The sequence below is a fragment of the Balaenoptera borealis genome (genome assembly GCF_965194805.1).
Source record: "Balaenoptera borealis genome assembly, chromosome: 12".
Classification (NCBI taxonomy): domain Eukaryota; kingdom Metazoa; phylum Chordata; class Mammalia; order Artiodactyla; family Balaenopteridae; genus Balaenoptera; species Balaenoptera borealis.
In genome coordinates, this window is record NC_138869.1 from 60,944,350 (window position 1) to 61,016,438 (window position 72,089).

The following is a 72,089-nucleotide window of genomic DNA, read 5'->3' on the forward strand; positions in this document are numbered from 1 at the left end:
AACTCTGCATCTAGTGTGGTCCCAGAGAGTCTAACCTGTTTACCCACTGAAAGTGTTACTCAAATATAACTTCTAAAGGAAGAGACTAAGGTACTTCATCACTGTTTTTCCTGGCATGTAGAAGACTAGAAATATTTACTGACTGCCCAGTTGGTTGAATTTGAGCATGTTCCACTGTACTTTGGTGGGCAGATGAGGTGGGCTAGCTATGATTTTATTGAGATGTGGGCTTGATAAATCTCCTTAGATATGAAATAACTGAACTAGTTAGGAGTGATGGTAAAAGCTATTGGGATAAGACCCCCAAACAGATGAGAGGGAGCCACGGTTATAGCCCTTGGCCCCAGGAGGAAAGGGGCAGGGTCCTTGAGTTTAATATAATAGTCTTGACTGAGCTTTGGGGAAAGGAATAGTTTACGTGCAGAACAGTCCCTTCAACTAAATTGGGTTCTGGATGAGTCTTGGGGGAATTTGGGGGCAGGTTTCTAAGAAGAAAGGGACTTCACAGCCTTTTTAACTCACTGGTGAAAAAGCACACCAGTGAGTTTTCAGGAAACTGGAAGCACCAAGCCATTTGGTTCTGGCTTCATTTCAGAACTTAGCCTGGAAGAGAGGAGACCCTTCATCCCATGACTCATGGGAGATGTTGATGATGAGCCACAAGCCAATGACTGTCAGTCAAAATGGATGAATGAGGTGGAGGACAAAGAAGAAATTTTAAGGACCATTAGAATGGATGATATCATGGAAAAACCAAGGCCTAAGCAGATTGTCAGGAACAACAGACAGTAGGAGAGGTGGCTCCTTGAGTGTAAGAGGTCTGCAGTGTACTGGTCAGGACAAATTGGGTCACCTTCAGTACTGCCACCAAATGACTCCATCCCTGGGGCCTGGCAAGAAGAGCACTGGTCAGAGCTGTCTCCTACAACCAGACTTCCTGGGACCAGGCTGGATTTTGGGAAGCTCTCTATGTGTCTTCTGGTGCTTTCAAGAAGCCACATTCCCCATCTTTACTGGTAAAGCATCTAGATAAGTCTGCCATATGGGGACACATGGCATTATCAGAGAACAATGGAAAACAAGGATACTCATAAATGTTCTCTTAACAAACCTCCTGTATTCAAGTTACTACAGGTGATAAATCTGACAATAGAAATGAACATTTACTTATATTAACACCAACTTTGTTATTTCCTCAAGGGACTCAGAGAAGAAATTTGTCCTATATCTCAGTACCAAGAACAGTTTTGCTTCTTCTAAGCAGTTCTTTTGCTTTTATGGTATTTGTGCTGTGAATCATGGGACAAATCTTGTTCCCTGTTATTAATCAGAGCAGATCTAAATTTATGAGCGTACATCTGTATAGAATACAATTCTTACACAATGCATTTGGGATTCTAACTTTTTAAATCTTACTTTAACTTTTCTCTAATATTTCAATTTACCTACTCTAATTTTCCCTAAATTCAACTGGGAAATCACTTTTGCTTTGTTGTTGTTGATGTTGTCATGTGTAAACAGACTCAATGCAATCCTTATCAAATTACCAATGGAATTTTTCACAGAACTAGAACAGAAAATTTTACAGTTTGTATGGAAACACAAAAGACCTTGAATAGCCAAAGCAATCTTGAGAAAGAAAAAAGGAGCTGGAGGAATCAGGTTCCCTGACTTCAGACTATACTACAAAGCTACAGCCATCAAAACAGTATGATACTAGCACAAAAACAGAAATATAGACCAATGGAACAGGATAGAAAGCCCAGAGATAAACTTATGCACCTATGGTCACCTAATCTATGACAAAGGAGGCAAGAATATACAATGAAGAAAAGACAGCCTCTTCAATAAGTGGTGCTGGGAAAACTGGACAGCTACATGTAAAAGAATGAAATTAGAACACTCCCTAACACCATACACAAAAATAAACTCAAAATGTATTAAATACCTGAATGTAAGGCCAGACACTATAAAACTCTTAGAGGAAAACATAGGAAAAGTACTCTTTGACATAAATTTCAGCAAGATCCTTTTTGACCCACCTCCTAGAGTAATGAAAATAAAAACAAAAATAAACAAATGGGACCTAATTAAACTTAAAAGCTTTTGCACAGCAAAACCATAAACAAGATGAAAAGACAACCCTCAGAATGGGAGAAAATATTTGCAAATGAAGCAACTGACAAAGGATTAATCTCCAAAATATACAAACAGCTCATGAAGCTCAATATAAAAAAACACACAAACTTGGACTTCCCCGGTGGCGCAGTTGTTAAGAATCTGCCTGCCAATACAGGGGACACGGGTTTGAGCCCTGGTCCGGGAAGATCCCACATGCCATGGAACAACTAAGCCCATGCACCACAACTACTGAACCTGCACTCTAGAGCCCACGAGCCACAACTACTGAGCTCATGTGCCACAACTACTGAAACCTGCGTGCCTAGAGCCCATGCTCCACAACAAGAGAAGCCACTGCAATGAGAAGCCTGCACACCGCAACAAAGAGTAGTCCTCACTCACCGCAACTAGAGAAAGCCCATGCGCAGCAACGAAGACCCAGAGCAGCCAAAAATAAATAAATAAAATAAATAAATTTATTAAAACAGAAAACAAAAAACACACAACCCAATCAAAAAATGGGCAGAAGACCTAAACAAACATTTCTCCATAGAAGACATACAGATGGCCATCAAACACATGAAAAGATGCTCAGCATCACTAATTATCAGAGAAATGCAAATCAAAACTACAATGAGGTATCGCCTCACATGGGTCAGAACAGCCATCATTAAAAAGTGTATAAATAACCAATGCTAAAGAGAGTGTGGAGAAAAGGGAACCCTCTTGCACCATTGGTGGAAATGTAAGTTGATACAGCCGCTATGGAGAACAGTATGGGGGTTCCTTAAAAAACTAAAAATAGAACTACCATATGACCCAGCAATCCCACTCCTGTGCATATACCCAGAGAAAACCATAATTCAAAAAGACATGCACCCCAATGTTCACTGCAGCACTATTTACAATAGCCAGGACATGGAAGCAACCTAAATGTCCAACAACAGAGAAATGGATAAAGAAGATGTGGTACATATATGCAATGGAATATTACTCAGCCATAAAAAGGAACAAAACTGGGTCATTTGCAGAGATGTGGATGGACCTAGAAACTGTCATACAGAGTGAAGAAGTCAGAAAGAGAAAAACAAATATCATAAATTAATGCATATATGTGGAATCTAGAAAAATGGTATAGATCATCTTATTGGCAAAGCAGAAATAGAGACACAGACATAGAAAACAAATGTATGGACACCAAGGGAGGAAGGGGGGGTTGGGATGAATTGGGAGATTGGGATTGACATATATACATTATTGATACTATATATAAAATAGATAATGAGAACCTACAGTATAGCTCAGGGAACTCTACTCAGTGCTCTGTGGTGACCTAAATGAGAAGGAAATCCAAGAAAGAGGGGATATATGTATAAGTATAGCTGATTCACTTTGCAGTATAGTAGAAACTAACACAACATTGTAAAGCAACTACATATACTCCAATAAAAATTAATTTAAAAAAACAACAAAAAATTATCACATTGTACACTTCAAATATCTTAAAATTTTATTTATCAGTTATACCACAATGAAGCTGAAAATAAAAGAAAATGTAGACTGCAAAAATAATAATGAAACAATATTAAAGTTTAAAAATCTCTAGAGTCCCTCTGCTTTCGTTTTTCAAACCAAACACACCACTTCCTATATTTTCCTCCTCCTGTCAAATTGAGTGCCATATTTTTGAGGGTGCTTTTGTGGTACGTTGATATCATGGCACCCATAGGGTCTTGGGAAGTTATCATGAGTTTATGAGATATTCACAAAATCCCACTAGCTTGTAAATTCCATGAGGACAAGAGCTGGCTGTTTTGCTTACCACTGAGTTCTCTACATCTAGCTCAATGGCTTGTGGGCTGGGCTACTGCATTTTCATCAAAATGGATTGGGAAACAAGCAGCAATTTCCAGAGCAGCAAAGCATGAAAATGCCAACCATAGATTTAGAAATAATAATGCCTTTGAAGTCTGGAATTGTAGTTTGGAAGAATCATTACAGTAAATCGGTAAAAAAGCTTAATAGCTTCAATTCTCCCAAATTGCTACATCCATTTCATTTCAATCATCTTTGACCTTCCTTTCCTATTCCCCACTCCAATTTTAAAGAAAGAAAACAATTCCATATGTCACCTTTTTCTCTAACTCCTTGTTTAAGAATTGGCAGTAAGTGCTAGGAAGCCAAGATTTGGCGTCTCTAAGAGTTAAAGTGGAAAAAAGCATGAAAAAAAAATCCATTTTCCCTAAACTCGTTGATCTTCCTGGGTTCCTACTGTCATCGGATTCTCCTCAACAGGCTTCATCTCAGTCCATTGCCAACTAGTATGTATGGAGTCAGCATGCACATATAAATCACATTATGGTAGACGCAGAGGATATAAGTAGCTGAAAATAGTCTCCAAAGCTCAAGTGAGATGCTGCAGATTTGTGTCACCAAGTCACTAAAGAAAGCATTCCTGTAAAATGAAGGGGTAAGTTGAACAAAAAGTCAGAGTAGTGAGTCTTTTTCTTTTTTTTTCCTTTTATTTTTATTGTGCAAAAATTACAAAGGGGATATTAAAATTTTTCTCATCAGGGGATACTATGCTAAATATGTTGACACAAATACTCCAGTGTTTTGTTGTTTTGTTTTGGTTTAGTTTGGTTTGGGGTTTTCGCTCACATGTCGATGAATCAAAGAATAGAATCATCTCTGAGTGTAAGAGGAACTTTTGAGATCTCATCCTTAATTAATTTATCTATCAACATCAACATGAAAGAGCAGAGGGGGAAAAAAGTATACTTTTAAGAGTAAATAAAACTCTATTGAAGATGAATCTCAAATGCATTCTATTACATGAAAGAAGCCACACTCAAAATACTACCTGCTATATAATTCCATTCATGTAACATCCTGGAAAAAGCAATAGGATGGAGACAGAAAACAAACCAGTTGTGGCCTGGGGGTTGGTGTAGGAGCTGACGTAAAGGAGTAGGTGAGAATTTGGGGGCGGGGGTGGGCGATAGAAATGTTCTATGTCTTGTCCTTGTGGTCACGCAACTGCGTGCATCTATCAAAACTCGCAGAAATGTGCACTAAAAATGGAGCATTTACTCTATTTGAATTATTCCATAATAAAAATAAAATGAGGGGACACAAGCATGCCAGCTTCTCTCCCTGAGGGGGTTGGGGCGTGAACGGAGCAGGTAGAGGAGGTGGAGGAGGACCCACACCAGCATCGTCATGATCACAGCTCTGAGGTGACAAACGTAGCTCATCTAGTTCTCACACCCATTGGCCCAAAGTTACAGACTGAGGAGGCTGCCAGCAAGGGTTTCAAACCCCAGTCTGTCTGACTCCAAACCCCCAGAGTTTCATCACGGTGCTACACTGCTTCCCCTATTCTGAGACAGGCCCTCGCAGTTCAGAAATGCACTGACTTCCCAGGACCTGTGGGGAAGGGCAGGGGAGCCCCACTCACACACGAGGAAACTACCAGAGAGTCATAACTCACCCAAGAGCCAGAGCGAGCTCTCAGACTCAGGTCTATCTGACCCTATAACACGTTTTCCTTGTTTCTGTTCTTGTGGTTTGCTTGTTTATTTTTGTTTTTATTCCTTCCAACACTTTTGTCTATAAAAGCTGAAAATTACAAAGGGAATATATGTCTATCATTTTTCATACTCATGCACACGAGGAACGCAAGTCTTGTTATTAAAGAGTTTGCAAATGTAGCTACTCTGAGCAGTTAATGATAATCCAATGCATTTGAATTAAATAAATAAACAATAAATTCACTTTATTAAAATTTGAAGATGTTGAGTGAATTAAAAACATGGCTTTTGGAACCAGATGGCCCAGGTTTGAAATGCCATTTAAGGCTTAGGAGCCAAACCTGGACAAATGTCTTAAACTCTCTGTGCCTCAGTTTCTACAACTGTAAAATAAAGATGATAACAGTACCAAACTCATAGAGTTGTCTTTGGTATTAAATTAGTTAATATGTATACAACACTCAGAACAGTGCATGGGATATATGGTAAAGAATTGGTACTTTTTTTATTTTTTATTTTTTTTTATTTTTGGGGGGGTAAAAATGCAAAGATATAGAAGGATAAGGTATAAAAGATGATCAACTCCAACAACAAAATGTTGCTGCTTTCCTTCCTTCTTTCCTTTTCTGCTCTTACTTTCCTTCTTTTTCACACACACAAAAAAATGTTATAACCTAAAAGTGACCCAAAAAGAGCAACAAATAAAATCTTAAAAAAAAAAAATCCCCTGGCTCTTACATATACTTCAATAATTCTAGGGGGTGAAAGAAGTATTAAAACTGGGGAAAATATAAAATTTCTTTAAGATAAAATCTTTCTTCGAGCCTACACACCTGTCCTGCTTATCATTAAATACTCAAAGCTAAATACCCTCAATATAGTCTATATTTATCAAAGTGTTATTGATTTCCAATTGTGCCAGATATTACAGGGACCATGCAGATTGGCTTTCAGAGACCTAAGTCACCTATTGGTCAAATCTTGGGAAATATCTAGACAGGAGGCTTTTTTTTTTTTAAGATTTAATTTTATTTATTTTTGGTTGTGTTGGGTCTTCGTTACTGTGCATGGACTTCCTCTAGTTGTGGCGAGTGGGGGCCACTCTTCGCTGCAGTGCATGGGCTTCTCCTTGCAGTGTCTCATCTTGTTGCAGAGGATGGACTCTAGGCGCGCAGGCTTCAGTAGTTGTGGCACGTGGGCTCAGTAGTTGTGGCGCATGGGCTTTGTTGCTCCGCAGCATATGGGATGCTCCCAGACCAGAGATCGAACCCGTGTCCACTGCAGTGGCAGGCGGATGCCTATCCATTGCACCACCAGGGAAGTCCAGGAGATGGGTTGCTTTTTTTTTTTTTTTAACATCTTTATTGGAGTATAATTGCTTTACAATGTTGTGTTTCTGCTGTATAACAAAGTGAATCAGCTATATGTATATATATATATATCCCCATATCCCTTCCCTCTTATGTCTCCCTCCCACCATCCCTATCCCACCCCTCTAGGTGGTCACAAAGCACCGAGCTGAAATCCCTGTGCCATGCAGCTGCTTCCCACTAGCTATCTATTTTACATTTGGTAGTGTACATATGTCCATGCCACTCTCTCACTTCATCCCAGCTTACCCTTCCCCTTCCCCATGTCCTCAAGTCCATTCTCTATGTCTGTATCTTTATTCCTGTCATGCCCCTAGGGTCTTCAGAACCATTTTTTTTTTTTAGATTCCACATATATCTGTTAGCATACAGTATTTGTTTTTCTCTTTCTGACTTACTTCACTCTGTATGACAGACTCTAGGTCCATCCACCTCACTACAAATAACTCAATTTCGTTTCTTTTTATGGCTGAGTAATATTCCATTGTATATATGTGTCACATCTTCTTTATCCATTCATCTGTTGATGGACACTTAGGCTGCTTCCATGTCCTGGCTATTGTAAATAGTGCTGCAATGAACACTGTGATACATGAATCTTTTTGAATTATGGTTTTCTCAGGGTATATGCCCAGTAGTGGGATGGCTGGGTCATATGGTAGTTCTATTTTTAGTTTTTTAAGGAACCGCCATACTGTTCTCCATAGTGGCTGTATCAATTTACATTCCCACCAACAATGCAAGAGGGTTCCCTTTTCTCTACACCCTCTCCAGCATTTATTGTTTGTAGATTTTTTGATGATGGCCATTCTGATTGGTGTGAGGTGATACCTCATGGTAGTTTTGATTTGCATTTCTCTCATGATTACTGATGTTGAGCATCCTTTCATGTGTTTGTTGGCAATCTGTATATCTTATTTGAAGAAAGGTCTATTTAGGTCTTCTGCCCATTTTTGGATTGCATTGTTTCTTTTTTTTTTTGATATTGAGCTGCATGAGCTGCTTGTAAATTATGAAGATTAATCCTTTGTCAGTTGCTTCTTTTGCAAATATTTTCTCTCATTCTGAGGGTTGTTTTTTGGTCTTGTTTATGGTTTCCTTTGCTGTGCAAAAGCTTTTATGTTTCATTAGGTCCCATTTGTTTATTTTTGTTTTTATTTCCGTTTCTCTAGGAGGTGGGTCAAAAGGATCTTGCTGTGATTTATGTCATAGAGTGTCCTGCCTATGTTTTCCTCTAAGAGTTTTATAGTGTCTGGCCTTACATTTAGGTCTTGAATCCATTTTGAGTTTATTTTTGTGTATGGTGTTAAGGAGTGTTCTAATTTCATTCTTTTACGTGTAGCTGTCCAATTTTCCCAGCACCACTTATTGAAGAGGCTGTCTTTTCTCCATTATATGTTCTTGCCTCCTTTATCAAAGATACGGTGATCACATGTGTGTGGGTTTATCTCTGGGCTTTCTATCCTGTTCCATTGATCTATATTTCTGTTTTTGTGCCAGTACCATACTGCCTTGATTACTGTAGCTTTGTAATATAGTCTGAAGTCAGGGAGCCTGATTCCTCCAGCTCCATTTTTCATTCTCAAGATTGCTTTGGCTATTTGGGGTCTTTTGTGTTTCCATACAAATTGTGAAATTTTCTGTTCTAGTTCTGTGAAAAACGTCATTGGTAGTTTGATAGGGATTGCATTGACTCTGTAGATTGCTTTGGGTAGTACAGTCATTTTCACAATGTTGATTCTTCCAATCCAAGATCATGGTATATCTCTCCATCTGTTTGTACCATATTTAATTTCTTTCATCAGTTTCTTATAGTTTTCTGCATACAGATCTTTGGTCTCCTTAGGTAGGTTTATTCCTAGGTATTTTATTCTTTTTGTTGCAGTGGTAAATGGGAGTGTTTCCTTAATTTATCTTTCAGATATTTCTGCATTAGTGAATAGGAATGCAAGAGATTTCTGTGTGTTAATTTTGTATCCTGCTACTTTACCAAATTCATTGATTAGCTCTAGTAGTTTTCTGGTAGCATCTTTAGGATGTTGTATGTATAATATCATGTCATTTGCAAACAGTGACAGTTTTACTTCTTCTTTTCTGATTGGATTCATTTTATTTCTTTTTCTTCTCTGATTGCTGTGGCTAAAATTTCCACAATTATATTGAATAATAGTGGTGAGAGTGGGCAACCTTGTCTTGTTCCTGATCTTAGTGGAAATGTTTTCAGTTTTTCACTGTTGAGAATAATGTTTGCTGTGGGTTTGTCATATATGGCCTTTATTATGTTGAGGTAAGTTCTCTCTATGCTTACTTCCTTTTCCCCCACCAGGGCCCCATTAAAAGAAATTTGAACTTTGCAAGCTTGGTTTCTCCTTTCTCAGTTCCTTCCCACAGATATAATTATTCCCCTGAAGAATAAGAAGCAAAGTTCCTGGACCATTTGTTGGGGTACTGGGTAATTTTAGAGCCAGAGCTCATTGACATTATATACTGTCACCAGCAAAGTCCTCAACTGTCCTTGATGATTTGGCTTTGAAATCCCTGCTCCTCTTGCTTTTTTTTTTGTCCTCCATTGAGCTCATGAGTGCTTCTCCTGACAGCAGTGTGGTAAGTCTTTACACAAACGGTGAATAAAAGATAAAAGCTAAAACTAACAGATGTTTTATTTTCCCAAAAATGTGTTTCTGACTTATGTTTGTAACAAATTAAAAAATTTCAGAACAGTTTTAGATTTACAGAATTATTACAAAGATATTTCAGAGAGTTCCCATGTACACACACTCAGTTTTTACTATTATTAACATCCTACATTAGTAGGGTATATTTATTATAATTAATGAATCTACCTTGATATATTATTATTAACTAAAGTCCATATTTAACTGAAATTTCCTCAGCTTTTCCCTAATGTTCTTTTTCCATTCCAGGAGCCAATGTACATGTGCCACATGTACCTTTAGCTCTCTTGTCTCCTTCGGGTCCTCTTGACTGTGACACTTTCTCAGAATTTCCTTGTTTTTGATGACCTTTGCAGAGTGCTGGTCAGGTATTTGTAGAACGTCCCTGAGTTAGAATTTGCCTGATGTATTTCTTAAGGTTAGACTAGTACAGTGTCATTTGGGGCTGTTTTATTTTTCATCTTTCTGGCTTGATCTGTTCCTTTTAATTAGTCCCAATAATATGTTTCATATTTGGAAAGAAAATAAGGCTGTTAGGGGAATAATACTCTGATTTTTCTTAATCTGGAAACTGACTTGGAAGACCTAAAACTGGAGACTAAATGTTGGAAACCAGAGTTCAAAACACATTGGATTCTTGTATAATGTTATCAAATATAAATATCTATAGGCTAATATATGAATACACATAATTTTCTAAAAGTGAAATCACTTTTCTCTGGGGTTTATAAAGCCCTGATGATTCAATCAAAATACCTGCTTGGAGCATAACTGTATTGTGTGTGTTTTCAACCTCACCAAAGAGCAGTCCTTAAAATCTGTCATTTTTCCTTGAATGGGAGAATTTTGGCTTCCCATTTGTGTAAGTAAATTTCATGACAACCTCTCCAGGAAAATTCACAGAGTAAACGGGACTGGTTTTCTCTGGCAGATGAACAGCTTCTCCACTCAACATCGCTTCAGTGTGTTGTTTGTACTTCTCTCCTTACAGTTTCCTTTCCCATACGGAGTGAACATATTTTCACGCAAACAGAAATTTGTTCATATCAATATTTGGTTGAGATTTTGTCACAATGTTCTCCCTTGGCATCTACTTAACTGCTGTTCAATAACAGACTTTCCATATTTACAGTGTCAACGAATGCTTGGGGAATTTTTTTTTTTTTTTTTTTTAGCCTTTAACAAAATAGTTTTATTAAATTAAACTGTCAGTAGAGAATACTCTGGAAAGCTCTTCCCCTGTCTCTCTCTCTCCCTCCTTCTCCCCTCCTCAGCACACACACACACTACTTTGTAAATAAAATCTGAAAATGAAAAAAATATAGCCAATACTAGTAATATTTACATTGATTTTAAAATCCCAGCCCAGGTATGAAATTTGTGTGGAACCTTATTTACCAAGAGACTTGTGTTAGCCTTTGTCTTGCCACCAAGTTTCATCCTGGGCAAACTGGGTCCCTCGCTCTCACTGGGGTTCATTTCCTATATTTGAATTTAGGAGGTTAGATTAGATGAATCCTGATTACTCTTCCAACACTAAAACTGCATGACATTTTATTACTTTATTTATAAACTTCCCATAGTACCAGTGGGGTGCTGATAAAGCTGCTCTTTGGGGGAGAAGCCTTGATTTACAGTATTTGCTAATTTCTATGGAGTAAATACTCCCATCATAGCCAATATCAAGCTACCAACATTTTAGCAAGCAGCTTTCAAATTTCCAGGATATTTAAGATTCAGTTAGCATGGGATGGTACAAACTGGCACCAACACAGCAATCAAGCAGCTGGTAATAATGACTAGGATTAAATTTCATTTGGAATTAAATTCCTTTTGGGAAAATAAAGTATATATATATATATATATATATATATATATATATATATATATATATATCTTTCTGATTCAACTAACATGATTCCAAGAGTGAAAATATATTGTGTACATTCTAGAGAACCCCTTTCTTTCTATTCTCACTGCCACCATCTTAGTTTAGCCACCCCAAATTCAGGTTATTACAGGAGTCACCATAGCTGCCTGAATTAGTTTGGAGTCCCCAGAAGCAGAGCCTGATAAAAGGATTCAAATTCAGGTAGTTTATCTGGGAGGAGCTAGGAACACAGATATGGGAGAAGGAAAGCAAGATTCTATATTGACTGTGTCTTTTATATCTGTATCTGGTGCTTCAATGTCTAGGTTCTTGTGACTCTGGAGGGACTGCCCTCCCAGGATTGGTCAATTCCTAAAGATTGTTAAGGACTCGCTCTTGAGCACCTTTCAAACACAAACCAACCAACCCAGAGTCCACACAGGAACCACCTCGTTTATCGGGCTCTCAAACACCAGGCCATTATTCACCTGCCCTAATCACACAGGACCAGGTACCAGACAACTAAGGGGCAGCCCCTATGCCTTAGCACCTGCTGAAATGATTCAAACTCGCCCAACCTAAAACTCCTTATCCTGCCTCATCTGTTCCTTCTCAAGGAAACCACAGTGAGGGCTCTTCCCCACAGATCCCCTCCCCTCCTGCCTCCTTCCCTGTTACTTTCCCCAGCCCCACCCCTTGATGGCACGGTGTGTCCCCTCCTCTTGGGAACCATGAGTCACAGGCTATTTTGCGATGGTGATATGTTGGCCTTCTCTTAATACACTATCTTATAAACAGAGTCGAAAGTGAAGGCAGTCACTAAAGCATATGTTATCAAGCCAATGGAAGCTTAATCCCACTTGGGGCCAGGGCAGAACACACATCTCAAAATGACCCCCTTGAGGGGCAATTTATACACCAGATTCTGTTCATCAGTGGGGAAGGCATACTGAGGGAGGGACATTACTATCCTGTCTCTTCTGGTGGCAAAGCCAGCTCCAGAGACAAGAGAGAGCCCTTCAGACAAGAAACCAGGGGCTGCAGCTGAAAGCAAGGCTAGCCCTGAGGTGACACAGACAAGGCAATGTGAATGGACACCTCCCTGACCACAATCTTCCCTGACAGGTCCCCTAGGGATGTCACCGGAAGTTGCCTGAAACATTAGAGCCTGTTAATTCCAAAATATGTCACCTTCAACCAGTTGCAAAAATCCATGGTGACCAGGTTCTCCTAATGGCAAGTCCTTCTCCAGTGGTTAATGGAACACAGCCAAATCCCTCACAATCCTCTGGAAACATCATCTACCACTAGCACACTGACTCCTTCCTGAACTGACTACTTTTTTCTACTTCCTCGCCAATATGGAAACTTCAGACCGTGCTGGAAATTAGCTCCGTTTTTGTTTTTTTGTTTTTTTTAATTTTGTAATATTTATTTTTAATTTTTATTGGAGTATAGTTGCTTTACAATGTTGCTGGAGTATAGTTGCTTTACAATGTAGTTTCTGCTGTACAGCAAAGTGATTCAGTTATACATATACATATATCCACTCTTTTTTAGATTCTTTTCCCATATAGTCATTACAGAGTATTGAGTAGAGTTCCCTGTGCTATACAGCACGTGCTTATGGTTACCAGGGGGGAAAGGGAGAGGGGATAAATTGGGAGATTAGGGTTGACATGTACACACTACTATATATAAAATAGACAACTAATAAGGAACTTAGCACCTTAAATTAGACCCATGTGAAAGCCTGCAAGTACCTGCCAGCCGTGCAGCCCAGAGAAGCCCAGGATCACCTTGTGCCCTCCTTTTCTTGCTTCTGTAACAGCCCTGACCCCACACTCTTATGTGTCCCAAGTTTATCTGAATCCCTACCTCAGTCCTTCCCTCTGTCCTTTGAGCAATCTGACTTCCAAATGTTTCCTGCACTCTGAACAGGCAACCTGAAAGGATGCTGCTTCCAGGAACTGTCTATCCGTCTATTACCCTGCCTCGTGTCTCCTACATTAAATACTTGCTGGATGAATGAACACACCCACAGCAATGAAAAGCCGGAGATCAATGTTTATCCTGACTCCTGGTCACTACTTCCAGCTCTCCACTGAAGCCCTTCCTCCTCTGTGCCATCAGTTTTCCCCTTTTCTAGACTAATATCTAGTCATTTCTCCACATAACCCTAAAGACTTTGCACAGTCTTTCTCCCTCCCCCCAAGGTTTGGCCAGGAACAAGATTGGTTATCGTGGTGGCTTGTCTCCAAGATGACGACCAATGATTTTCATTCCTGTGAAAGCACACTGATTGTCCCAGCAAGGGGAGTAGTCTAATTGCCCTCCTCTTGAATCTCAACTTGGCCCCGTGATTTGCTTTCACTAATAGAATACAAGTGATATTCTGGGAGTTCTAGAGCCTTATCCACAAGAGGCCATGCAGCTTCCATTTTTCTTCTCTTGTGATCTGGCCACCATGTAAAAAAGCTTGAGCTAGATTCATAATTGATGAGACATCACATGGAGAGAGAGAGGTTAGGCGATCCCCAGTCATTCTAGAACCAGACGAGTTTCCAGACGTGAGTGAGACCATCTTGGATATTTCCAAGCTGATTTGCAACCACAGGAGGATTCCAGTGAACCACTTGGAGCAGAAGAACTGCTCAGGTGATCACAATCAACACATAAAATTATGAGAAATAATAAAATTGTTACTTGTAAGCCACTAAATTTGGGGATCCATTACTATATAGCAATAGATAACAGTTTCTTTGGTTCCCTCTCTTAACTCCCTACTCTGCCCATCATTTATTTTACTAATAAAAAATAAATCTAATCATTAAAAAAAGGAATGACTTACAATAACAGAACTCTGTTAATAGAATCTGGTGACTAGATCACTGGTGAATGTATAGTGACTTCATAACAAGGCACTGCTTTTTAAAAAAGTCATCAGTGCTAGCTAGTAGCAATAGCCCAAAATGGAGCCCTCCCCAAAGCTCATCAACAATAGAATGGTTAATAAATTGTGGTATATTTGAATAATGGTATAATTAAATAGTACAGCAATGAGAACTGACTACACGCAACAATATGAGTGAATTTCACAAAGATATTGTTGAGTGAATGAAGCAAAAAAGAAAAGAGTACATACTGTATTATTTAACTCATCTGAGGACAAAAATGGGCAATTCTCGGCTATACTCATAGAAGTCAGAATTTCATTTACCACTTAGGTGGAGGTAGGTCTGGGAGGGAGCCTGAGGGTAGCTTTTAGGATGATGATAATTTCTGCTTCTTGATCTGGGCACTGACTGGACAAGTGTGTTTAGCTTGTGAGAATTCATTAAGCTATAGACTTCTTTTAACTTTTCATTTTTTATTGAATTATAGTTGATTTACAATATTATATAAGTTTCAAGTGTACAACATAGTGATTCATAGTTTTTAAAAGTTATATGCCATTTATAGTTATTACAAAATATTGGCTATATTCCCTGTGCTGTACAATATGTCCTTGTAGCTTATTTATTTTATACATCGTAGTTTGTACCTCTTAATCCCCTGCCCCTATCTTGTCCCTCCCCTCTTCCCTCTACCCATTGGTGATCACTAGTTTGTTTTCTACATATATGAGTTTGCTTCTTTTTTTAATATTCATTAGTTTGTTATATTTTTTAGATTCCACATATAAGTGATATTATACAGTTTGTCTTTCTCCACCTGACTTATTTCACTAAGTATAATACCCTCCAAGTTCATCCATGTTATTGCAAATGGCAAAATTTCATTCTTTTGTATGGCTGAATAGCAGTCCATTGTTGGTGGACACTTAGGTTACTTCCATATTTTGGCTGTTGTAAATAATGCTGCTATGAACATTGGGGTGCATGTATCTTGGATTAGCGTTTTCATTTTTTTTTGATATATACCCAGGAGTGGAATTGCTATCTTATATAGTATTTCTATTTTTAGTTTTTTGAAGAACCTCCACAGTTTTCCATAGTGGCTGCACCAATTTGGTCCCATTTGTTTATTTTTCTTTTGTTTCCATTGCCTTAGGAGACAGATCAAAACAAAATATTGCTACTACTTATTTCAACGAGTGTTCTGCCTATGTTTTCTTCCAGGAGTTCTATGGTTTCCAGTCTTACATTTAGGTCTTTAATCCATTTTGAATTTATTTTTGCATGTGGTGGGAGAAAATGTACGAATTTTATTCTTTTAGATATAGCTGTCCTGTCTTCCCAGGTCATCTATTCCTGAAATTGCTCAGCCAGCAGTGCTCATGGAGCAAGTGTGAGGAGTGATGTGGGGGTAGGGGGGGCAATCTGCACTAAACCAAGGCTGGTGTCGTTGATTCCTAAATAGTCCCAACACCAGAAGTCGCCTAACACGGGCTTTGGTTTTGTTAAAAAGTGCACTCTTTAAGGAGAACATTTTTTAAAGTTTTATTGGAGTATATTTGATTTACGTTGTATTCGTTTCAGAAGTACAGCAAAGTGATTCAGTTATACATACATCCATTCTTTTTCAGATTCTTTTCTCATATAGGTTATCACAGAATATTGAGCAGAGTTCTCTGTGCTATGCAGTGGGTCCTTGTTCGTTATCTATTTTATACATAGTAGTGTGTAGCTGCATAGTAGTGTGTATCTGTTAATCCCAACCTCCTAATTTATCCCTCCCCCCCACCTTTCCCCTTTGGTAACCATAATTTTGTTTTTGATGTCTGTAAGTCTATTTCTGTTTTGTAAATAAGTTCATTTGTATCATTTTTTAAAATTAGATTCCAGGGCTTCCCTGGTGGCACAGTGGTTAAGAATCCGTCCGCCAATGCAGGGGACACGGGTTCGAGCCCTGGTCCGGGAAGATCCCACATGCCGCGGAGCAACTAAGCCCATGCACCACAACTGCTGAGCCTGAGCTCTAGAGCCCGCATGCCACAACTACCGAAGCCTGCGTGCCCTAGAGCCTGTGCTCCACAGCAAGAGAGGCCACTGAAATGAGAAGCCCGAGCACGAAGGGTGGCCCCCACTTACCACAACTAGAGAAGGCCCGCGTGCAGCAACAAAGACCCAATGCAGCCAAATAAATAAATAAATAAATAAATTTATTAAATAAATAAATAAATTAGATTCCACATATGAGTGATATCCTATGATATTTGTCTTTCTCTGACTTACTTCACTTAGTATGACAATCTCTAGGTCCATCCATGTTGCTGCAAATGGCATTATTTCATTCTTTTTTATGGCTGAGTAGTATTCCATTATATATATATGTACCACATCTTCTTTATGCATTCATCTGTCGATGGACATTTAGGTTGCTTCTATGACTTGGCTATTGTGAATAGTGTTGCAATGAACATTGTAGTGCATGTATGTTTTCTGATTACGGTTTTTTCCAGATACATGCCCAGGAGTAGGATTGCTGGATCATATGGTAGCTCTATTTTTCATTTTTTAAGGAACCTCCATACTGTTCTCCATAGTGGTTGTACCAATTTACATTCCCACCAACAGTGAAGGAGGTAAGGAGAACATTTAAATGATATCATCCACTTGGAATACAACCTATGTCTAGGCTGCTCCTTAAAGAAAATTCCTATTCATTCTTTAATTCACTGTTTGGACCTACTGAAGGCACCAGCAAAGTCATGAATATGCAGGTTCTGCTTGTCAGTGTACAAGGTCAGAAAATAGTTGGATTTAATAACAAGAGATTCTAATCCATTGCAGAAAACTCAGCTAAGCTGCCACTGGTGGTGCTTCAGTCACCTTTTTGCACAGGTAGAGCTAAAAGAGCATCCTCTTTTCTCCATCAAGTTTGCTATTGACTGGTCTTTGCCTGGTTCCCCAAATGCAATCTCACTTATGTAATATAAAAAGTAAGTTTGATTTTTTTTAACCAGCATCAGATAAGATAGCTATTAAAAAGTCACTAGACAGGAAATTGAAGCTAAGAATTCTAACAAGTGGCTTGTTAGTGAAGAATGTCCTGGCTGAAGTAAGGAGCAGGCTTGTCACTTTTTACTCCCATCCTCTGAGGATAATAAGTAAGGAGGACAAAATGAGTGCAGCCCTCCTGGGTCTCCCCTTAAGAGTTTAAAAGCAAAATATTGATTTTGAGTTACCCTGCTTCAACTCAGCTTTGCTCTCATGATATTTTTATTCCCTTGTAGATTCCTGGGTCCATTTGTTGCAGATTTTAAAAAGTAAATCACTGGTGAATCTGTGCTGTGTCCATGTAACATTTCTGCACCTAAAAATATGGTCAATTGACACCTTAAAGGTTTCTGAGCAGCTCTAACTCTTAGTGACATCTCCAGTTGCATGCCCAGTACGTTCAAAACAGATAAAGTGGATGAATTGATTTTAGTTGTATAAAACCCTTGACAAAATCTCTTTGTGGCCATCTATGCAGTCTCTTGATGATTTATAAAGAATTTGCTTATGACACAAATGTGATCCTTCCACTCTTTTCCATTTTGTTTTTCAACTGGGACCACAGTGAATTTCCTAATGCCAAGAGACCAATGCAGAATAGTCTTCAGTACCCAGTGGCAGCCATGGAATCTTTACGAATTTGTATTAAGAGACAACACTAGAATTGTGACTCAGATAATTATCAGTAGTATTATCCATAGAGTATTGAACTGGACCAATCAGGTTCATAAATTCTAGCTACTATTTTAAATGAGCTTTCTTCTGTCATATACAAAATTTGTAGACTAAATTCTGACTAGTGGAAGCTGGAGGAAAGCATACCAACATTCATCCTAAATGAAGTTTAGACACACTTCTTAGGGTTTCTTGGAAAGAGTTAAGAGGAGTTTAAATTATAGGATAAATCTAAATTCTTAGAGGATAAGTCTAAATTCTGGATCTTCATTTAAATTTCTCAGAAAGAATTTCCTAATTTTATTAATAGTTTCATAAGCATCCAAAGAAGTGAATTTCTTTTCTGGACTCTTCTAACAATAGATCTCAGCTTCTTCCTCTGCAAGGGGAGGTTTAGGAAGTCTCCAAAATGCTTTGATTTTAAACCCCAAATGTGGAAGAATGCTCCTGGCTGTGCTATAGGGCTGCTAGGTGGCCTTGATAATTTACTTTCACTCAGGTGTTTTATACCTCTGGATTTCCCTCTATAAAATGAATGTCACCACATTCCTATGAGACAAATATCTCTCCGTAGAGATGCTGCTAAAGTCACCAAAAAGGTAAAAATCCACTTGTTCAATAACACGTTTCAAGACATTTATGCAGGGAGCTTAATAAAGAGATAAGCAAGATACAGATCATGGTGAGATACAGGCAAGGCAGCAATGGTCAAAATGCAAATATATGAGGAGAGAAACACAAGAGACTCCACTAATCCAGCTGCAGGAGCCGGTGGGGGGGGGGGGGATGTCAGAGAAAGCTCCCAAAAGAGGTGACATTTGAGCCAAATATTGAACAATGGGTAAGAGCTCACCAAGGGCCAAAAGGGCACACGAGTCTCCTAGGGCTGCCCTGACAAGCAACCACAAACTGGGTGGCTTAGAACAATGGAAATGTATTGTCTCCAAGTTCTGAAACCAGACGTCCAAAGCCAAGGTTTCAGCAGCGTCGCGCTCCCTCCTAAGGCTCTAGGGGAGGATTTGTTCCGAGTCTCTCTCCTCGCTTCTGGTAGTTCCTTGGCTTGTGGCAGCATCACTCCAATCTTCAACGTGATGTTCTCCCCATGTGCACGTCTCTGTGTCCAAATCTCCTCTTTCTCTAAGGACACAAAGGACACGTTGGATTAGGGGCCCATGTACTTCCGTGTCATCACATCTTAACTAATTACATCTGCAATTAACCTATTTCCAAATAAGGCCACTCCTGCAGGTATGGGGGTTAGGACTTAAATATATGAAGGGGGTGACCTGTAAAGGGGGGAAGGGCCAGCTAGGCCAAGTCAGGGCCTGTACAGTCATCGGTCACCAAGGGAGGACTCCAAGTGGGGCTCAAGTGCACACTGGGCAGAGTGAGAGGGAACCCGGCAGAGTCAGATCACAGAGGCCTCTGAGGCCTTTTATCCCAAAGATCATGGGAAGCCCAGGAGAATTCAAATCAGAGGAATGACATAATCAGGTTTTTCTGTTTAAAAAGAGTTTTCCAGCTTTAGAATGGAAGAGGAATTGAAAGGGGCAGAGGAGAGGCAGAGAGAGAATTTGGGAGCCCTTAGCAGAAGTTAAGGGAAAAAAATGGTAGCTCATGACTATCTTATGAACTATTTCATTAGTTTAATTATTTAATTAATAACATATTTCTTCATAAGACTAATTCTCTAAAAAGTGGGTTACTCTCATCATCAAGTTAAGGTCTGACTGTGTGCCTGGTGTGGTACTAGGTTATGAGGCTATGGGTCATAATTTACATGCAGATATTTATGTCATGGATATGTGATAGATACCTATGTATAAATTATGAAGCACATAAACATGTTGAGAAGACACTGTTACCTAAATTAAACAAATACAGAACAAAATACATTAGAGAGAAAATAAAAGTCAAATACCAAAACAGTAAGTGTTGGTAACAGTGAAAATCGCAGGAAAGGCTTCTGGAGGATGTTGGGTCTTAAAAGTTAACTAGAATTTAGATAAAACAGAAAGAAACTGAGCTTATGTTTTGACCTCTCATTTCAAAACAAGTTATTACTTTCTTTACCCTCCAGGGGATGAACTAAGAACTCCTAACAATGGTGAGATTAAGAATGGAAGGGCCATCGTAGCACGCACTCTGAAACTCTTTATTTTATAAACTGCTTTGAATTTCTGTGACTCCACGTGAGAAGATCTACATGGTGTCAAATGCCTTGACTCCACCTTTAACACTGTAACTGGCTAGATGGAGAAAAGTCAGGGGGCATTTCAGGGCAAGAACAGCATCACCAGACAGAGGTACACTATTCACTAATGCCAATCTGAATGCCATGTAAAGAAAACCGAAGAGTCATACAGCCCTCTGACCAGAGGTCAGGAAAGCTGGGGTCATGTCCTGGCACTGTCCACAGCTTTGTGAAACTGGTTCACCCATTCATTTAAATGTTGAGAGCTGGAGTGCAAGCTGGTTATGGTCAAAGGTGGCCTGAGGCCTAACTTGCTCTGGCTCTGTGTTTGGGGTTGACTTTAACCTTGAACGTGACATTTTTTTTTAAGTATACTTTTTTAAAAAATAAATTTATTTTATTATTTTTTTAAATTAATTTATTTTTGGCTGCATTGGGTCTTTGTTGCTGCGCACGGGCTTTCTCTATTTGTGGCAAGCAGGGGCTACTCTTTGTTGCAGTGTGTGGCCTTCTCATTGTGGTAGCTTCTCTTGTTGCGGAGCATGGGCTGTAGGTACGCAGGATTCAGCAGTTGTGGCACATGGGCTCAGTAGTTGCAGCTTGCGGGCTCTAGAGCGCAGGCTCAGTAGCTGTGGCGCACGGGCTTAGTTGCTCCATGGCATGTGGGATCTTCCCAGACCAGGGATCAAAACCACATCCCCAGCATTGGCAGGCAGATTCTTAACCACTGCACCACCAGGGAAGTCCCTGAACATGACTTTTTGAAAGGCCTCGGAATCCAGTTTCTTCTGGTTCATTCAGATATGATAGAGTTTGTGTTGCCCTGAGATGAAAAATAAATTCCTGGGCTCGGGGTAGGGGGGACAGCAGGGCCTTGGGCAGGATTAGTCCTCCTCTGAGTCTCACCCTCAGCAGCCCAATATTTCCTTAACTGATCGGAGCAAAGAGGGCCGTGAGATCTTGTAGCACCATCCCCGCTCTCCCTCTTGCCTCACATTCTGGAAATAGCTCCTGCCCTTTGTGGACTGGTGCCTTTTACTCCTTAGATCCAGTGGCTTACAACCAACTTTGGTGTCTTCCTCCCAAAGAAGCCCTTTCCCCATTCCTGCCGGAAATCAGCAGAGAAGTCAAGGAAAATGGAACTGAGCCAGAAATGTCAATTCTCGTTCTTTGGCCAAATGATGACAAAAAGCCAAGGGTTTTATTCTCAGAAGCTCTTTAACGGAAAGTAAAAAGAGAGATTTTAAAAGCATGAGGAGGTTCTGAGAATTGGGGAGATTTTGCTTGAAATTTTGACATTACATATTGTTCTTCTGACTATAGTCCCCCATGACCTTGCAGGGTCCTATAGAGTTTCTCCATGAATTTTGAGGAAATGTTCTAATTATAATCAGTACTCTCCAGAGAGACTTACAGGCAAAGTGAACCATACCTGAGGGAATGTTATGAGTAAAACCCAAGAACTTCAATTTCCACTGATGCTGAAAACTCAGCCTCTGTGCACTGGTGCCGAACTGAATCTTAGAGTTCTGGGTGAAGTAGAAGAGAATAGCTTTATTGCTTTGCCAGGCAAAGAGGGACACAGTGGGCTTCTGCCCTGAAAACTGTGTGTCCCCACCCAGGAGGATTTGGTGAGGAGTTTTATAGCAAAGGTTCAAGGGTGGGGTTGCGGATAAGATTAGGGTGTGTACACAGCCTGCACGCCTTTAATCTGGCCTCAGGTGATCTTCTGATCAGCTTCTGGGGTTCCTTTAATCTGGCCTCAGGGGGTCTTCTCTGGAATGAAGAATGCCAACATCCTCCATTTGTTGGGGGTTTTAGTTCTGTAAAGAGCTCAAAGATATTGTTATGTGTATCCCTTGAGGGAGAACCAGGACCCTGCCCCAAGGCTGCACTATTGTTTCTTGACTGCTCCTCCCTTGTCTCTGCATCCCCTCCCTTCCCTGATTAACAACTGTTTGAACCTGCCCTTCGGGACTCAGGGAAGGTCATGGAGGCCGGAGTCTGTTCCCTACAAACAAGGAACGGGGGACACAGAAAGGCTTCCATGCCCAGGAGCCCCACAGGGTCCTGCTGGGTTTCCTTACCAAGGAAATGTGGGAGGAAAGGGTAAAGGAGACAAAAGACAGTAACCAGAACAAGGGGGCATTTTCAAGGGTTTCTTCTTGGAGCTGAAACTCCATTAAATATCACCTTTGTTTGCAATATAACTTCTGAGTTCAAAAAAGCTCCCTTTGAGGGTATTCCCTGGTGGTGCAGTGGTTAGGACGCCAGGCTTGCATTGCAGGGGGTGTGGGTTTGATCCCTGGTCAAGGAAGCTGAGCGGCGCAGAAAAAAAAAAAGCTACCTTTGAGATTTTCCTCTCCTTCATAACCCTTGAACTACATTTAAGTCCACAGGAAGCCTCTGTGTTTCTGATGGTATTTGGTCTAAGGCTGCCAGCTTGGGAAAACCTTTGTACCTTATTGATGACTTAGGCAACACTGAGAATTAATGATGCATTGGGTGGAGTGTAAATGTTATAAAAGAGTGATTTTAAATATTCAAATTTGTATTGCTGATTTAAAAAAATTTTTTTTGCAATGGTCAAAAAACATGATCTTGCCATTTCAACTATTTTGGAAGCTAAAAAGAAATTTGAGGTTTTCTTTTTGAACAATTTATATAAAATTTCTTCAAACTCTTGAAATGTCCTGCTCCATAACTTTGAAAGTTAATATTAAGTTTCTACCATCTAATTGCTATATTTTGTCCATTGTCTATTGTTAGGCTAAAAATGAAAACCAAGTATTTAGTTTGTAGTTCTCTCTCTACGCCTGTGCCAATCAGATCTTTTTTAGAGAGAAAAGACATAGAAGTTTAATAGCTATTCTTAATGAAGAAATAGCTTCCCTCCCCTCGCTGTCATGCAACATCTGAGAATTTTCAAAAGGAAAATAATTGGCTGCTCTCCTCATGTTCAGAAAGGGGAAATCTGAGGGGAATTGCACCATTTTCATTAATCTGGGACATTTATAATCCTTTACCCCACAAGCAGTTGCTGCAGTTCATTTTGTATTACTGCGTATACTATGAACTCCTAACACAGGAGGTTAATTCAAAGTATACTGTTGTCCTCCTAGACAAAGATAATGTACTGATAACAGTGCCACTTCCTGTATTTACAAGTTCAGTGAAAGAGATGAAAGTGACACCCATTCCTCTTCTTGGGAATCACAAGTTGAATCAAAATATTCAGCACTGGTCATGCTAGATCTTTAAAGAACTAGGCACACAAAAACCAATAAGTAATCATAAATCCATAAATAATCATTCCTTCACTTAATTAAAGTATTCACTCTTTCTAGATAACATCTTCAAAATAGAATTTTTTCTTTGATATTAAATATTTTTTGTTGTTGTTGACATTGTTTTGTTGGTTTTGGAATACCAGTAACTTTTGTAACTTCTCCTAAAAATAAAAGTAACAATTTTCCAACTGTAATGACTCTAAACATTTATGCCACGCTAAATTATTACATTAAAAACCTGCTTTTTAAATTATATAGAGGGAATTAATAAGAAGTTGTCTATCTAAAAAAATTTTTTTAATTAAAAAAAATAAGAGTAACAACAACAAAAAAAGAGTAACAATTTTAGGGAACTAATAGATTTAACAATCCTCAAAGACATAACTCTAACCTTATGAATCCGGTGTCCTTAGGGCTAACACAGAGCCTGGCACCTAGTAAGTCCTTCACAAATTCATGTTAAATGAGCATATGTGGCACTGTCAAAATGATGCAATCCCAGAAAAAGCACTCTGGTGCCGGCCAAGACAAATCACATACTTGCTGCGTGGTTAAGATCCCTTGGCTTATATGGTCCTCTACCAAAGCTTTTCTTTCCATTCTTGGAAGCCCTTTTAATCCAACTCTAGTTCTCTGATGCTAACATTTTCTTTACAATCTACTAAAGAAGGAGGAGTAGGAAAGGGACAAGGGAGAGAGGGGAAAAAAGAAAAGAAAAGAAAAAGAGAAAAGAGAAAAGAAAAGGAAGGTATATAGATCACGAAACTTCTCCACCTTCTCCCTCTTACTGCTGTTTGCTCACAATGAGCCATCCAAGAGGTGGATCAAAATCCACCAAAGTCCAGAAAGTTATGGTCTATACAGGTCTACACAGGTGTTCAATCAGGCATCTCATTGTCCATATTCAGCCCACAGATGTGCTTTCTTGGCCTTGGGCAAAACTTTCCCAGATTTTAAGATATTTGGGGACTTCTCTGGTGGTCCAGTGGTAAAGACTTCACCTTCCAACGCAGGGGGTGCAGGTTCGATCCCTGGTCAGGGAGCTAAGATCCCACATGCCTCACCACCAAAAAACCAAAACATAAGACAGAAGCAATATTGTAACAAATTCAATAAAGACTTTAAAAATGGTCCACATCCGAAGTGAGAGAGTGGCATGGACTTATGTATACTACCAAATGTAAAATAGATAGCTAGTGGGAAGCAGCCACATAGCACAGGGAGGAGATCAGCTCGGTGCTTTGTGATCACCTAGAGGGGTAGGTTAGAAAGGGTGGGAGGGAGACGCAAGAGGGAGGAGATATGGGGATATATGTATATGTATAGCTGATTCACTTTGTTATAAAGCAGAAACTAACACACCATTGTAAAGCAATTATACTCCAATAAAGATGTTAAAAAAAATCATCCACATCAAAAAAACTTTAAAAAAAAGATATTTGGATCATTTCCAATATTTTTAAATCCAGAAATTTTGCATAAATATCTAAATTCTGCCTTCCTTGAAAAATCAGCAGAATTAACAAAGCTAGTGTCCAGATACTCACCAGTGACGGTGGGCTGGGACTGACTAGGGATTTTCCCTTTAGAGGAGGGCATGTTCTCCTCTGTGCCAGATACCCCACCTCCAATTCTGTCGGCAGTTTCCAACGTCAGTGGCATTTGTGATGGATGGATTGCAGACAGGCAGCAAGTGCGGTGGCTGGGGGCACGGACTCTGGACCCAACCACCTGGGTTTGAATCCAGATCCCATAATGTATGACCACTGCTCACCTTGGGGAAGTTACTTAGTTGTTCCGTACTTCAATTCCTGATGTGTAAAGTGGGATAATAATTGATACCCACCTTATGGCAAGGATTAAATGATTCTATACATGAAAGAACTCAGAACAATTCCTTACACATCACAGGTAGCCAGTAAACATCAATTATTACCATCACCTTGCCTGAGCTGTGTTTTCTTATGGTGAGGTTAAAAAAAAGTGAAATAGCACCTACTCTTCTGTCTCAATCAAAAGTGGGAAATATACAATGGACTCGGAAAATAAAGACTCTTCCTGCATGTGGGCTATGTCTGTGTCAGGGAAAAGGAGGATGCCACTATGAAACTATTCATAGCAAGAGCTTCAAGCAGAAATTCAAGATAATGGTGGAAAGGATTATCTAAAGAAAGGATTGGGGGTTACAAAAGTTTTTTTTTTCTTTTAATTTAAGCAATGTTGATGTCTTGATGTCTTGATGTAAAACACAGTAATGTATTAAAAGACAAGAAAATGGCATTAACCCTGCTTCCCTCATTTACTTTATCTGCCTGGCCCTTAGAACCATTCAATTTGGTCACCCTGAATTTAGGCTGTAATTTCAAAACAAGTCTAAGAACTATCCCCCCACCAAAAGAAGACAGTTGTGAGGCAAACTGAACTTAAAACCCCAGACATTAGAAAATTCAAGCATAGACCTATTTAGTTTTTACATTATTGTAATAACCAACAAGGACCTACCATATAGCACAGGGAACTCTACTCAATATTCTGTGATAAACTATATGAGAAAAGAATCTGAAAAAGAATGAATATATGTATGTGTATAACTGAATTACTTTGCTGTACACCCAAAACTAACACAACATAGTAAATCAACTATAATCCAATAAAATTTTAAAAAGTAAAAATAAAAAATGAAAATAAAAAAATTTTACATTATCATAATAGCAAATTATTTTAAAAACTGTGAAATGAATAATCACATTTCTAAACAATTTAATAATATAGTAAATGTAAGATAGACTCCTGCAGAAGGTGGCCTGGACTTATAGAACACCCCTTTGTACAAAATGGAACAAAATGAACAAAAGACATAAACTCAAAGAATAAGCCAGCCATGCCAAAACAAAAGGGAAAATAACCCAATATTATCAACTATGGTAAGAACCATCCAGAGACAGAAAAATCTGCAACATGCTGAAAGAAGACTCTGAGAATCAATAGTGGGTTGTTATAAAACAAGAGCAGTAAGTCCAACTGAAGATGTTGGTTACACATCTGGAAACTCTCTCCAGGCCTGAGAGCACAGCTCGCCCCAGGGGAAGACCAGAGCATCTCAGATGGCACCCTCTTAGGAAGTAACAGGGAGCTAAGGTGTACAAAATGAAGGCTTCAGAGGGTCTAAGGAATAACTGCCTGAGGTATGGGTCACCATACATCACATTCAACCAGGAGGCTTTCATAAAAAGGCACAACCCCAGAAATTCTGATTCAGTCGGTGCTGAGTAGGAAAGGACGCAGCAATGCCCAGTGTTATCTATTACAGCACTAACTATAACAGCAAATGTCTGGAAACAGCCTAAATGATCATCAGTGGGGAAACGGATAAATAAACATGGTGCACTTGTGTAATACTCTTGCAACTGACCAAAAAAATGAGGAAGCTCTTTATGTACTGCTATGAAATAATTTCCAACATACATTGTTAAGAGAAAAAGAAAAGCATAATGTAGAAGAGTGCTGTAATATGCTACCACTGGAAAAAATTAAATTATAAATATGCCTCAATTTGAATAAAGTATCTCTAGAAGCATTCATAAAGAAACTGATATTATTGGTTGTATCTGGGAAGAGGGACTGAATGGCTGGGAAAAAAAGAGGAAAGAAGATTTCTCTTTTTTGTTTGTTTGTTTTTGTTTTTGTTTTTGTTTTCAACATCTTTATTGGAGTATAATTGCTTTATAATGGTGTGTTAGTTTCTGCTTTATAACAAAGTGAATCAGCTATACGTATACAAATATCCCCAAATCCCCTCCCTCTTGCGTCTCCCTCCCACCCTCCCTATTCCACCCCTCTAGGTGGTCACAAAGCACCAAGCTGATCTCCCTGTGCTATGTGGCTGCTTCCCACTAGCTATTTATTTTACATTTGGTAGTGTGTATATGTCCATGCCACTCTCTCACTTTGTCCCAGCTTACCCTTCTCCCTTCCCGTGTCCTCAAGTCCATTGTCTATGTCTGCGTCTTTAATCCTGTCCTGCCCCTAGGTTCTTCAGAAGCATTTTTTTTTTTTTTTTTTAGATTCCATATATATGTGTTAGCATATTGCAGCTCTATTTACAATAGCCAGGACATGGAAGCAACCTAAGTGTCCATTGACAGATGATTTTTATTCTTCAATTTTAAACCATGTGAAGGTATTACTTATTCTAAAAATAAATAAATGTCTTAGAAAAATAAAAAAGAAAGAGGAAAGAGGGACAGAAGGAAGGAGAGAGGGAAGGAGGGAGGGAAAGAGGAAAGAAGATCAGGTTGTAGGAAAATAGCACCTGCACAGTTTTCCTGAAAAAAAAAATCTGTGTAATAACAGAATCCAGTCAAGCAAAAGAGATTAGATATGTAGAGGGCGGTGCACAAAGGACTGGTAGGAAGCTCAAGATCCATTTAATTATAAATAATGGCAAATCATTACAGCAATTGCAATTATAAAACAAATTTAAATGTTCATTTTTTAAGAGAAAATAACATAATGTCAAACTTACAAAAATATAGAATAGGTATAATATAGATATAAGGGAGTGGTCCCTAAACCTCAAAGCCTGCTGTCAAAAATTCAAAGGTGGGAGCCAATGACTGCTCTAATTCATTCACCCAATCACACTCTACATATCACCCATCTGCTATGTCAGAGACCATGTGCTAGAAACTGCTGATAAAGCGGTGAATAAACGGCCAAATACCCACTGTGTCCTGATACTTCCATTTTAGCTAGTTCTCCTGTTTCACAATAGTTTATGGATGTTGTTTTACTTCTTAGGCTGGGGGGAGAAAAGCATAGGTATATTATTTAAAGCCATAAAAATAATCATTAAGGACAGGCATTTTCTGAACTACTAATAAAATATGGGGAAGGAGAAAGGAAGACAAAAAATATATATAGTATATATCACACACAGCAAAAGAAGAAAACGAAAAGGGCACCAAGGAAGAAGTAAAATCATAAACTAAATGGCAGAATCAAGGCCAAACATAAAACATGACTATATTACTATGTAAAATAGATTGCTATATTATATAATTATACTATTTGGTGTAACTCTCTGCTAAAACATTTGAAATTTTAAGAATTAAATAGACCTATAAAAATAGGAGAAAAAAATGAAAAAGCTTGAAAAGAGTATTTCCGAAGTCTTATTCATTTCAGGGATAAATTCTTATTAAACTGACACTTGTAGTTAAGTTGTTTCATAGAGAATAAAACCAAGTCCCCAAATTATTTTTACAAAGTTAGCATATCATTGCAATCAAAACCTAACACAGACAACACAGACCAAATTCCATTTTAAGTACTGATGCAAAACTTTCAGATAACAGATTAGCATGAAGAGCCTAGCAATGCACTGTGGGTATAAAATATGACCACAGCCAGTTTACTCCAGGAATGCAAGTGTGTTGGCTATTGGAAAATCTCTTAGTAAAATTCACCATAATGATGGATTACATGGAGGAAAATATACTAATCACCATAGAAACCAGGGTTGCCAGGGACCGAGGGCTGGGAAAGAAAACTGACTACAGAGGAACACTTGGGAACTTTGGGTGGTGAAAATGTTCTAATACATCCGATTGTGGTATTAGTTACACAAGCACATACATTTGTTATAACTTATCAGCTGCATACTGCTAAAATGGGTGAATTTTTACTGTATGTAAAGTAAACCTTAACAAGCTTGACTTTCAAAATAATTCTTTTGAATCAACATGATATTTCAGATTTGAAAAAAACTGGGACATTATCTCAGATAAAATAAGAATCAATGGCAAATTTCTTAATTTGTATATAGCTGCAAAATACATGCACAAATATGTACTTATAAAAACATATTCAAATGTATCCTAAATTCCTATATTTGTTATATCTCTTCAAAATTTAGCATCAGGCTGGATGATTTAGCATAAGAAGGATTCCCGCTAAAGTCAGGTATAACACACGATTATTCAACTATTTTTTAACTATTTATTTATTATTTAACCATTTATTTCTTATTTAACTATGATTTAGCTATCTTAACTATTATTTAACATTTGTACTGAGTGACAGCTCAATAGCCAAGAGTTAAACTATTGGAAAAGAGGAGGAAAATAATCATGTCCAAGGGAACAATGCAGAAAAACAAAAGATAATCAAATAAATACAAAGCTACTCAAAGGAATTCAGAAAGTAGTTAATAACATGATTTATAAAAAAAAATCAATAGCTTTACTATAACAAATAAGATCCAGTTAGAAAATGTGACAAAAGATTCCCTTTACAACAGGAATAACAATATAAATACATAATGATAAATTTATCAAGAAGGATATAGGCCTACAAAACACACAGCTATACTGAGAGAAGTGTTGAGTAATGTTAGAGACCCATATATTAATTTTAGAAAGAAAGTTTATGTTGTAAATATATCACTTTTTTCTTTAAAAGTTTAAATTCAGTACAATTCTGATCAAAACCCCGGTTCTCAAATTCATCTAGAAGAATAAAATAAGAGAATAGTCAAGAAATTGCTTTAAAAGAAAAGTGGAAATCATAAAAATCCTAGAAGAGAACATAGGCAAAACATTCTTTGACATAAATTGTAGCACTACCTTCTTGGATTGGTCTTCTAAGGCAAAAGAAAAAAAGCAAAAATAAACAAATGAGACCTAATTAAACTTAAGAGCTTTTGCACAGCAAAGGAAACCATCAGTAAAATGAAAAGACAGCCTACAGAATGGGAGAAAATATTGCAAATAATGCAACCAATAAGGGGATAATACCCCAAATATACAAAAAACTCATACAACTCAGTATCAAAAAAACGCACAACCTGATTAAAAATGCACAGAAGATTTGACTAGATATTTCTCCAAAGAAGACATACCGATGGCTAACAGGCACGTGAAAAGATGCTCAACATCACTAATTATTTGAGAATGCAACTAAAAACCAAAATGAGATATCACCTCACACCTGACAGAATGACTATCATGAAAAAGTCTACAAATAACAAATGTTGGTGAGGATGTGGAGAAAAGGGAGCCCTTGTACACTGTTTGTGGGAATGTAAATTGAAGCAGTCACTGTGGAAATCACTATGGAAGTTCCTCAAAAAACTATAAATAGAGCTATCATATGATGCAGCAATTCCACTCCTGGGCATATACCCAGAAAAAAAAAAAAAAAACGAATTCGAAAAGATACATGCGCCCCAATGTTCATAGCAGTGTTATTTACAATAGCCAAGATACAAAAGCAACCCAAGTGCCCATCAACAGACAAATAGATTAAGAAGATGTGATACATCTAATCTATATATATAATATTCTAATATATAATCTATATGTATAATATATATAATATATGTATAATATAATCTCTATATAATCTCTATATAATATTCCATTATATATAATGGAATATTACTCAGCCATAAAACAGAATGAAATACTGTCATTTGCTGCAACATGGATAGACCTAGAAAATATTATGCTCAGTGAAATAAATCAGACAAAGACAAATACTGTATGGTATCACTTATATGTGGAATCTAAAAAAATAATACAAATGAATGTATATGCAAAACAGAAACAGACTCACAGACATAGAAAACAAACTTGTGGTTACCAAATGGGAGAGAGAAAGGGGGAGGGACAAATTAGGGGTATGAAATTAATAGATACAAACTACCATATATAAAATAGATAAGCAACAAGGATATACTGCATAGCACAGGGAATTATACCCAGTGTCTTGCAATAACCTATACTGGAGTATAATCGGCAAAAATACTAAATCACTAGGCCGTGCAACTGAAACTAACACAATATTGTAAAGTAACTATACTTCAACTTAAAAAATCATATCAAGGGGGAAAAGGTTTTCCATATGTGTATATATATATATATATATATATATATATATATGGAAAATTTATATATATATATATATATCAGTGGAAAATCTAGACTTGAGAATTTACTGGTATCAGCTAGAAAATTTCAACCTAGGCAATTGCTAGAAAATCATAAATATATAAGGTGAAACGTAAGCAAGGGGTTCCTTCTGGCCTTCTGGCCCCAATGCCTGTCTGCTTTGCCAACCCTCTGACCTATGGGTGTTCAACAATTTGCAGAGGAAATGTAAGCATTCATAAACATTCAGTGCTTAAATACCAGAATACAGAACAATCTCTTTGTCTCCTTTTCACCTTTCCTCCCTTCTTTAACCTGATATCCCTTCCCTTAATGCTCCTAACCATTGACACAAGTAAGTCCTAAGAGTATAAATTGTGTGATTAAATAGCCAAAGATTTTAAAATGTTACTAGCTTTGTTTAAAAATATATAGTCTGATCTCTATGAATTGTTCAACAACGTTCATACCAGCAATATCCATAATAACCCCAAACAGTGGAAACAACCCAAATGTCTCCAGCAGTAGAATGAAGAAATTATATATTCACACATTGGAATATTACACTGCTAGGAGAATGCACAAATGCAATTACACGTATCAACATGAGCGAATATCCCGAGCAAGTTGAAGGAAAGAAACCAGACGCAAAGACCACACTGTAAGATTCCATTTATATAAAACTCAAAACTCATGAAGGCTAATCGATGGTGATAGAAGTCAAAACAGTGGTCAACTCTTGGGCTTGGGAGGCTTCTGGAGTCCAAGCAACGCTGGATTTCTTAGCATGGATGCTAGTTATACAAGTATGTTCACTTTGGAAAAACTAACTGAGCCTGAAAAACGCAGATATCATTTCTTTATAGGTTCTTTTAATAGATGATATGAATGCTCTCAGCCATATAATACTGATTTATCACGTGATTTTTTTTTTACCCCCCAAACAGTTACAAAACTGAGGTCCAACTGAAATGGAGATCTCAGCCTACCACTTAGTTGAGCTCTCCAATCCTTCCTCTCCTCTCTCACCTCAGGCCCTTCATTTTAACCTTTCTGAGAGTTGACTTAACTGGACATTTTCTCAGCTTTATGTGGTGATTGAGCACGAAGTGGGTTTATATCCAACCTCTGCAACTTGGTAATAGTCTGACTTAAAGTAGCTTACCTTAAGGTGCCTCAGTTTTCTCCTCTGTAAAATGTTACTAATAAATAATAGTTCCTGCCTCATATGGTTGTTGTGAGGGTTAAGTGAGCTAAAAGGTAAGCTGGTTTGATAGCCCTGGCTTGCATCAATTCTATGACACACCTTTTAATTTCTCGAAATCCAGATGCAACAATCAATGGGGCTTTACAATCACTGTTGTCAGGTGACAGTTGTGGCATAGCTATTACTGCCTGTTCTTACAGCTTTAATTGTGTGTATGAGTGAAATATGGAAATAACACTGTCAAAGTAAGCCATTCTTTCGATAAGCACAAAATAAAAATTTGAGGATCAGCCGTTTTTTTTTTTCTTAGTGGCAAACAAAATAGCGGTGGGTGTTAATGGATAGCATCTTAGATTTGATGACATGCCCACATGAGGTACTTCAAGAAGTTGCTGTCAAAGCTTTCCAGCATTATTCTATTTTCAAATTATTTCCATGCATTATTAGACTTTTAAATTATGTTGAAAACGCAATCATTTTAAACAAGATATTTCCCAGTAATCTTTAAAGCTTCCCTAGGTGTTGGGAAATTGAAAGACCGTCCGGGCGGAGCGGGACGGGGCGGGGGGAGAGTGGGCAGAGCACTGTGACCAGATGCTCAGCCATCACTTGCTTCCTTGGCTCTTAAAACGCCGTTTCTCCTTTCTCCACAGCCAAACCCAGAGCACCAACAAGCACGGGACCCGGCGCAGGGTGTTGCCATTCACTTCTGGGCTCAAACGCCAATTCTTCCAAAAGACTGCCACCAACCCCCAAACCCATAAGCCCAGTAGTTCTCTAACTTTTCTCATATTGGAATCATCCGGAGATCTTTCAGTGATACTGATACCTGGGTCTCACTCTCAGAAATTGATTTAATTGTTCCGTGGTGCCACCTGGGCACGGGGATTTTTAAGAACTCCCCAGGTGATTCTGCCAAGATTGGGGACCATATTCTCTGATAATCTCTTAACTACTGACTTGGTGCTGTTTGTATCTTCCACCAGCTCCCTGGGACATGGAAGCTTTTTCTTGTCAACCTCGTCCAGTCCCTCACCCAGCGTCCCGCCCCTGCTTTGAGCTGAGCCTCATAAGAGACCTCGAAGGAGAAGCGCAGGGAGCTTCGGCCTCCTCAAGAGTCGCCATTGAGTCTAAAGGGTATTTAGGAAGTAATTCAGATCGCGTCACTCCTTGGGTCTTTGGCAACACGCATTTCTGGCCCGCATCTGCCCAACTTCATCCGCCCCCGGCAGCCAAGCCAAGCGGGATGTTATTGGGGCTGACTGTCCCCTCCAGGTCCTCCGCTTTGATCAGCAACGGCGCCGTCTAACAGATCGCTCTCTCGCACAGGAACCCCCGGAGCACCGGGTCCAGGCACAGGGTTCGGGAGCTTGTTTACCCGCTTCTGGGGTCTCAGGTGACAAATAATGGGAGTGTCTCAAAGAAAGGAAAACTCCCACAGCGAGGCCGGGGCGGGGTTCCGCGCACGTGGAGCGAGGGGGCGCTGCGCCTCCCGCGGCGCAAACCTCCCCTCCCGCCGAGCGCTTCCGGGGGCGCAGACCCGCGGGCGGCCTCCCAGGGGACCGCTACTGCCAGGAGAGGCCCCCACCCCCACCCAGCGCCCGCGGCATTTAGCTAAGCGTTTCCCGCCAATTGTGCCCCCGGGTTGTGCTGAGCTAGCAAAACCCCGACTTCTCCAGGAACTAAGTTAAAGATGTATTTTAAGTGAAAAAAGCAAAGTGTTGAATAGTGTACATAAAAGAGTGCGGATGGGTGGGGGACAGACAAGGGGAAATTCAGGTACATATCTATTGGCTGGTGCAAACACATAATAAGCCCCGGAAATACACACAAGAAATTAACCGTGGTTGCCAACAGGCCGAGGCGCCAGACGTTGCAACCTGGCGGCTTTTTGAGTTTTTTTAAGCCTTCTACAGATCTGTTTTAAAATATACATTGATTTTATATATTATATACTGTAGGGTGTTGTACATAACATATTCTATTGTTGTCAAAGATATTATATTTTATTATATATAACACACTACAATACATTATATGATACACATACACATTTATCTCTGTTTGGTGGAGTCAAAGAAGTCCAACTTAGTTAGCCTCTGCCTTCGAGGCTGACCTAACACACAGGGAGAAAGGTTCGTGGCGTGAAAAGGCAAAGAGGGAGGACGGGGGAATTATGTGGGACCCACCCCCAATATCTTTTTATTCCAGACAAAGGGACCAAGGGGAACTGAGGCGCTCCACTGCCCGAGGGCAACCCGGAGTGCCTTTGGAGTTCGAAGCCGGCCGCGGGGCAAAAACCGGGAACCCACGCTCGGGGAGGCCCCTCCTGTCCCGGGAGCAGACGTCTGGGTTCCAACCCCTGCCTGGAATCGGCATTTTTTGCTCAGGACGCCTGCCGGTCCGTGGGAGGGGGCGACGGTGCACGGTGATGCTGGCGTTCGCCGGGAGCGCGGAGCCCTTGGAGACTCCCTGGAGGCGGAGTTGGCTGCTCCGCGGGCGCCGCGCGTCCCCGAGCTGCGCGTCGCGGGGTTCGGGCGGCCGCAGAAGCCCCGCTCGCAGCGGAGGGCCTGACCCACCGGGCAGTCTCTCTTCCCGACCCGGGCGCGATTCAGAGGCTTCGAGCGTCTGCCGGGGAGACGAGAAGGGCCCCGACGTCCCCCAAATCCCAGCCCAGGCCCAGGTGGGACCAGCGGCCCGCGCAGCTGGTATGCGAAGAGAAGAGGAAATGGGCGGGCAGGGGGTCGAGGACTGTCCGTGGCTTCCGCGCCGCCCCTTCAGCCCATTGCCCCTCGATAAAAGCTCGAGGCCGGGAGACCCCAGTTCTCTATTCAAGGTTTCAGAGTTCCAGGGAAAGAGCGCGATCTCCCCAGCTTCCCGGTCCGCCCGGACCTGATGTTCACAAGTTGCACACCCTCAGGCAAGTTTACTTTGCCTCTCCCAGCCTCGGTTTTCTTATCTGTAAAATGGGGATGATAGAAGTACCTACGTCTGTTGAGGTGGTAGTGGGGGTTTACATGGGGTATTATTGTGTGCCCAGGGCTTGACCCAGCCCTAGCTTGCAGAGAGCGGTGCACCCCTGCTATGGTTACCCCAAGCAAGAAGGACCGACTCGAACCCAGTACTGGGATTTAGGCTGGAGCTATGGGGCCCAGCTTCCTCCAAAGAGATTCATTCTTAAGGTCCAGTGGCCACAGATGGTCACCGAACGCCGTCCACTCGCTTCCTCCGAAGCCACGCGGGGTCTCCATTCTAACATCCACCTCGGAGCCTTCCCCCTCAAAGAAACCCCGCACCCCGCCCCATTCACACGTACTTAACCCCTCTATTGGGAGCCCCGCAGCTCAGACCTCCTGGATTCAAATTCCCGGGCTACCATTTTTAGCTGTGTGCCTTTAGACAAGGGCCTTCACCTCTCCAAGCATCACTTTACTCTCCTGTAAAATGGGATGATAGCATTCTAGGGTGCTAATTTTAAAAGGTCGTACGGGTAAAGCAGAGAGTCTGGCCTATAGTCAGCCGCTGCTTCTTTCATTGTTTTCCTCCTTTGGCTGTAGATTCGAGGATCAGCTCTATGCTTGAAAAGTCAGCCCCAACTGGGTGGAGAAATGATCCCAGCTGCTCTCTGCTCCCCCTAGAGACTCCTTTCCTGTGAACCCTCAGAATCTGTAGGAAAAGGCGCTTCCACGGGCCCCCCGGACCTGCTGAGCGGTTAAGCCTCCCAGGTCGACCTGGGCTTGGGAGCCTCCTCCATGCCGCCCCCTCGGTTGATCTTGCCCAGCCCTGTCCTCTCAACTAGAGGCCGCAGACGGCGTCCTTTTCGGGGACTCCCAGTTCGGGGTGCCCCGCGGGAGGCTTCCGACTATTAACTTAACTCCTTCCTCCTCGGGCGTTTAACCAAGTAGGTGGAGAACAAAACCTGAGCTAAATACCCTATTTTCTTTCTCTGGCTAGTAATCTGCCGGAACGGCAAAATCCCGGCGGGGGGCGGGCGGGCGGGAAGCCTGGGAAAAACAGATGCTAATGGGGGCCCGGGGCGGGCGGAAGACGCACCGGGGTCGGGCGCCCGCCGCCTCCTTTTGAAGTGCGCCTCCCCGGCCGCGCTCCCGGGCCTCGCTGGGCTTCCCCCGCTTTTGGGGAAACTGAGAGGAGCTGCTGGAACGAGTGGGGACTCTCCTCTCAGGCTCTGACTGAGTCACTCCCGCTTTCTACCTCTGGTTCACTTTGCCCTTGACCGGTTTGCTCCTGGCCTGCTCCCCCATCAGAGTGGGAATTTCTGGAAGAGAAAGACTAAGGTTCCTGAGCCCTCATTTAGCCCAGTGTCCAGGGCAAAAAAGTGAGCTCAGCGTAAGTGTGATTGGAGTGATAGGAAAGACTGCAGACTTTCCTGTGTGCTGGGTGCTGTGCTAACTGCTTTCCATTCTGTATGTGGTCACGACACGTGGAAATTGGGGACAGACACGTTAAGGAACTTGCTGAGACCCACCAAGCTAGTGAAAGGTGCAGCCACAAACCCAGACGTTTCTGCATACAACTTTAGGCTTTTCTCTTAGGGATCTGAAAAGACAGGTTTAAGGAATGATCTCTTTGGTTTCTGTTTCCTGTCGACCTTCCTTCCCTCCTCCTTCCCTCTCACTCTCCTTCCTTGGTTATCTTAAGGGCTTAACACGTTCTTCTGAGAACTCCCCAACCCAGACTTCCCCTCTCCCCCTTTCTCACCTCGGGCCTGGATGGGAGATTCCAGCTGCCCATGTCACCTGAAGCTCTGGTCAACAGGATTTGATTCTGCCCACCTGTTGTGTAGACATCCTGCCACACCTGCATCATAGAGGTGCCTTCTGTTGAAACATTAATTTCCATTGATTCTGCTGATCCTGTTAGTGATGTGCAAGTGATTTCAGGATAATATTTCTCAGTGGCTACATGGTGGTTGTTCCCATCAACAGCTGTCCTGCAATTCTGGCATTCACTTTTCTGTTTTCCTGTGGAAGAATGTCCACATTAACATGCATACAGAAAGCCTTGCAATAATGTAAGAGCTCTGGATTAAGAAAGGTCTAAAGAAAAAGATTTAAAACATCTTTTAAGAATCTAAAAAAGGTGAAAATGCCGGGTCCATTAGTTTAGGAAGATCTGTGTTTTCTTTTTCTTTTAGAAAAAAAAAAAACCTTTCACTTTCATCTCCATGGTTATAAAGCCTGAGCCCTGACACTGTCCTTGGGCTATTTTGTCTGTTCTAGTCTGCAGATTTAGTAACCCCTTTCTTTCATTTAAGAGATGAGCACCTACTAAGAGTTAGGCCTTTCGAGGTACGAAAGTAAGCAAGACAGGGAGAGCCCTATATAACTCATATTTTAATGTAGCAATGATTAGCCAAACATTCCCCTACTTTATTTTTGAGAGTATTTCACTTTATTTTGCCTCATGTAGTCTTTCTTGTTATTTATGTGGATCTGTAACTTCCATAAATATGATGTTGATGATGATGATGATAGAACAGCAGTTAAATCCAGGAATTCATTTGCAGTTTAAAAAATACTTTCATAAAGAAGATTCTTGATCCAATGTTTAAGATCACTTATTTTTTGTAATAAGCAACTTTTGGTATGTTTATTAACTTTCATTCCCCAATCCCCACCTCCTCATATTTTAACAGCGAACTACACCTGCACTTAGCAATCAAAATACATAGATTGATAGCTGAAGATAATAGTTTAAATTGGTCGTTTTGTTTGAAAAATACAGTGGGTTTAATATAACCCTTTGCCTCACTCATTTGTGGACACATTTGTGGATTTCTTTTAAAGCAAGTGATCAGTCTATTTCAGGGTCATGGTGAATTCAAATTCTTATAAAAAGTGAAACTGTTGGTGGGACTATCTTGCTGTTCTCAGCAAAATCAACACTACTTGTCCTTGCCAATGGACATTTTCTTGAAAAAAGTTATCTCACGGGACATTTTCTTAAAATAAAAAATCTAAACATGAACAACCTTACCATGATGGAAGCCCCCTCCCCCTTCAGAAAGCCTAGTGGAGGTGGGAATCTGGCCATCAGAGAACAAAGGGCCAAAGAGTGAACCCGCGATGGCGAAATAAAATGTAACATCAACAAAGAAAAGGCCATAGATAAATAGTAAAAAGACCAACTCACCACAAAAAACCCATTGACGTTTGCCCAGAGTCCAGGCGAAGCGCTGGTGACCGGTTAATGTTGGAATGTTTTCCTAGGGTTAAAAGGAGAACCGGCAGCAAGTCTGCTCAGAATTTACAAAGTGTTTGAATAACACGGACAGTGTTTTGATAACACATTTTTAGTGGGGGTGAAAATAATATAATTTATTGGGACATTTATATGGGCCCCCTTGGTTGTGGCGGGGAGGGGAGGTAAACCATTTCTCACTGCACTCATTTATAACTCACCCCTGTAATTTATTCATACGTTTGTAAGTATCTGTTATGTAATACCATCTTACAGCGAAATGCTTCTCAGTTTTGCCTTTAAAAGCTGAATGCACTGATATTGGTTACCTTTAAGGGGGAGAAAGGGGTGAAGAGGTGCCCTGGCCAGGTTGGCAATAACTTTGTGTTATCAGTTTAAGACAGTAGCATGAAGCTGGTATTATTGCTCAAGACAATACAGCATAAGACCTTTAATAGGCTCACACACAGGCGTAACCTTGGCTTCCTTGTAGCTTTCAAAGGGTCCTGCTCCCTCCAGTCTCAGGCTGAAAGGTGCAAGATTTGAGTTAATCCAGCCAGCACTTGGGTCTGGGGTTCCAAGTGTTCTCCACGTTTCCTCCCTAGTGTTGATGTTTTTGTTCAATGTATTCCCGTACACTGTCAGTTGAGCCACATAAAACCAGGCACCTTTCAATAAATGTCTCATTTGGATTTCATGAAGCTTGGGGTGTAATTGAAATCAAACAGCAAACAGGCTGCAAGGCTGTGCTATTTGCCCACCCAATCTAAGGAGGGTGCTGCCTGACTTGTTCACTGAAGGCACTGCTTTAGCTTTCTTTTCTGTTCCTGTTTCTGGAAAAGAGTGATTACATTTTAAAGTGCGACTAGGACGTGTGAAAATAATTTTTATGCCTCTTTCCCTGGTTATCAGTAAAACCGAGCCAGCAAAAGGAAAGCCCATTTCAAGTAGGAAATCAGTCACAGATTTGCTCATCTATAACTCTCCAGGCATTTAGACTAATATATTCCATATGTAATAATAATAATGTAATTAATACAGAAGAACCATTAAAGGAGATTTCTTTATCTCTATGCAGTCAGAAAAAAAATCATCTTTAGTTGAAACAGTGCTTTTCATTATGTTCAAAAGGAATTTGTAATATATATCTATAAATGTAATATAAATTATGGGTATATTTTCCATGTTCCAAAAATCCGGGCCCCAGAGCGGTTTTGTAGAGCCCGAATTTTTATTCTCTTTGAACTTCTCTTTGTTTCTCCGCCTGTAAAATGTGTTCAAGTTTGGGCAAAAGGATAGCTATATTGGGGAGGTGGGGAGATATAAAGTGCAATTTCCTGCCTCAAGAATCAACACTAATCCTAATTACACATACCGTGTATATATTTCATAATTAGGTAGCACTCAAATGAACCCACGCGCTTTCAAGAGCTTGCTCTGTGGCTGGAATAAAATCAAGCCTTTCTGATGTGGCGCGGGGGACAGCTGGCTCGCGTTATTTGCGCCAGAGTGGGTCGGAGCGATGCCTGTTGCCTGCAGTGGCGCTTTGCCACGCGCAGAGCTTCCCTGGCCTCCTCGAAAGCAATTCGGGACACCGAGGCCCGCTGTCTCGCTGAGATCAGGCGCAAAACTGCGATCTAACCCCAGGCACTCTGTCTCCAAAAACGTGAGATCTGATCTCCTCCCTACTTTTTCCTCAAACATCCTGCAGCTCAGGTCAAGGCTAATGTGGAAGAGCCTTGAGTGGTAACAAGATCCCCTAGCCCGGGCTCCCCCGCCAAGCTGCCCTTTCTTTCCTTGCTCTTGATCTCGTGAGCCCCGCTCACAGAACCTCCACGTTGAATATCTTGAAGTCTTGAAAAGCACAAAGTACTTGGAAAATGCAATTCTCCAAGACTTCCCTGAGTCAAAAGAAAACTAAAGCCGACGAGGTGGGAGTGGACAGTGGGGTGATCAGAGCAGAGAGCCAAGCCGAAACTGGTGGGACGACACGGGAGAAGTGCTGGGCTGAGCGCGCTCCGGGCCAGCGTTCCAGGAATCTGCTCCTGGGCTGCTGTGCCCGGACCTGCGAGGCCCCCACCCGGGCCACTCGCCTAACTTGCTCTCTCCCCCGCCCTGGCTGGGCCTTGACCCTGAAAACCTTCTCGCGCTCCCTGTTTCCACTACCGCGAAGACCTGGTAACCGCGTCCGAGTGCATTAAGAGCCGCCTCACTCTCTAACTCAGACGTGCCAGTATCGATGCTGCTGTGGTTTGAACCTAGGTTGGAAAGCTTCGAGCCGTTCTGCACCGGCGTGTGCGCGCTCAACGAATCCCGCGACCGCCTCGTGTTGCGGGTGAAGAGTTTCCCGTGTGATCGCGTTTGGTTGGGGAAGCAGAGTCCCGACCTCTCAGCCGGAAAACGCGCTCCCGGAGCGATTACAAGCCGCGTCTGTAATTGCTTATTAACAGCAAATATTCAGGCTTCTCCTTACCCGCAACGAAACGTGCGGGTATTAATAAACAATACAATAGGACGGCATCATCTTGCTCTGCTGTCTGCAAAAACGCGGTGGAGAAACAGGCAGCTGGGCAAAAGGGCTTAATTCCATATCAAACTGATTATTTCACTAATTATTCCACCTTCTGTGTTGCGCTGCAGAGGAGAGGCGCAGGGAATCTTAACCGGGAGGCTGCTTTGTTTCTCGGTGTCAGGCCCAACTGAAGATGGGAGGGGGTGGGATCCGAGATTCAGGGAAACTGAGCGTGGATTTTAAATTGTGGGGAGTAAAAGTGATTGCCTCCTGAAATCAGGCGTGATGGCGTGGGGATGAGGGTCTTCCCAGTATCCCACCCCACCGGGGCTTCTGATTCATAAGCTGACGGCTTCTGTCCTCAAGAACTGCAGTGTGCTCTCGCCGCCCCTGGAATCCCAAAAGCCCAATGCCGGGTTCCTCTCCACAAACACTTCCCACTGAGTAAAAAGGTGGGGCCGAACAAAAAGTGGTTCCTGCTTGTTGAAGGCCAGAGAGTCCTCTCCAATCGGGAAGAAAGTGTGCCTGAAGTTACAGCCCCCGACGAGGGAAGAGACTTCCTTGGGCCTCACTCCAGCTCGTCCCAGATCCCCACCCTCAGAAACCGGTGCCTCCCTGCAAGCCATCAGCTTGCAGAACATTTCTACCTCCGGCCTCTAGAACCTGCTCCCGTCCCCGCATCCCCCGGCTCAGAGCGCTGTGACGACTTCTGTGTCAAGAGTGGACCCTGCTACGGAGACCTCAAACCCTGTTCCACTAAATTCCAGCGAAATACAGACACCAGGATTGATTCTCACAGCAGGACTGAGTCTCAAAAAAAAAGAAAAGAAAGAAAGAAAGAAAAGAAAAAGAAAAAGAAATAAAATCAAGCTAAAGGAAAAGAAAGTCGCAGGCTACTTGATCCAATTAGTAAATGCCTAATTGAATTAGTGTCACCTCCACCAGCCAATAGGAGCGTCCCGAGGCTGTGGGGCCGCGAAGCCCCTCCCTGGCCTCACATATATAAAGCAGCCAATGACAGCCTGCAAGTTTCCAAGTGGTCAACTTGACCGATAGTTTTTCAGTCGAGAAAGGCAGAAAGGCTAGCGCTGGTGGGTGGATGGGGAGAGAGATCTAAGACCTCTTCTTCCCGTGTGTGCGGGGGAGGAGGGTGGAGGTCCAGAGAGGCAAAAGGGACGCGGAAGGAAAAGGAGAGGGCTTCTCGGTCAGATTTCGCCTCCTGCCTTCAAATTCAGTGCCCTTTCCTTGTGGAAAGGGCGCTGGGTTCGGGACGCGCGAGTGCGCGCCTTAGCGGTCCGCGTGTCGCCAGGTGGGTACCCAGGCACAGGAGGAAGGGGAAGTTACCTTCCCCTCGGAAGAGGGCGCTGGCTCCCTCATCCTGCCTTTATAATCAGGCCGCGGCCGGAGAGGAAGCAGCCAGCTGCCGTCTGCGCTCTGCAAAGCATGCAGTTAGGGGAGCAGCTCTTGGTGAGCTCGGTGAACCTGCCCGGCGCGCACTTCTACCCGCTGGAGGGGGCGCGAGGCGGTGGCGGCGGGAGCGCCGGCCACCTCCCGGGAGCGGCCCCCTCGCCTCAGAGGCTGGACTTAGACAAAGCGCCCAAGAAGTTCTCGGGCAGCCTCTCGTGCGAGGCAGGGAGCGGGGAGCCTGCAGCCGCCGGTGCGGGGGCCCCCGCGGCCATGCTCAGTGACGCCGACGCCGGGGACGCCTTTGCTGGCACCGCGGCCGTGGCCAAGCCGGGGCCCCCGGATGGCCGCAAGGGCTCCCCCTGCGGGGAGGAGGAGCTGCCCTCTGCCGCCGCCGCCGCCGCCGCCGCCGCCGCCGCCAGCGCGCGCTACTCCATGGACAGCCTGAGCTCGGAGCGCTACTACCTCCAGTCCCCTGGGCCTCAGGGCTCCGAGCTGGCCGCGCCCTGCTCGCTGTTCCCGTACCAGGCGGCGGCCGGGGCGCCCCACGGATCTGTGTACCCGGCTCCCAACGGGGCGCGCTACCCCTACGGCTCCATGCTGCCCCCCGGCGGCTTCCCCGCGGCCGTGTGCCCACCCGGCAGGGCGCAGTTCGGCCCGGGAGCAGGCGCGAGCGGCGGCGCGGGCGGCAGCGGCGGGGGAGGCGCCCCGGGCGCCTATCAGTACGGCCAGGGGGCTCCGCTCTACGGGCCGTACTCCGGGGCAGCAGCCGCGGGTTCCTGCGGAGGACTGGGGGGCCTGGGGGTTCCCGGCTCCGGCTTCCGCGCCCACGTCTACCTGTGCAACCGGCCTCTGTGGCTCAAATTCCACCGCCACCAAACCGAGATGATCATTACGAAACAGGGCAGGTGAGCGCAGCGCGGAGGGCCCCCGAAGCGCGGGGGCAGAGAGGACCTGTGTGGTCCTGAGGGTGGCCGGGAATGGGGAACCGCCGCCCGCCTGCTCCGCTCTTGGCTGGGAGAGTGAGTTTCCGTGCGCAGCCAGTGGAGACGCCGCATCTCCAGTCCGATGTCCCTCCCGTCCGCGCACCGGCGGTTTGTGCAGGGCGCTAAGGCTACGGCTGCTTCCCCCCTTCTCTCTCGTCACCCTCACCTGGACTGACGAGGAGGAGGCGGAAATGGAAACTGGGGCTTGTCCACAAAGCTGGATTTCCTAGGTACGCCCGGCCGGCGGTACGCCGGTCCCTGAAGGCGGGCGAGGAGCCGCGGATGCGGGAAGGCTCCAGGGGTGGCTACCCTCTCTGAGCATAGGGCATGGGCTCCCGCAGTTTTAGGCGCCAGGGTCTCCGCGGGGCGCATCCGGGCGACGAGCGCGAGGACCAGAGCGCCGGCAACGAGGGCTGGTCCAGGTAGTGGGATAGGCCCGACCTGGAGTCAGACGGGGCTGGGGTCCCAGGCCTGAGAAAGTTCGGATACACATCCCACTGCGGGCAGTGGTTACTTCTGGGGAAAGTGAGGGGTGGGTGCTGGGAGAGGGACGTCCAAAGGGGACTTTTACGAGAACAACTTAATGTTCTCTGGCACTTGTACATATAGAAAATAATGATTTTTAAACATCCTGGAAGAAAATAAATGAGCATCTGAAAGGGTCAAGAACTTGAGTGAGTGGTGCAGAAGGGCGGGGATTGAGGCAAATTATTTCAGAAAAGAGATGTTCCGAGAGTTGCCAACTCAAGAATATTTTACGTAGTGAGGGCCACTTTATCTACCGGTATTCTGTTCGTCTGTAGACTTCTAAATGTCGTCCTTGAGCGTGGGCCTGTGCCCAGGCGTTCCGATTTAAATCTCCTGGTTCTGTTCCCTTGCACAGACGCATGTTTCCTTTCTTGAGTTTCAACATAAACGGACTCAATCCCACCGCCCACTACAACGTGTTCGTAGAAGTGGTGCTGGCGGACCCCAACCACTGGCGCTTCCAGGGGGGCAAATGGGTGACCTGCGGAAAAGCTGACAATAACATGCAGGGTGAGGAGTGAAAGGGCCTGGGCAGGGTGGATCGGCGGGAGCCCCTGACTCAAGACACTCAAGACTCAAGGCACATTTAAATCTCACATCCCTCCCTCCACATCCGGGGCCTGGAAGTGTTAGGAGTTTCTTTGTGTTGATTGTTTGATTAAGAGAGAGAATTGCTAAGTCAGACTTCTTGCCTACTAGTATATAGAATTTTAACCATGACCCTACTCTAGCCCTTCCCTCCACATCCCTACCTTTGAGAAAGGAATTGCTGTAAACTCTCCAGGTGGCAAGGGCTCCTGGCATTCTAATCTTCACTTGAAAAAAGGCCTCCTCAAGGTTGAGTTCATCATAAAAATCCAACCACCTTCCATCAGATCTTGCCTGTCTAGCTTCAGAAGCCCCCAAGTTAACCTTCAAGAGGCATCGCCTACTGGCTCCATTTTTGCCTTGTCCAAGGAAGGCTGGAAGCACAGGGGCCCTGGGAGGGGAATCAGTAGAGTCTAGTTGGTCTCCACTGGCCTTCTTAAACTGCTAATGATGGGAGCCGTGTTCCAAGTCTAGCTCTTAAATCTTGCCCGTAGGTAGTAAAATACCCCTCCCCTACCTCCATTTGCAAACAGCCCTTTATGCTTGGGTTTTGTGTTTTGTTTCATTTTCTCTTAGGCAACAAAATGTATGTTCACCCAGAGTCTCCTAATACTGGTTCCCACTGGATGAGACAGGAGATTTCCTTTGGGAAATTAAAACTCACCAATAACAAAGGCGCAAATAACAACAACACCCAGGTAGGGTGACAGAGGAGGTGGTGTCTTCTGGCTGTGAATCTCTTTTCTAATGAGTTTCCATACTCTTCATTGTATTTGTAATATTTGCAGGTACCTGTTGCTTGCCTCTTTCTGGTCTTTTTTTTTTCTTTTGACCTTTCTCATTTTTATTTATTTATTTATTTTCCTACTGTATTTCAATAACAGTGAGTTAACTGTTAGGAGCAGAAATACTGAAATCTTTTGGCGACTTAGGAAACCAAGAGGCAAGAGTGTTTATTTAAACACACACACCCAGCTATGTTTTAAGTTTCAAAAATGGCAATAGAAAAGTTAGCTGTTGCTGGGGAGCAAGCAGGAGTCGCATTCCAAAATACAGAATTTGTCAAAATCGACTTTGTCGATTTGGCAGCTCTTTTCTCTGTACCATTTGCAGATGATAGTCTTACAGTCTTTACACAAGTACCAACCACGACTGCACATCGTTGAAGTCACAGAGGATGGCGTGGAGGACTTGAATGAGCCCTCCAAGACTCAGACCTTCATCTTCTCAGAAACGCAGTTTATTGCAGTGACTGCCTACCAAAACACCGATGTGAGTGCCCCATGGTCCCCAAGAATCCCTGAAGCTCAGTCCAGCGTGAGAGAGAAAACACTCGATGACTGTTTTTTCTCCCTTGTCTAGATAACTCAACTAAAGATTGATCACAACCCCTTTGCAAAAGGGTTCAGGGACAACTATGACTCGTAAGTGCACCTTTATTTTTCCTTGCCTGGTCATCTTTGAACAAGACATATCGAATCAGACACTTTCTTGAGACCATATTCTAGGAAGAGCTTTCACGGTTGGGATTTTTGCCTATTTTTATTTTTGCATATTTTTGGCCTTGACTAATCTTGCTTTAGAATTTTCACAGAAGGGTTTTGTTCATTTCTAAAGAAATGTTAAGGGCTTAAAAATGAGGAGTTTTTTTTTTTAACATTTGAGTGGAGATTTGAAATTTTCATAATCTGCATTTATATGCCTTCCTTTCCATTTGATCCCAGTTTTTTTATTCTCTCAGGAGCAGGGATTATTATTCCCTCTCATTTTTTTACATAAGAAAAACCTGACACTAAGAGGATGTCATTTTCACAACATCAAACAGCAAGGCCCCACAAATGCCTTTTAAATCTGGGATTTCTACCCACCATGGCCAGCATTCCTTCCCTACCACTGAAGGGAGAGTTGCTCCAAGTTCTTCCAAGTTCTAGGACTTGCAGAGATGGATTTTCTACAGTTTAAATGCTTAATGCTTGGGAGGAAGCTTTTTCTTTCGTGGTGGGAAATTTGGCCGCAATGAGCCAAGTCCAGCTAAAATGGGCCAGTGCATCCCTACTACCTCCACCCCTCCACTTGACACACCAGCACTCCTGCTCTAGAGCCTTCTTCATTTCTGGGAGGTAGATTGGGGACAACATTAGGGTTTTTTTTTAAGTGTTTCTCTTTATATTGTAGCATGTACACCGCTTCCGAAAATGACAGGTTAACTCCATCTCCCACGGATTCTCCTAGATCCCATCAGATTGTCCCCGGAGGTCGGTACGGCATTCAGTCCTTCTTCCCGGAGCCCTTTGTCAACACTTTACCTCAAGCCCGATATTATAATGGCGAGAGAACCGTGCCACAGACCAACGGCCTCCTTTCACCCCAACAGAGCGAAGAGGTGGCCAACCCTCCCCAGCGATGGCTTGTCACACCTGTCCAGCAACCTGGGACCAACAAACTAGACATCAGTTCCTATGAGTCTGAATATACTTCCAGCACCTTGCTCCCATATGGTATTAAATCCTTGCCCCTCCAGACATCCCATGCCCTGGGGTATTACCCCGACCCCACCTTCCCTGCAATGGCAGGGTGGGGAGGTAGAGGTTCTTATCAAAGGAAGATGGCAGCTGGACTCCCATGGACCTCCAGGACAAGCCCCCCTGTGTTCTCTGAAGATCAGCTCTCCAAGGAGAAAGTCAAAGAAGAAATTAGCTCTTCTTGGATAGAGACACCCCCGTCCATCAAGTCTCTTGACTCCAATGATTCAGGGGTGTACACCAGTGCTTGTAAGCGAAGGCGGCTGTCTCCCAGCTCCTCTAGCAATGAAAATTCTCCCTCCATAAAGTGCGAGGACATCAATGCTGAAGAGTACAGTAAAGACACCTCAAAAGGCATGGGGGGGTATTATGCTTTTTACACGACTCCCTAAAGAGTTATTTTAACCTCGTCAAAATGAGCTAACTTTTTGCCGATGGACTTGGTGGTGTTTTTTGTTGTCTTCTTTGTCTAGGTTGCCAAAAAGACGTTTGCCTTCCACCCTGATGCATCCCGTTTTGTGCAATTCTCTAAAAGAAGGTGCCAAAGCTTTTTGATTGCTTCAGGTAACTGAAACAAGCCTAGCATTTTTTTCTTTTTTAATAAAATTAATGGAGGACTTTCAAGTGTTTTTAAATTTGAAGGTGATTCAAAGTTATGGATTTATTTATTGGAGACACTAGACATTCAGAGAACTGGGCTGTGAAGATTGAGTGCCTAGCGCCATCACAGGTGTTGAAAGCTTTGGTTCTCATTTTTATTTGTAAATCTGTAAGCAAATAGAAGCACAGAGTGGTAAGATGTTTTGCTTCTGGAATAGAAGGGTGGGCATTAACCTTCAATAAGGGACTTTTGCTGTTAGCTTTCTGCTGGGGACAGAAGATGTTAGGCCTGGGAGGCAAGAACTTTGTGAAGGTGCTGGTTTGACCTGACTTTGATTCTTCCCAGGCTTTTGAAACAAGCCATGTTTGCCCTAGTCCAGGATCGCCTCGTGTACTAGGCCTCTGCTGTGTGCCTGGGTGGCTTGTAGGACTTAGGAGACAGCAAGGGAGGGGGGCACCAGAAAACAAACAAACAAAAACGGAGAATTTTAAAGTGTACAGTTGTGTGCTTAGATACACTGTAGAATAATGTGGAAAATATTGTACAAATAGTCTACGTAGGTATATGAGATTATGTAAAATTGGTGCTTTGGCTTTGTAAAGAATTTGCAATTCACCGGACCACAGCTGCAGGAGCAGGGGAAGTTTCGTCATCCCCACAACATATGGGAATATTCTGTTTACTTCTTAGTTAAGAATGTATTCAGCTACTGTACTAACTTGAAACGTGCTAAGGAAAACCCCCATGTCATCCTCTTCCTCCGCCACCCCCACTTCCCAACTTGGTAACGTGAGGAAACAGAAACCTGACGCCCCAGCTCCTATAGGCTTTCTAGAGACCCTGGATTTTTATGTACAGTCGTAGTCATTTTTAATAAATGTGGTTCATTAAGGGAACAGGCATAGCCCTGTCTTCTGTACTATGGGTTTTCATCTTTGTCTCAAAAATTTTAGTTTGCTTCCTCCCCCACCCTCCTCCAGCAGGAACCCTGTCCCACCAACCCACTCCCCCACCCCAAGTAAGCCTCTAGAATCTCTAAGTGGACAGTGTCTTCGTTGAGGGGGTGGGGATGCTCTTGTTTATCTTTTTTCCTTGAAGATGAATGGGGTTATTTCCTCACCGCACTGGGAAGTCTGGACAATGGGGATTGGAGCTGGGGAGGGGGAGGGGGGTTGCCGCCGAGATGCAAGATTGCCCACAGCAGGCTTGATAGGAGCCTAGGAAACCTCCACCCCCAGCCCTTGGCGTCCGGGCCTCTCCTAGACCTCCTTGGGGTCTCCCATCCCCGGACCCACATTGGCTCCCCGGGCACCCTCGCGGCCCTCTGGGCGCCCACGAGTTCCGGATCCCTGAGGCCAGGTGGGAGCGGGCCGCCCCTACTCCCGCTCCCGCTGCCACCTGCGGCTTCCTTCTTCCCGGAGCCCCGGACGCCGCCGCGGGGGCAGCTGCGGGCCGGGGCGCTGGGGATGCGGCGGGAGCGCAACACAGCTCTGCGAGCAGCGGCCGGGGAGCCGGTTGCCTAGCTTTCAGCTCCGCTTTTTCGGCTCTCAATCCGCGGGAGGGGCCTGGGCCCGCGGAAGAGTTAAACCAAGGAGTGCGACGAAGGGCCCTTTGTCCCCCAGCCAGACATCCCGCCGCGCTTATCTGCAGACGGCTTCTGGCCCGGCTTGCAATCCTTTCCAGCCCCCTCCCGACGCTCCCGGGGTAAAGGTCTGGCCGGGAGTGTCATTCTGCTAACCGCGTGGCGCGGAAATGCAGCTGCTAAGAGGATTAGTTCTGGGAGGCGAGCGATCGGCCCGGCCCTCCTCCCCTTCTGCGCCCAATTAAGGCCGCCGCGAGCTCGCACCTCGCTTCTCCGCGGTTTCCAGTTCCCACCGCCCTTCCCGGTTCCGAGTCCTTCTCGCGTCGCCTGTGACCTTGGGGTCTCGGACTCTAGCCCCGCGTCTCCGACGATGCCTGTTGAAAACGCTTTGCCCAAACCGCCCCGAATTTTACTGGAGCTGGAAGCGAAAGCCTTGAAATTTGGTTTATGTGTGTTTACTGTGGACGACAGACTCAGACTGGGGGAGGAGGACTAGGAGCCCCCTAACCTGGTCTGCGCGCCCCCCGCCCCAACCCCAAGGAACCCGAGCGTATTGGGAGATGCGATGGAATTTCGAAACGGTGTTCTCCTCTTCTGCCCTCTAGAAAGACAGCAAACGCTAATCACCTCCGGGATAAAGCAGACACTGGCCCCAGTCTATTTCCAGTCCTGTATATTTTTGCACCGTACAGTAAAAAGAACCTGGTACTTGTGAAAAGTCCCTCACAGTGTTTAATAGAAACGTAAGTGGCTGAGTGGCCCCAATTAACACCTTGTGATAAGGCATTCCTACGATGGAGTGTCAGACACCAAATTGTGAAGAGATGTATCTAATTAATCCTCCTAGGATGACACCGATAAACAAGCCTCTATTTAAATAAAGATCAAGGACTCGGCGCCCCGTTTGTTTACATTCTCCGCCGGAGTCCCAGCGTTTGCGCCCTGGCAGGCGGCGTTCCCTGTGCTGGGGCGCGAGGGCGAGGGCTGTCTGGGTGGGGGAGCACCGGCTTGGGGGGTCGCTGGTTCGCCTCCGTTCTAGCCCCAAACAGAAATATGCAATTAGACAAACTGCAACGAAAGAGGAAAAAGAAGTGCAAAAAGGACACGACTCTGACTTGGAAATACTATTTTTTGTCATTTTCCACGCGTGTCCTTTACATCGCCAAACACTTTTTGGTTGTCTGAGTTTTTAAAAGGAAGGCAAACAAAAAAGCCTTCCACTCGTAGCCCCAGGAAGTCTTTTCTGCTTTGGGGAGAACTCGGAGCTGGACCTTCCCCGCCCCCCACTCCGCACGAGTTCGCTCCTCGCTGCCCCGGGATTCCTCCTCCAGGGTGCTGAAGCCCAGAAGCGCTGGGGTGAGGGGTAGCTATCCTGGGGGGTGGGGTGGGGAGCCACCCACTGGGAAAGGCAAGAAGAATCTGGAAAGAAATAGGGGAAGAGGGGAAGGTGCAGCCAAACTCTCAGTCTGTAAACCAGGGCCGGGGCTTGGAGCCCGCTCGGAGTCAGCAACAATGCACATCCCCACTCCTCAAAGGGGAGTTTCAAGGCTCCAGATCAGCTTTTGGTCCAGGCTCCTTCCTTTCCAGCCGCCTCTGATTAACTTTCAACCTGAGTGTAAAGGCAGACTCACGATCCTCCCTTTCCTCTGCAGGCTCTTCCTTCTTTCTGAACCAAACAAGGGGGGGGGGGGGGCGGGTACGATGCCTGGTTTTTTTGTTGTTTATTCTTTTGTTCTTGTTGTTGTTTTTAATTCTGCAGGTGTTATGGAAACGCTCCGAAATAAAAAATTCCCTCCTGTCCCTAATCGAAATTGAGCCTCCAGTGGGGACAAAAATTAAAATCACTCATTCTCCACTGGCCTGGACGCTTCCCCTTCCCCGCTCGCGCCACGATGTCCCCCCGCCCAGCTGCCAGCCGGCTCCTAGAGTTTGGCTTTTCACCGCGCGGAGATTTCGGCATCATCGGGAGACACTTTTAAAAGGCAATTTGCAAAACTCTGTTGGTGGGCCTGATCGAGTCCCCTTATGTGAACTCCCCATCCCTCGGGTTTAAGCTTTCGAGTGCATGAATTTCCCCGGTCTAGCCCCCGGGATACTCGAACCCGCGGAATCCGTCCACCTGCGCCGGTCTTCGTCGAGGGTCGGAGTCCCTCCTGCGCTTCGCGGACGCCTGGGCGCAGCGCCTGCACTTGGCGTTCTCATGGGTTCCGCCAGCCCGAACCCGCAGGAGCTGGATTTCCTTCCCCGCCCGTGAGCTGAGCGGTTGGTGGGCAGCCTGAAGCTACGACATTTTTTTTAAACATGATGGGGACTCTGACCTTGGTGGTCACTGAATTTCTCCTTATTACAGCTTAAAAGAAGTAAACTTCTGGAGACCCCTCCACCCTCTCCCCCTTTCTCCTTCGGCCCTAGGAGTCCTTTGCGTGTCGCCGAGGACGCATCGAGTCACCGAGGGAAGGATGTTGCTGCGCCAGACACGGAGCAGGCCCTTGGAGGTGGTCCCCAAAATGCCCGACTTCTGATGGACCTCTGGCCGCCCTCGAAGCGCCGGATCTCTGCTTATTTGGGGCAGCAGAATGTGAACACCCACCCCCACCCCCGGCCATTTAAATTTTCCTCATCTCCCTAAAAAGTCCTTAGCGTCCTTCTAGAAGTTCTCGTGAAGGCAGCGGGGCGCGCACAGGAACTTCTGTAACCCCAGGCTGGACCAGATTTCCTCGCACTGTTGGCGCCGCGCTCTTGGCGGTGGCTCCTGCAGCGGTTCCGAGGAGGCTGCGGGGTCCGGGCGGCGGACAGCCTTCGCCATCTGGCGGCCGCGGCAAGTAAAGCTCTCCCAGCCGAGCAGGGCCTCGTTACAGGCGCTGCCGCTTCTGCATCCCGCATCCCACTTCCCCTCCTCCTTCGTAAAGCTCCTCGGTTTAGGGGGAGGAGCCCGGAATTTGGGATTGGAGGACTTTAAAGTCTAGACCTGGACCACTGCTCACTAGCTGCCTTGGCTCATCTGTGAAGTGAGGATTCGAACGACGCCTGCCTCGCTGAATATCATCCGGGGCGAGGGAGGAGAGAATGAACTTAACTGCTTTGCAAACCGTTGAGTAGCTCCGAGTATTAGTAGGCATAATTAATTACTAATTTTATAACATGATATGTAGTGGTAAACACAAGTGCATTGCAAATGAAAGATTTTTTTTCTGTAGGATTTTTAAATTTTTATTTTATTTTTATTGAACTATAGTTGATTTAGTGTTGTGCTAATTTCTGCTGTACAGCAAAGTGACTCAGCTATACACATATATACATTCTTTTTTAATATTTTTTTCCATTATGGTTTGTCCCAGGAGATTGGATGTAGTTCCCTGTGCTATACAGGACCTTGTTGTTTGAAAGATTTTTTTAATTAACTCAAAAATAATTATGGACATTTGCAAACATACACGAAAGTAGAGAGCAGTGAACCCCCATGTATCTGTCTTCCAGCTACACCAAACATTAATTCACGCTGCTCCTGTTTCATCCTGTAAATCCCTAACCATCCTCTCTATCACAAACCCCAGGAATCCCGGCAACTAATCCACAATTATTTCCATACATAGCCCAAAAAGATAAGGAATATATATATATATATAATATATATATATATAATATATATATAATATATATATATATCACACCTATAGAATCAACAGTAATCTCTTCATAATATGAAATATCCAGGCTTGCTTCCCTGATTGGCTCATAAAGTTTTTGTTGTTCCTCTTGTTTGTTTTTTACAGTTGGTTTATTTGAATCAGGGTCCAAAAAAGTCTCACACATCTAGTTGATTTTCTTAATTCTCTTAATTTAGAAGTCTTCCCTCTTTTATTTTCCCTCGCCATTTATTGAAGAAGTCTGAGCATTTATTCTGTCTAGTTTTCCAGGTTCTGGATTTTTCTGATTGCATTCCTGTGGTGATAACATGATTCTCTGACCCTTGTATTTCCAACAAAATGGTAACTATATATGAAAACTTCATCTGATTAAAATTCTATTTTTTGGCAGCAATATCTCATCAGTGGTCTATTCTACCAGGAGACCCTTCATATCTGGATTGTTTCTCCTTGGGCCTGCTATTGTCCACTGATGATGTTCACCAGGTCCATTTTTTCATTGAAGATTTGACAAAGGAGGTAAATTTCAGTACAGCTATTGTTACATATGCAGGAGAAAGTTTTACTCAATGGTACTTCGGTTTTTTTCTAACATGTGTTTTTACCCCCAGCTTTACTGAGATATAATTGACATATAACACTGTGTACGTTTAAGTTGTACAGCCTGATGATTTGGTCCATGAATATATTGCAAGATGATTACCACAATAAAGTTAGTTAGCATGTCTATCACATCACATAATTACTACTTTTGTATGTGTGGTGAGAACATTTAAGATCTACTGTTTAGTAACTTTCAAGTATATAATAAAGTATTGTTAGCTATAGTCACTATGCCATACATTGAATCCCCAGAGCTTATTCATCTTGTAACTGAACCCTTTATAATCTTGTACCCTTTGACCATTTCCCTCACCCCCCAGCCCTTGGCAAACATCATTCTTTTCTTTATTTCTGTGAGTTCTGCTTTTTAGATCCACATATAAGTAAGATCATACAGTATTTGTCCTTCTCTGTCTGACTTAAGATAATGCCTGCCATATATCTGGAGAAAAACATGGTTCGAAAGGATAATGCATCCCAATGTTCATAGCAGCACTATTCACAAAAGCCAAGACATGGAAACAATCTAAATGTCTATCAACAGAGGAATGGATAAAGAAGATGTGGTGCATATATACAGTGGAATATTACTCAGCCATTACAAAGAATGAAATAATGCCATTTGCAGCAACATGGATGGACCTGGAGAGGATCATACTAAGTGAAATAAGTCAGAAAGAGAAAGACAAATATATGATATCACTTACATGTGGAATCTAAAAAAATGATACAAAGGAACTTATTTATAAAACAGAAACAGACTCACAGACTTAGAGAACGAACTTCTGGTTACCAGCGGGGAGAGGGGGAGGGATGGATTGGGAGTTAGGGATTGACATGTACACACTGCTATGTTTATAATAGATAACCAACAAGGACCTACTGTATAGCACAGGGAACTCTGCTCAATAATCTGTAATAACCTAAATGGGAAAAGAATTTGAAAAAGAATAGATACATGTATATGTATAACTGATTCACTTTACTGTACACCTGAAACTAACACAACATTGTTAATCAACTATATTCCAATATAAAATAAAATTTTTTTTAAATGTATAATACCCACAAGGTCCATTCATGTTGTTGCAAAAGGCAGGATTTCCTTCTTTTTTATGGCTAAATTGTATATATGCCAATTTTCATGTATCCATTCCCCCATGGATGGGCCCTTAGGCTTGTTGTTTGCATGTTTTGGCTGGTGTGAATGCTGCCGCAATGAAAGTGGGGGTGCAGATATCTCTTCAAGCTAGTGAGTCACAATGACACTTTGATTGTGACATTAAACAGAGTGAACCAAAAATCCGAGGTCTCTTCTCTTTATATATTACCACAGGAAAGTAGCTGTAGCCCTCTGGGGAACATGGGTCATAGAAAAACAAGTAAGAAGATGGACAAAGTACATCAATTGATAAGATTTAGCAGATGATCCACGTTTATTGAAACAGCTTGCTACACACAGATTGCTAAGAAATCACATTAAACCAGTGCATAACAAAGTGATAAAGTGTGTTTCTATTTGTTTTTCTACTCCCAGGGCAAATTATCAATCTCCTAATCTCCTTAAAAATATATTTCCGGAATTGATAAGCATCATTTGGAAATCATAAGTGATGAAAAGGACTACCAAATAGTTTGGTGGTTGCTATGGGGAGGAGATGATTTCGTCCATGATAAGTAAGGAGAATTGGTTTCTTATCACGGAGTTTGGAGTGGAAGGAACGTCTGGGGAGGGGATCTGGGGACGGGAATAGGTGGGGCAGAGTCCATGGAACTGCGGGTTGCTATCCACAATTCACAGCCCAGAACTCCTGGAATTGAGATGGAATTGGTGACTGAGAATATCATGGTAATTCTATGAATAACAAGGATAGATTTAACCCATAGATGCATTACTATGCTCCTGTCCCCTTCCCCATCCACAGGCCACCAGGCAGTCATAATGTTGGCTGAAACAGTTTGTCTTTGATAGTCACCATTTCTTCATGGAATGTCCCAATTTTAATGTCCTGGGAAACTGACCTTCTCCTCAGCCTTTGAGTCCCTGAATGGGAGATCTGGGAGATACCTCAGTGGCGTGCAGCTCTGTGCACACCACGACACGGAGGCAGAGCCTTCGTTGGCTGCCATGCCCCCTGAGGAGTCTGTTGGCTCTGCAGCATACCATGGGGTGGACCCTATACTTTAAAAGGCGGAAGATTTATATGATCTGAAGAGAAACCAGAGTGCAGACCCTATACTTTAAACATAAAATGTTTCAGAGGCATGTGAAATATTTAGTCACGAAAACATTAAATTCTAGAGCATAGTTTTTAATTATTTTTTCTGTTGTTTTTCAGAACAATATTTGAAATGAACAATATTTGAGATCTAAATGAATCAATGATTAATCTTTCTTCTTTATTTTTTTCTAAAATATAAGCCTGTCATGGAGTTGTGTCTATTTCTTCTTGCACTTTGACCTATACTCAACTCTGGGGTAGTGAATTTACCCTACATATCTGTTGCTTTTCTTAATCTTGGTAGGTGGGTTTTATCTTTATATTATAAATCTAAAATCCAAGAACATTTACTTCTTCCAGGATTCCAGTTTTTTTCCTGCGCACCACCTTTTCAACAAAGTGATTGTTGATCTAATTAACCAACTAAGTAGACTATGCTCATCACTAAGTATTTAGAAGGCTGCAGGTAGAGATCACATAGCTGTTGCAGAAAAGCACAGAGAAACGCAGGTTGAGTTAGTGTGCAAAAATGCGCATACATGCATGTATGCAGGAGTGTGTATTTGTGCTCCAGGGCTGAATACTATTAAACTGAGATCAGAGAGAGTGAAAAATATGATTAGAATAAAATGATATGGTGGTATCTAATATTTCCTTTAGGGACCCTTCTGCTTAGAGCTGTCAAAACAGTTTGTGTAAATAGACCAGACCTAGGGCGGTGCTCCTAAGCATACTGATGAAATACTCTTCTGAAAGACAGGATGCAAACATAAGAGAATCTCTAAGAACACAATTACACCTTAATCTGGGGATGGTGCCTCAAAAATGATTCGCTCGCATCCCTCTTTCCCTTTCAGAAAAACAAAAACAAGCAAAAACTCATTGGGAAAGGGCAAAGCAAGTATTCCACAGTTCTATCATGCCCTCTTTCCCATTGGAGTTTTAGGAAACAACTTGTGAGTCACATCTTAGCCTGGTACTGAGGAATTAAGGTTCTTGCTGGAGTCTCTGTAGTTGGGGCAATATTGTCTACCAAGTATTCCACTGGTTTCTCTATGTTTCCCAGCCCCTTGCACTTAGGCAGAGTCACTGGAACCCAGAGAGATAAGGATGGATAAGTATGGATAAGCATTTACCAAAAGCAACAGCCTTTTGAAGAAGGATTTGGCCAACCTGTAGTCAGCCAGAAAATAGGAAGCCAGACTTTCCTTCCACCTTCTACTTCCCTTCCAGTGCCTCTGATTGGCTGAACTCAACAGGAAGCCAGAGGGTCAGGAAGTCTGTGGATGTAGTCATAGAAGTCAGCATCATGGGACCAGGGCAGGATGGAGAAGAATGGAGCATGGAACTGGGGGCAATGAAGAAGATACCCAGCCCCACTCTCACCCCCTAGGCAAAGCCTTGATTGCTAAATGTTAGCTTTCTAAATACCTTCCTGTTGTTTTGAGATATCCCCAGGAAAGATGTTTCAAGAATAGCTGGAAATCTGCATTCTTATATGAAAATTCCATTATTTTTCATTTCTATTTCTATTACTCTATAATAACCTAAATGGGAAAAGAATTTGAGAAAGAAAAGATACATGTATATGTATAACTGAATCACTTTGCTGTACACCTGAAACTCACACAACATTGTTAATCAACTGTACTCCAATATAAAATAAAAATTAAAAAAAAGGAAACATGGAGAAAACTACACCAAGGCTTATATTAATCAAATTACTTAAAACCAGTGACAAAGAGCAAAATGAAAAAGCAACCAGGGGGAATAAAAGACACATTATGTACAAAGAAACAAATATCAGAATGACAGCAGAACATAAGTAGGCTAGGTGACAAAGAAACATCTTTAAAATACTGAAAGAATAAAACCATCAACGTAGACTTCTATACCCAAGGAAAATATCTTTCAAAAACAAAGGTAACATAAAAACTTTTTCAGATGTATGAAAACTGAGAGAATTTATAACCAGCAGAACTGCACTACAAGAAATGTTAAAAGAACTGCTTCAGATATAAAGAAAATGATACCAGATGGAAATTTGGGATCTACATAAGGAATGAAGAGCTATGGAAATGGTAACTACATGAGTAAATATAAAAGACTTGTTTTCTTATTTTCAAAATCTCTTTAAAAGAAAATTAACTGTTTAAAGTGAAAATAACAGGATGTATGGTGTTTATAATACATATAGAAATAAAATATATGACAATAGCACAAAGGCTGGGAGTAGAGAAATGGAGATATATTATGATACATCAAGTGATATAGTATCACTTGAGATAAACTGTGGTATGTAAAAGACGTTTACTAAAAATCCTAAAGCAGTCATCAAAAACACAAAATAATTACAACTAATAAACCAACAAAGGAGATAAAATGGAATAAAAAATATTCAATTAACCGAAAGAAGGCACAAAAAGAAGGAAAAGGAAACAAAGAACAGATGGAATAAACAGAAAACAAATGACAAACTGGTAGATTTTAACCCAACAATATTAATAATAACATTAAATGGTTAGCCACCCCAATTAAAATTTTCAGAGATTGTCAAATTGGATTAAAAAGTGAGGCCTTTCTATATGCTGTCTATAAGAACAAATTTTAAATATAAAGACATTACATAGGTTAAAATTTAAAAGATTAAAAAGATATAGCATACTAACACTAATCAAAAGAAAGCTAGAGTGGATATATGAATATCAAAATAGATTTTAGAGTCAAGGAAAACAGATCATTTAAGAATGATAATGGAGTAAATTTATGAATAGGTCATAATAATCCTAAGTGTTTATGTATCTAATAACAAAGAGTTATCTGAGGTTCATGTAAAGTTAAAAATCAATGTAATTCACCATGTTTATAGACTAAAAGTGAAAAACTATGATTGTCTCTATAGATGCAGAAAAAGCATTTGACAAAATTCAACATTTATTCTTGGCAAAATCTCTTAGCAATGTTGAAATAGAAGGGAATTTCCTCAAGGACACTCTTACTAACATCATACTTAATAGTGAAAAGTGGAATGCTTTCTCCTCCAGACCAAGAACAAAGCAACAATGTCTGCTGTCACTGTTGCTACTCAACATTATACTGAAGGTTCTAGCCAGTGCAGTCAGGCAAGAAAAAGCATCAGAGTCTTCCAGATTAGGAAGGCTGAAGTAAAACTGTCTTTATTTGCCAATAACATGATCATCTACAGAGAAAAGTCTATAAGAAGGCCATTAGAACTAATAAATTGTTTTAGTAGGACTGTAGGATAAAAGATTACTATATACAAGTCAATTGTATTTTTTAATTAATTAATTAATTAATTAATTTATTTATTTATTTTTTGCTGTGTTGGGTCTTCGTTTCTGTGCGAGGGCTTTCTCTAGTTGTGGCAAGCGGGGTCCACTCTTCATCGCGATGCACGGGCCTCTCACTATCGGGGCCTCTCTTGTTGCGGAGCACAGGCTCCAGTCGCGCAGGCTCAGTAGTTGTGGCTCACGGGTCTAGTTGCTCCGCGGCATGTGGGATCTTCCCAGACCAGGGCTCGAACCCGTGTCCCCTGCTTTGGCAGGCAGATTCTCAACCACTGCGCCACCAGGGAAGCCCCCAATTGTATTTTTATCTACTAGCAACAATCAGAAATTTTATTTAAAATATTATTTAAAGATAGCATCAAAAATATGAAATGCAAGGGTCTTCCCTGGTGGTCCAGTGGTAAGGAATCCGCCTTCCAATGCAGGGGATGTGGGTTCGATCCCTGGCCAGGGAACTAAGATCTCACGTGCCTCAGGGAAACTAAGCCCTCAGGCCGCAACTACTGAGCTCGGACGCCTCAACGAGAGAGCCCGCATGCCGCAAACTACAGAGCCCACGTGCCCTGGAGCCTGTGTGCCACAACCAGAGAGAGAAAACCCACATGTCACAACTAGAGAGAAGCCCACATGCCACAACTAGAGAGAAGCCTGCATGCCGCAATGAAAGATCCCGCATTTTACAATAAGACCCGACACAGCACCCCCGCCACAAAAATAAAGAAAATAAATTTAAAAATATGAAACGCAAGACCTATGTGCTGAAAACTATAAAACATTACTGAGAGAAATTAAAGACCTAAATAACTAGGGAGATACACTGTGTTCATAGGTCAAAAGGCTCAATATTTTTAAGAAGTTAATTCTTCCCAAATTGATATATAAATTCAGCAGGCTTTTCTTTGGTTGGCATTGACAAGCTGATTCTAAAATTCCTTCGGAAATGGGAAAGACTCAGAACAGCCAAAAAACTTTGAAAAAGAAGAACACTGTCTGTCTTTAAGATTTATTATAAAGCTGCAGTAATCAAGACAGTATGAGATTGGCATAAAGATACACAATATAGACTGATGGAACTGAATAGACTGTGTAGGTGTAGACCCTCACAACTGATTTTCAACAAAGGTGCAAAAGCAATTCAATGGAGAAAGAGTCAAAAGGTGCTAGAGCAATTGAATAATCATATGCAATCTATAATTTGCATGATATTCAAATATCAGTTTAGAATGGATCAGCTGTAAAACCTAATACTATGGCATTTATAGAAGAAAATATTGGAGAAAAGCTTTATGATTTTTGGTCCAGCAAAGACTTCTAAGTTCTGGCACCAAATGTACTATTCATAAAAAAAAAATATTGACAAATTGGACTTTATCAAAAGTAAGAACTTCTGCTCTTTAAAAGACATTGTTAAAAGAATGAAAAGACAAGCCATAAACTAGGAGAAAATACTTGCAAATCATGTATTTGATAAAGGCCTTGAAACCAGAATATGTAAATAATACTTAAAACTCAAGAAAACAAATTACTCAGTAAAATATAGGCAAAAGATTTAAATAGATATTTCACCAAAAAAGATATATGGATGGCAAATGAAAAGAGTCAGCATCATTAATTATTAAGGAAATGCAAATTAAAGCCACTGAGAGATACAAGAGATACTACTACAGACCTTTTAGAATGTCTGAAATTAAACAGACTGACAATACCAATTGTTGGCAAGGACGTGAAGGAACTGGAACTCTCTACGTGGCTGGTGAGAATGTGAAATCGTGCAACCACTTTAGAAAATAGTGTGACAGATATATACCTACCATATGACCCCGACATTCAACTCCTAGGTATTGCAAATATATGTCCATAAAAACACTTATAAAATATTCATAGCAGTTTTATCTGTAATAATTCAAAACTGAAAATAACCCAAGTGACCATCAATCTGTGATTGAATAGATAAATAGGTATATCAATATGATGAAGTACTGCTTGGTAATAAAAATGAGCTATGATACAAACCACAACAGGAATGAATCTCAAAATAATCATGCTGAGTGAGAGAAATCAGACAAATAAGAGTATATACTACATGATTCTATTTGTATAAATTCTAGAGGATACAAACCAATCTATGGTGATAGAAAGCAGATCACAGGTTGCTTGGGGTTTGGGAAAGAGTACAGGGAAAGGTGAGCAGGAGGAATTACAAAGTGAGGTGATGGTAATCAATCAAGTACTTAGAAAGTTACAATGCAATAAGGTAAGTGCTATGATGTGGGAAGGTCAGGGCATTATGGGAGTACCAGAAAGAGTGAGAGGTGGGATAGGGCAGGAGTGATGTAAGGAAGGGATCACAAAAGTTTTTCTGGATGAAAAGACATCTAAATTAAGCCCCAGACAAAGAAATCAGGTGAGGAGCAGTAGGAGTGCTTGTAACTGACCTTCTCATGAAAAGAAACAGCATGCCCCCAAAGCCTGGGGATGTCAGATCACAGGGCACAGCAGAGGAAGTGAAAGAAACACAATACAACCAGTCATCCAGGATGAGAGGTTTAGCTGGAGAAGGAGGCAAAGCCTTCTGTGCTGTTAGGGTTTAGACTGAATCCAGAAGCAGTGAGATGGCATGAGCAGATTTTTCTTTCTTTCCCCTAACATTCCTAACCACATTTTCTAAGTTTCTTTTTATGAATATTTCAACATTGGTGTGCTTTAATCTTTTCTTTTAATGTTAATTTCCCTCCCAAAATTAGCGAAATAATTAACATTCATTTATTCTTATAACATGTGTTTCTAACATGGGATTGTTAGGTCAAAAGCTTGAATATTTTTAATTGTAATTGTAATACATGTAGTTACTTTTTCAAGTGCGGTAGCAGTTCTCACTTCTACCAGACACAAGTGAACATCTATTTCCACACGCTCTGCATGTCATCAGTCTTTTAAATTTGTGCCAATCTAATAGATAAAAATTGGTGCTACTTGTAGACTTCTTTTTTCCTCTTTAATACTGGTGGTATTACTATTGCTCCTATGTCCATTCTTCTTCCTCCTCCTACTAATGTTACTGCTCTTTACTAAGCGCTTACTATGTAACAGAAAAAATTCTGCAAACTTTATCTTTTATCAGTTAACCTTCATAAACCTACAAGGTAAGTACCACCATTAGCTCCATTTTACAAAAGAGGAAGCTGAAGGTAAATAAAGTAATTTTCCCCCCCGTCATATGGCCAAATTTTTTTCTAAACATCTTTATTGGAGTATAATTGCTTTACAATGGTGTGTTAGTTTCTGCTTTATAACAAAGTGAATCAGTTATACATATACATATGTTCCCATATGTCTTCCCTCTTGCATCTCCCTCCCTCCCACCCTCCCTATCCCACCCCTCTAGGTGGTCACAAAGCACCGAGCTGATCTCCCTGTGCTATGCGGCTGCTTCCTACTAGCTATCTATTTTACATTTGGTAGTGTATATATGTCCATACCACTCTCTCACCCTGTCACATCTTACCCCTCCCCCTCCCCATATCCTCAAGTCCATTCTCTAGTAGGTCTGTGTCTTTATTCCCATCTTGCCACTAGGTTCTTCATGACCTTTTTTTTTTCCCTTAGATTCCATATATATTTGTTAGCATACTGTATTTGTTTTTCTCTTTCTGACTTCACTCTGTATGACACACTCTAACTCCATCCACCTCACTATAAATACCTCCATTTCATTTCTTTTTATGGCTGAGTAATATTCCATTGTATATATGTGCCACATCTTCTTTATCCATTCATCCGATGATGGACACTTAGGTTGCTTCCATGTCCTGGCTATTGTAAATAGAGCTGCAATGAACATTTTGGTACATGACTCTTTTTGAATTATGGTTTTCTCAAGGTATATGCCCAGTAGTGGGATTGCTGGGTCGTATAGTAGTTCTATTTTTAGTTTTTTAAGGAAACTCCATACTGTTCTCCATAGTGGCTGTATCAATTTACATTCCCACCAACAGTGCAAGAGGGTTCCCTTTTCTCCAAACCCTCTCCAGCATTTATTGTTTCTAGATTTTTTGATGATGGCCATTCTGACCGGTGTGAGATGATATCTCATTGTAGTTTTGATTTGCATTTCTCTAATGATTAATGATGTTGAGCATTCTTTCATGTGTCTGTTGGCAATCTGTATATCTTCTTTGGAGAAATGTCTATTTAGGTCTTCTGCCCATTTTTGGATTGGGTTGTTTGTTTTTTTGTTATTGAGCTGCATGAGCTGCTTGTAAATTTTGGAGATTAATCCTTTGTCAGTTGCTTCATTTGCAAATATTTTCTCCCATTCTGAGGGTTGTCTTTTGGTCTTGTTTATAGTTTCCTTTGCTGTGCAAAAGCTTTTAAGTTTCATTAGGTCCCATTTGTTTATTTGTGTTTTTATTTCCATTTCTCTAGGAGCTGGGTCAAAAAGAATCTTGCTGTGATGTATGTCATAGAGTGTTCTGCCTATGTTTTCCTCTAAGAGTTTGATAGTGTCTGGCCTTACACTTAGGTCTTTAATCCATTTTGAGTTTATTTTTGTGTATGGTGTCAGGGAGTGTTCTAATTTCATACTTTTACATGTAGCTGTCCAGTTTTCCCAGCACCACTTATTGAAGAGGCTGTCTTTTCTCCACTGTATATGCTTCCTTCCTTTATCAAAGATAAGGTGACCATATGTGCGTGGGTTTATCTCTGGGCTTTCTATCCTGTTCCATTGATCTATATTTCTGTTTTTGTGCCAGTACCAAACTCTCTTGATTACTGTAGCTTTGTCATATAGTCTGAAGTCAGGGAGCCTGATTCCTCCAGCTCCATTTTTGGTTCTTAAGATTGCTTTGGCTATTAGGGGTCTTGTGTGTTTCCATACAAATTGTGAAATTTTTTGTTCTAGTTCTGTGTAAAATGCCAGTGGTCGTTTGATAGGGATTGCATTGAATCTGTAGATTGCTTTGGGTAGTAGAGTCATTTTCACAATGTTGATTCTTCCAATCCAAGAACATGGTATATCTCTCCATCTATTTGTATCATCTTTAATTTCTTTCATCAGTGTCCTATAATTTTCTGCATACAGGTCTTTTGTCTCCTTAGGTAGGTTTATTCCTAGATATTTTATTCTTTTTGTTGCAATGGTAAACGGGAGTGTTTTCTTAATTTCACTTTCAGATTTTTCATCATTAGTGTATAGGAATGCAAGAGATTTCTGTGCATTAATTTTGTATCCTGATACTTTCCCAAATTCATTGATTAGCTCTAGTAGTTTTCTGGTAGCATCTTTAGGATTCTCTATGTATTGTATCATGTCATCTGCAAACAGTGACAGCTTTACTTCTTCTTTTCCGATTTGGATTCCTTTTATTTCTTTGTCTTCTCTGATTGCTGTGGCTAACACTTCCAAAACTATGTTGAATAATAGTGGTGAGAGTGGGCAACCTTGTCTTGTTCCTGATCTTAGTGGAAATGGTTTCAGTTTTTCACCATTGAGGACGATGTTGGCTGTGGGTTTGTCATATATGGCCTTTATTATGTTGAGGAAAGTTCCCTCTATGCCTACTTTCTGCAGGGCTTTTATCATAAATGGGTGTTGAATTTTGTCGAAAGCTTACTCTGCATCTATTGAGATGATCATATGGTTTTTCTCCTTCAATTTGTTAATATGATGTATCACATTGATTGATTTGCGTATATTGAAGAATCGTTGCATTCCTGGGATAAACCCCACTTGATCATGGTGTATGATCCTTTTAATGTGCTGTTGGATTCTGTTTGCTAGTATTTTGTTGAGGATTTTTGCATCTATGTTCATCAGTGATATTGGGCTGTAGTTTTCTTTCCTTGTGACATCTTTGTCTGGTTTTGGTATCAGGGTGATGGTGGCCTCGTAGAATGAGTTTGGGAGTGTTCCTCCCTCTGCAATATTTTGGAAGAGTTTGAGAAGGATAGATGTTAGCTCTTCTCTAAATGTTTGATAGAATTCGCCTGTGAAGCCATCTGGTGCTGGGCTTTTGTTTGTTAGAAATTTTTAATCACAGTTTCAATTTCAGTGCTTGTGATTGGTCTGTTCATATTTTCTATTTCTTCCTGGTTCAGTCTCGGCAGGTTGTGCATTTCTAAGAATCTGTCCATTTCTTCCAGGTTGTCCATTTTATTGGCATAGAGTTGCTTGTAGTAATCTCTCATGATCGTTTGTATTTCTGCAGTGTCAGTGGTTACTTCTCCTTTTTCATTTCTAATTCTATTGATTTGAGTCTTCTCCCTTTTTCTCTTGATGAGTCTGCCTAATGGTTTATCAATTTTGTTTATCTTCTCAAAGAACCAGCTTTTAGTTTTATTGATCTTTGCTATTATCTCCTTCATTTCTTTTTCATTTATTTCTGATCTGATCTTTATGGTTTCTTTCCTTCTGCTAGCTTTGGGGTTTTTTTGTTCTTCTTTCTCTAATTGCTTTAGGTGCAAGGTTAGGTTGTTTATTCAAGATGTTTCCTGTTTCTTGATGTAGGCTTGTATTGCTATAAACTTCCCTCTTAGAACTGCTTTTGCTGCATTCCATAGGTTTTGGGTCGTCGTGTCTCCATTGTCATTTGTTTCTAGGTATTTTTTGATTTCCCCTTTGATTTCTTCAGTGATCACTTCGTTATTAAGTAGTGTATTGTGTAGCCTCCATGTGTTTGTATTTTTTACAGATCTTTTCCTGTAATTGATATCTAATCTCATAGCATTGTGGTCGGAAAAGATACTTGATATGATTTCAATTTTCTTAAATTTACCAAGGCTTGATTTGTGACCCAAGATATGATCTATCCTGGAGAATGTTCCATGAGCACTTGAGAAAAATGTGTATTCTTTTGTTTTTGGGTGGAATGTCCTAGAAATATCAATTAAGTCCATCTTGTTTAATGTATCATTTAAAGCTTGTGTTTCCTTATTAATTTTCATTTTGGATGATCTGTCCATTGGTGAAAGTGGGGTGTTAAAGTCCCCTGCTATGATTGTGTTACTGTTGATTTCCCCTTTTATGGCTGTTAGTATTTGCCTTATGTATTGAGGTGCCCCTATGTTGGGTGCATAAATATTTACAATTGTTATACCTTCCTCTTGGATCGATCCCTTGATCATTATATAGTGTCCTTCTTTGTGTCTTGTAATAGTCTTTATTTTAAAGTCTATTCTGTCTGATATGAGAATTGCTACTCCAGCTTTCTTTTGATTTCCATTTGCATGGAATATCTTTTTCCATCCCCTCACTTTCAGTCTGTATGTGTCTCTAGGTCTGAAGTGGGTCTCTTGTAGACAGCATATATATGGGTCTTGTTTTTGTTTCCATTCAGCCAGTCTGTGTCTTTTGGTGGGAGCATTTAATCCATTTACATTTAAGGTAATTATCGATATGTATGTTCCTATTCCCATTTTCTTAAATGTTTTGGGTTTGTTATTGTAGGTGTTTTCCTTCTCTTGCGTTTCTTGCCTAGAGATGTTCCTTTAGCATTTGTTGTAAAGCTGGTTTGATGGTGCTGAACTCTCTCAGCTTTTGCTTGTCTGTAAAGGTTTTAATTTCTCCATCAAATCTGAATGAGATCCTTGCTGGGTAGAGTAATCTTGGTTGTAGGTTTTTCTCCTTCATCACTTTAAGTATATCCTGCCACTCCCTTCTGGCTTGCAGAGTTTCTGCTGAAAGATCAGCTGTTAACCTTATGGGGATTCCCTTGTGTGTTATTTGTTGTTTTTCCCTTGCTGCTTTTAATATGTTTTCTTTATATTTAATTTTTGATAGTTTGATTAATATGTGTCTTGGTGTGTTTCTCCTTGGATTTATCCTGTATGGGACTCACTGTGCTTCCAGGACTTGATTAACTATTTCCTTTCCCATATTAGGGAAGTTTTCAACTATAATCTCTTCAAATATTTTCTCAGTCCCTTTCTTTTTCTCTTCTTCTTCTGGGACCCCTATAAGTCGAATATTGGTGTGTTTAATGTTGTCCCAGAGGTCTCTGAGACTGTCCTCAGTTCTTTTCATTCTTTTTTCTTTATTCTGCTCTGCAGTAGTTATTTCCACTATTTCATCTTCCAGGTCACTTATCCGTTCTTCTGCCTCAGTTATTCTGCTATTGATCCCATCTAGAGTATTTTTAATTTCATTTATTGTGTTTTTCATCGTTGCTTGGTTCCTCTTTAGTTCTTCTAGGTCCTTGTTAAATGTTTCTTGCATTTTGTCTATTCTATTTCCAAGATTTTGGATCATCTTTACTATCATTTTTCTGAATTCTTTTTCAGGTAGACTGCCTATTTCCTCTTCATTTGTTAGGTCTGGTGTGTTTTGACCCTGCTCCTTCATCTGCTGTGTGTTTTTCTGTCGTCTCATTTTGCTTATCTTACTGTGTTTGGGGTCTCCTTTTCACAGGCTGCAGGTTCGTAGTTCCCGTTGTTTTTGGTATCTGTCCCCAGTGGCTAAGGTTGGTTCAGTGGGTTGTGTAGGCTTCCTGGTGGAAGGGACTAGTGCCTGTGTTCTGGTGGATGAGGCTGGATCTTGTCTTTCTGGTGGGCAGGTCCACGTCTGGTGGTGTGTTTTGGGGTGTCTGTGGCCTTATTATGATTTTAGGCAGCCTCTCTGCTAATGGATGGGGCTGTGTTCCTGTCTTGCTAGTTGTTTGGCATAGGGTGTCCAGCACTGTAGCTTGCTGGTCATTGAGTGAAGCTGGGTCTTGATGTTGAGATGGAGATCTCTGAGAGATTTTTGCCATTTGGTATTACGTGGAGCTGGGAGGTCTCTTGTGGACCAGTGTCCTGAAGTTGGCTCTCCCACCTCAGAGGCACAGCCCTGATACCTGGCTGGAGCACCAAGAGCCTTTCATCCACACGGCTCAGAATAAAAGGGAGAAAAAATAGAAAGAAAGAAAGAAAGAAAGAGGATAAAATAAAATAAAATAAAATACAGCTATTATAATAAAAAATAAAAAAATTATTAAGAAAATTTTTTTTAATTTTTAAAAATAAATTTATTAATTTTTTATAATAAAAATAAGAAAAAATTATTAAGAAAAAAATTTATTAAGAAAAAATTTTAATTTTTTAAAATAAAAAATATGAAACAACTTATTAAGAAAAAAATTTTTTTTAATTGTTAAGAATAGAAAATAAGGAAAAAATTATTAAGAAAACATTTATTAAGAAAATAAAAATTTTTAAGTAAAAACAAAAACAAAAACAAAAAAAAACGGACGGACCGAACCCTAGGACAAATGGTGAAAGCAAAGATATACAGACAAAATGTCACCCAGAAGCATACACATATACACTCACAAAAAAAGGAAAAGGGGAAAAATTAATATATCCTGCTCCCAAAGTCCACCTCTTGAATTTGGGATGATTCGTTGTCTATTCAGGTATTCAACAGATGCAGGTACATCAAGTTGTTTGTGGAGCTTTAATCCGCTGCTTCTGAGGCTGCTGGGAGAGATTTCCCTTTCTCTTCTTTGTTCATACAGCTCCCGGGGTTCAGCTTTGGATTTGGACCCGCCTCTGCGTGTAGGTCGCCTGAGGGCGTCTGTTCTTCGCTCACACAGGACGGGGTTAAAGGAGCCGCTGCTTTGGGGGCTCTGGCTCACTCAGGCCGGGGGGAGGGAGGGGTATGGATGCGAGGCGAGCCTGCGGCGGCAGAGGCCGGCATGACGTTGCACCAGCCTGAGGCGCGCCATGCGTTGTCCCGGGGAAGTTGTCCCCGGATCACGGGAGCCTGGCCGTGGCGGGCTGCACCGGCTCCCAGGAGGGGCGGTGTGGAGAGTGACCTGTGCTCGCACACAGGCTTCTTGGTGGCAGCAGCAGCAGCCTTAGCATCTCATGCCTGTCTCTGGGGTCCGCACTGATAGCTGCGGCTCGCGCCCATCTCTGGAGCTCGTTTAGGCGACGCTCTGAATCCCCTCTCCTCGCGCACCAGGAAACAAAGAGGCAAGAAAAAGTCTCTTGCCTCTTCGGCCACTGCAGACTTTTTTCCCCGGACTCCCTCCTGGCTAGCCGTGGTGCGTTAACCCCTTCAGGCTGTGTTCACACCGCCAACCCCAGTCCTCTCCCTGGGATCTGACCGAAGCCCGAGCCTCAGCTCCCAGCCCCCACCCGCCCCGGCAGGTGAGCAGACAAGCCTCTCGGGCTGGTGAGTCCTGCTCGGCACCGATCCTCCGTGCGGGAATCTCTCCGCTTTGCCCTCCGCACCCCTGTGGCTGCGCTCTCCTCCGTGGCTCCGAAGCTTCCCCTCTCTGCCACCCGCAGTCTCCGCCTGTGAAGGGGCTTCCTAGTGTGTGGAAACCTTTCCTCCTTCACAGCTCCCTCCCACTGGTGCAGGTCCCGTCCCTATTCTTTTGTCTCTGTTATTTCTTTTTTCTTTTGCCCTACCCAAGTACTTGGGGAGTTTCTTGCCTTTTGGGAGGTCTGATGTCTTCTGCCAGCGTTCAGTGGGTGTTCTGTAGGAGCAGTTCCACGTGTAGATGTATTTCTAATGTATCTGTGGGAAGGAAGGTGATCTCTGCATCTTACTCTTCCGCCATCTTGCCCAGACACCCCTGGCCAAGTTTTTAAAACTGAGTTATATTTGACATATAAACTGTGTAAGCTTAAGATGTATTCCTTATTGATTTGATCCATTTATATTGCCATATGATTGCCATTATAGTATTTGCTAACACCTCTGTCACATCACATAATCATTTCTTTTAGTGTTGGGAACAGTTAAGACCTAGTCTCAGCAATTGTAATGTTTATAATATTTTTGTTGTCTATAATCACTGTATTGTGTATTAGATCTCCAGGACTTATTTGTCTACTAGTTGCAAGTGTGTACCTTTAAACAACATCTTTCCCATTCCCCCACTCCCAGCCGCTGTTAACCACCATTTTACTCTCTGCTTTTATTAGTTCAGGGTTTTTTTTGTTTTGTTTTTTTGTTTTTTAGCTACCACCTAAAAGAAATCATACAGCATTTGTCTTTCTCTTTCTGACTTATCACACTTAGCATAATATTTTCAAGTTCCATCCATGTGGTTGCAAATGGCAGAATTTTCTTTTTTCTCGTGGCTGAAGAGTATTCCACTGTATGTATGTGTGTGTGTGTGTGTCTATATATATATATAAAACATTAATCCATTGATAGGCATTTAGGTTGTTTCCACAGCTTGGCTATTGTGAATGGTGCATAAACATAGGGGTGAAGATATCTCTTCAATAACCTGTTTTCATTCCCTTTGGATATGCAGCCAGAAGTGGGATTGCTGGATCTAATAGCTTCCACCTTTATTGGTAGCTTCCAGTTTGGAGCTATTACAAGTAGAGCTGTTATGTTCAATCTGCTACATGCCTTTTGATAAACATGTGTATGTATTTCTTCTGAGAATATACCAGAGTAGAAGTACTACATCAAATATTTATCTTTAATAGATATTGCCAAGCAGTTTTCCAATCTGGCTGAAGCAATTTTTAATCCCACAAGCAGTGCATGAAAGTTGTACTTGATCCACTTTCACTTGACATTATATTTAATTTCTGTCATTCTGGTGGGCATGTAGTGGTATCCCAATGTTTCGGTAAGTTTTTGGAGATATTCTTTTTCAGACTAATTAAATACTCAGTCCAATTTTATCATGAATGGGAATAGTCTATTATTTTTATTTTATGATATATTTTTAGGATATCTGTATAGAAATACTTAACTTTTATTTACTAGAAGATGTCCAACATTTTCTCTTTGGACTTTGGTGTTTCCTGCATTGTTTTAAAAGGTGTTATCACTCCAAAGGTCTCTTAAATTCTTTTCCAACATATTTATTGTTTGTACATTTGTGTTTAAGTCTTTACCTGGAATAAACATTTTAATCTCTATAACTTTCTGATATTTTAGTATCTTCCTTCCCCACTCTACCCCCAAACAATATTTTGCCAGATCTGGGGGAAGATGTTGATCTTTAAATACTTTTACACCTTTCTCCTTACTCCACCTCAGAAGGAAAAAAAACACAAAAACAGGTTGTGATTTTTAATTTTATTAATTTGGATTAAATTGAACTTTTTGTGATATTAACCCTTTCCAGGATGGAAAGGTATTATATCTTTTAATAATAGTATCTTTTTAAAACATTTTATGCTTTTCTTTTTCAGATCTTAATCTATTGTTGCTAAATTTATTTCTGTGTATTATATAGATTTATTATGTGTATGGAGACTTTGTATTTTTCATTTTAAAATTTATTGTTGATATTTTAAAAGAAGCTCTCTTACCACATTCTCTAGTTTGCACTCAAATTTTAATAAAATTTCTTAGGGTTTCTAGATAGTCGATCATGCATGCCATCAACAAATAATGTATATCTTGTGTCTTTATTTCTACTATATGTAACATTTATTTTGTTTCCTCTCCTTACTGCTTCAGTTAGGATCTCTAAAACAATGTCCCCTTAAACCACAGGGAGAATTTATTGGAAGGGTGTTGACAAAGGCTGAAGAACCAGGCGTGGCACGAGGGCACTACTGGGTATTTTCTTCCATTTATACATCAGTTTTTTCAAGATTCAAAGTCGTGGAAGGGCAG

At 41.7% G+C, this 72,089-nt stretch overlaps 2 protein-coding genes across 4 annotated transcripts; one reads left to right on the top strand and one right to left on the bottom strand.

Moving 5' to 3' along the window:
- Positions 1-21,388: 21,388 nt before the first annotated feature.
- On the bottom strand, positions 21,389-44,283 carry LOC309607399 (uncharacterized protein; the record flags this gene model as incomplete). The annotated part of the gene is made up of 5 exons (XM_082345831.1): positions 21,389-35,513; positions 37,528-37,790; positions 38,962-39,034; positions 43,763-43,889; positions 44,078-44,283. The coding sequence occupies 5 exons, from the start codon at positions 44,281-44,283 to the stop codon at positions 34,983-34,985; spliced, it is 1,200 nt and encodes a 399-aa protein (XP_082201957.1). The 3' UTR covers positions 21,389-34,982.
- EOMES (eomesodermin) lies at positions 37,790-49,050 on the top strand. 3 transcript variants are annotated; one of them, XM_082346475.1, is made up of 7 exons: positions 37,790-43,833; positions 44,795-44,949; positions 45,604-45,725; positions 46,141-46,299; positions 46,390-46,451; positions 47,203-47,286; positions 47,402-47,586. In XM_082346475.1, exons 1-7 carry the CDS (start codon positions 42,965-42,967, stop codon positions 47,472-47,474), a joined length of 1,524 nt encoding a protein of 507 aa, XP_082202601.1. In that variant the 5' UTR covers positions 37,790-42,964; the 3' UTR covers positions 47,475-47,586. The 3 variants fall into 3 exon arrangements, with proteins under 3 accessions (XP_082202601.1, XP_082202599.1, XP_082202600.1); XM_082346473.1 differs by having other exon boundaries at positions 47,203-49,050; XM_082346474.1 differs by having other exon boundaries at positions 47,260-49,050.
- The last annotated feature ends 23,039 nt before the right edge of the window (positions 49,051-72,089 follow it).

What these genes read in the sequence shown, in the direction of transcription:
- EOMES (XM_082346473.1), top strand. Translation starts at nt 42,965, where the DNA reads ATGCAGTTAGGGGAGCAGCTCTTGGTGAGCTCGGTGAACCTGCCCGGC. An exon ending in ATCATTACGAAACAGGGCAG is followed by an intron (nt 43,834 to 44,794) that starts GTGAGCGCAGCG and finishes TCCCTTGCACAG; the next exon opens with ACGCATGTTTCCTTTCTTGA. An exon ending in TTCAGGGACAACTATGACTC is followed by an intron (nt 46,452 to 47,202) that starts GTAAGTGCACCT and finishes TTTATATTGTAG; the next exon opens with CATGTACACCGCTTCCGAAA.